General features: G+C 37.0%; 1 protein-coding gene across 1 annotated transcript; it reads right to left on the bottom strand.

The window, feature by feature from the left end:
* Window positions 1-270: 270 nt before the first annotated feature.
* Window positions 271-40,904, bottom strand: LOC127831452 (acyl-CoA synthetase short-chain family member 3, mitochondrial-like). The gene is made up of 17 exons (XM_052356438.1): window positions 40,438-40,904; window positions 28,097-28,241; window positions 27,545-27,733; window positions 25,125-25,256; window positions 23,282-23,425; window positions 22,847-22,927; window positions 22,147-22,242; window positions 21,521-21,631; window positions 19,949-19,992; window positions 17,353-17,456; window positions 13,051-13,146; window positions 10,726-10,792; window positions 9,669-9,750; window positions 6,755-6,877; window positions 5,023-5,122; window positions 2,374-2,549; window positions 271-1,118 (listed from the first exon to the last, which is right to left on the bottom strand). The coding sequence occupies exons 1-17, from the start codon at window positions 40,725-40,727 to the stop codon at window positions 1,035-1,037; spliced, it is 2,064 nt and encodes a 687-aa protein (XP_052212398.1). The 5' UTR covers window positions 40,728-40,904; the 3' UTR covers window positions 271-1,034.
* Window positions 40,905-60,948: the final 20,044 nt, after the last annotated feature.

Genomic DNA, 60,948 nt, shown 5'->3' with positions numbered 1-60,948 from the left:
CGGAATTCCTTACACTGAACAGTGCTACATCCTTTGAATTGAGCACATACGCAGTGATGTAGCAAAAATTCAGAGGTTGTATCTCGAATCAGCTTATTAAATATTCAAAAAGATTCATGCGTGTCTGTTGGCGTTATGTAAAAGTCACTAAGATGAAAACTGAGTAAAACAGCTACGCCTAGAAGCGCATTAGTGCTCTATACCTATGTTCATGTCAGCGTTGTTGACACCGTGTGAACTGCTCCGGTAACAAGTAAATCATAAACAGCAATGTTTATATACTTTTATTCCTCCATATACAAGATACGAAGATAATTGTATATTTTGAATTTGTATATGGTGTCCAAAATCAAAAGTTTTGTACACGAAACTCATTATGAATTTATATTCTTGGTGATATAGTTATTTGATATTAGAAAAAATATTCCTTTAATATGATGGTGACTGCAAATTTTCTTTATATTAAGTTCTCATTACCATTTTCATCATTCTTTCTATGCTTTCAGAGCGTCCAAAAAGCATGTTGTTTTTATTTTGTCTAAGTTATTTCTATGAAATAATAAGGATGATAAAAAGTGCACACAAAACTCGACCCGTGCGCTATGACACACACTTTATAAAGTTGAATGGCGTGTGTTCATTTCAAACTTGCGATTGATTTTGAAAAATGAATTGAGTGTTAAATTATGCAATAGCGAACATCTTCAGTGCCTTCAGCACTTTGATTATTCTGGTGATTGAAACTTTGTTCAATGTCACAAAGACAGATCACTTAACGTGAATTCCCAAGATATTTTAGCTTTGCTTTGGGAAGACGGGGCTTAATCCTTATGCAAAAAGTTTAGTCCGCACAGGCTCATCAGGGACGACACTTTTCATCTTAACCTGATTTTTGCTAAGAAGAGACATCCTTTAAACGAAAAATACCTATTTTTCCTGATGAGCCTGTGCAAACTGGGACACATGGGGACATTAAGGCACATGCTTTATCTTAATTTTCAACGAGCAAAGCTCGTTGCAAAGCAAGAACTTTGTTATTTCTGTGGTGGATATCCGATCTCCATCAACGCCTGCTTGATTGCCGGGTAGACACTTGCATCCTCGATCGTCACTGGAATCTGATGGGACATAAGTAAAGTGCTGAGAGTTACATTTGGGATCAAATACAAGGGGTTATTTACCAGAGGATTTTTTTCAGAAAAAAAGGTCTGTTGATAATGCGAGTCTATGGCTTGGACCCTGTCATTTGCGTTATGTTAGAGTAAAGTTGTACAGGGGTCATTTACCAGAAATATATGTTGGAGTTAGGTTGTACAGGGGTCATTAAAATCTGAAATCTGTTTTAAAGAATAGTTGGCTTTATATGCTTAATTGATTGATTGGTATCACATTTAAAATTTATGTTGTTGAACAGAAAAGTATTTATACATTTCATTGAAAGCTTGCATTCTTTCATCAATGAAAGTGAACACTATTGCAATATTTAAACAAGAAATCGTCAGAGACGGGTTATGCTCCCCAAAGTTTTTTTTTTCCACAATATTGCACTATATATTCAGATAAAAGGAAACGTCTTGAAGGCACAGTAGTTGGGAGGACAATAATTTTTATATAGAAAATTTCAAAGGGCCATTACTCTGTGAAAAATCATCCGACCAAAACCCGCTGATAATATGCACATCTCTTGGTAGTGAAGCTTCCCATAAAGTTTCATTGAATTCTGGTCATGAGTTGCTGAGAAATAGCCCGGACAAAAATTGTGCACGGACGGACACACGGACGGACAGACGAAGCGGCGACTATATGCTCCCCCCAAAATTAATTTTTGGGGAGCATAAAAAAAGCGCTTAAGGTAATTCTTTTAAAACCTTCCTAATAAGAGCCACTTTTAGAGCAAACTGGGCTTATTGCATAAAGTATCATCACAGATTAGCCTTAGCAGTCTGCACAGGCTAACCAGGGTTGTTAGCAGTCTGCACAGGCTAACCAGGGTTGTTAGCAGTCTGCACAGGCTAACCAGGGTTGTTAGCAGTCTGCACAGGCTAACCAGGGTTGTTAGCAGTCTGCACAGGCTAACCAGGGTTGTAAGCAGTCTGCACAGGCTAACCAGGGTTGACACTTTCCTCCTAAACTGGATTTTTACTTAAAAGAGATTTCCTTTAAACAAAAGTTCCATGAAAGTATTGTCCCTGGGACAACTTCTTAAGCACATTAATTAAGCCCCATTTTCACAGAAAGCATCTAAGGTACATTATGTTGTGATCAGTTAATGCATGCAGAATTGAATCTAAACATTAAATGAACAACCGATTGAATAGTATTGTGATAAACTTCAACTTGTTTTTAAGTACATGTAGTGTTGTAAAAACCTACCTCAAAACTCTTTCCAGCAGCCATGGCAGCTATAGTATTCCGTGCAATTTTCCCAGATCTTGTTTTTGGCAGTTTGGGAACCAGAATAGCAAGCTTGAAGCTAGCTACTGGACCAATGGAGTCTCGTACATGCTTGATGACATCTTCTTTTATCTTCTCTTCAGGGATACCCAGTCCTGTTTTAGAAATAATGAGAAAAAAAAATCAAGTTGATAGATTTTGTCCAAATTTAACCAAATGTTGTATGAGTTAGAACTTAATAAAAATATAAAAAGAAAAACATGTCACCGGGTCGTTTGTTCAGAACTGCAGTGTTACTGCAGGAAGTAAAATACAATTAAACAAGAGCTGTTTCTAAAGGATGTCATATGCCCGCGAAAAACGCTTTGATAGAAGTAATGAGCATTTTTGAAACCTAAAAGAAGATTTCGAAACCTTTACGCGGACCCTAAGTTCAAGGTCAAGGTCAAATGGGTCAAAATTTGTGTGCGTATGGGCTAGTCCATGCATACCAAATATGAAGGTTACATCTGAAGCGACATAGAAGTTATGACCATTTTTGGAAACCTAAACTCAAAGTGTGATGAACAGACAGACGGACAGTGCGATCACTATATGCCCTCTTATGGGGCATAAAAATAACATCACGTCATAACACATACTAGTACATGTATTGCTACATGTATATGCCAATGAAAAAGTAGATTTAAATGTAAATGAAATCACACATGTATAGCAAGATCAGAAAAATAGAGGTTAATAGAGCATCTAACTGAAAACACGATGTTTACCGTACATTTACAGGGGCATATCGGCGATATTAATTGTTATTCTTGACATGGCGTGACCAATATATTGCAGTATGCCAATGCAAAAGTAATTTAAATGTAAATGAAAAAACACATTATGTGTATCAAAATTAGTAAAATTAGAATTATACCCCCCCTCCCCAAAACAAATATGCATAGAATACATTTAAAGGGGCATATCAACATTATTTAATTATTATTCTTGGAATTACTTGATGATCAATGTATTTCTGTGTGCAAATGAAAATGTAGATTAAAATTTAAATGGAAACACACATAATTAGTAATATGCATCAAGATCATTAAAGTTAGAAGTATAACTAATACCGTTAATAAACCCCTTTAAGTGTATTGTGTATGTCTTGTTTTAAGCTGGAAACGTAATAAACCGTTAGTTACGTTTCCAGCTTAAAACAAGACTTACACAATACACTTAAAGGGGTATATCAACAGTATTTGTTATACTTCTTGACAAGACTTCACGGCATTCCATTGGTATGCATAAATATATTGATAAGCAGTAACAGATTATTGAAATTGCTATGTACAAATATATGCAAAAAAACATTTTTATGTTCATATTTCGTGTACAATAAAAACATAATCCAACACAAGTATTGCATTTTTATGAAAACTTGTATATACTACAAAACATTTTCATGTGAAAAGAGATATTACAGAAGGCGATTATGACGTATATGTTAACCACTCATTTGAACGTTGTTAATCCATAATATTTTTTTTTTTTAATCTGAAGTCTTTGACTGAATGCAATGTAATAATACTGACATAAGTATTGCTTTTTTTTAAATTTACCTTTGACTCACATTTTCTAAAGCAATCAATACATTTGAAGGACGTTTGCTGAAGTTTAAATTATATTTATTACACATTGTATATGTTTGATAGTTTGTTAGTTTTTTAGAACCATCATTTGCTGATATAAAAATGAAATCAAAATTGTGGTTGACTGGTGTGATTGGTGTTGTTATGTTGTTTATAACTAAATGGTATTTCCAATTCCAATACGGGCCTTATCAAGTTCACGCTACGCGTGGTTGCATGTCACGTCTTAAAAAGTTCAATGTGTCACACAAATAGAAAGAAACACTTAACAATATCAATGTTTCTTTGAATCAATTGCTAACCAAAACTTAACAAAATGTTTTTCCTTATCAAATTGGTCAGAGAGAAAAAAATAATGTAAACAAACATCAATAATATTCGCATAAATACATGTGCGGCAAGATGCAACCGCACGCACATATGGACCAGAGGTTGTGGATAGATGATTTTAATTCATCAGGTATTCTATGTAGTAAATGATCTCAAACAACAATTCATAAAAGTTGATACCTTAAGCTATTGTCTGAGAAATTAAATTTATTAAAGTCTTCTGTTTTTATTTTTTATAAGCATAACATTAAATTTAATATACAGATTTTGATTATTATTTATATGTTATCAAATATATTTTTATGACATGTTTCAAACATATCATGATTCAATACCAATTTGCTTAATTCTAAGGAAAGCTATCTGTTTTAAACAAGTGTTATTTGCAACACAAAGATTTTCAATTGTAAGGGTGTATCAACTTTTTTTCTGTAACTAGAATCATGCTCACCGTTACAATCACGCGATAAAGGTCTGTGTGCTCTTAGGGATGATGGTTGATTCATATTGTGGAGTTTAGAGGCTACACGTTGGATATAAATTTTCATTGCTTCATAATACTTTATTTCTTGATAATATTCCCTTATTGGACATACATCCAGACTATCAGAAAAAGCATACACATATTGCGCAACCGGTGCTACAGTAAAAACTGACCACCCACCGTACTTCGGCACGCACAACCCAAGGGGCACATGACCCTTTAACTCGTCTGGGACCCCTATAACTGCTGCCTCAGCAATATATGGGCAGTCTATGATAGCCTGAAAAACAATGCACGATTCAAGAATGAATGATATGGTTTGTTTGAATTAACTACTAATTTTTACAGCATTTCACAGCAGTCAGTACACCAACTCACTTTTCCTCTAAGAGCTGTTTTAGCAGAACTAAATGAATTTATTATTATTACCAGTGACTGACAACTGCCCTTTATGAATTAGAGGTAGGGGTTGATTGGAAGTCTATAAGATTTCATGACACTAAGAGGCAAGAACAATCACTGAACCCATGATTTCAATGACACTTTAAGTGGCCAGAACATTCATCGAATCCGTGATTCCAATGACACTTTAATTGGCCAGAACAATTATTGAACCCATGATTCCAATTACACTTTAAGTGGCCACAACATTCATTGAACCCGCGATTCCAATGACACTTTAAGTGGCAAGAACAATCATTGAACCCGTGATTCCAATGACACTAAGTGGCCAGAACAATTATTGAACCTGTGATTCCGATGACACTTTGAGTGGCCAGAACAATCATTGAACCCTTGATTCCAATGACACTTTAAGTGGCCACAACATTCATTGAACCCGTGATTCCAATAACACTTTAAGTGGCAAGTACAATTATTGAACCTGTGATTCCAATGACACTTTAAGTGGCCAGAACATTCACTAAACCCATGATTCCAATGACACTTTAAGTGGCAAGAACAATCATTGAACCTGTGATTCCAATGACACTTTAAGTGACAAGGATAATCATTGAACCTGTGATTCCAATGACACTTTAAGTGGCCAAAACATTCACTGAACCCGTGATTCCAATAAAACTTTAAGTGGCAAGAACAATCATTGAACTTGTGATTCCAATGACACTTTAAGTGGCAAAACAATCATTGAACCTGTGATTCCAATGACACTTTAAGTGGTAAGAACCATCATTGAACCGGTGATTCCAATGATACTTTAAGTGGCCAAAACAATTATTGAACCGGTGATTCCAATGATACTTTAAATGGCCAGAACATTCACTGAATCCGTGATTCCAATGACACTAAGTGGCCAAAACAATTATTGAACCGGTGATTCCAATGACACTTTAAGTGGCAAAAATAATCATTGAAACGGTGATTCCAATGATACTTTAAGTGGCCAAAACAATTATTGAACCCATTCAAGCACAGTGCACTCTAACAACTGAGCTAGAAGATAAAAGTCAAGACTTGAGATTCAAAGATGCGTGAGCTATCCACACATTCAAACCATTTAGAACCTTTAAAAACTTTCATAAGTGATTTTTACTAGGCCAGCTTGCAACAATAACCATTATAAAAGACTAAGGCAAATGGTTTCCAAATAGTTACTGACTTTAAAAGCTTAACTGAAATAGTCTCCATGACTTTTTTTAAACTAGCTTCAAAACAATAAAAGAGACTTGCTCTTGGAAAAACCTGCTTAATGAATGTGCATAAAGTGTGAGTTAGCTGCACAGGCCTATGAGTGACGACACTATCAGATTTTGTTTAAAAAATCTCTTTGAGCCAAAATAAGTTACAGCTAAAAATGACTTTTCACAAGTATTAGCTCCCTTTTCCAAGACCAAATCTATTTAAAACTTCAGGGTCAAATGTCTTTATCTGTTCAGCGGTCACAAATACAAACCTCTTCCAGGGCACCAGTAGACAGCCGGTGTCCTGCCACATTGATGACATCATCACTACGTGACATCACAGCAACATAGCCATCCTTGTCACGGTATCCAGAGTCCATTGTGTTGTATAAACCCTGCAGCGGTATACACAACATGGCTATAAATATAAACCATCCTGTTGTAGAAACTCTGCAGAGATATACATGATATGGCTATTAACCCTTTCAGTGCGGGAAGCAAATTTTGAAGGCCTTTGCAAACAGTTTGGATCCAGATGAGACGCCACAAAACGTGGCGTCTTATCAGGATCAAAACTGTTTGCTATTCTGATAATATTCTTTGAAAAAAATCGAAGAAAATGCTAATTTTAGAAATTCAGCAGAAGACATTTTAGCAGACGACAAATTTCCCAGCATGCAAAGGGTTAATAAGCCTTGCTCTGAAAAAACTGGGCTCAATGCATAACATATGCACGGGCTTATCAGAGACAACACTTTCAACAATGACCAGATGAGAATATTTTTTCCTTTAAACTAAAACAAGAGCTGTGTTTGTGAAACACAATGCCCCCTACTGTGCCGCTTTGAAGCCATTTATTTGACCTTGAAGGTTGACCTTGACCTTTCACCACTCAAAATGTGTAACTCCATGAGATACATATGCATGCCAAATATCAAGTTGCTATCGTCAATACTGCAAAAGTGATGACCAAGGTTTTGGGACAGACACACACATACAAAGACAGACAGACAGGCCAAAAACAATATACCCCGATCATTCGATCCCGGAGAATAAAACTCATGAAAGCGAAAAAGGGTATCCTTGCTTAGACTGTTTATCTGGGATGACATGTAGTGCACATGCTTTAAATCCCTTTTTTTCCTAGAGGTTAGCTAAAATATGAGTACAAACGTCCTACTAAAAGTAAAACAAACTAATGTTTTTCTTTTTTCAGCACTGATATTTTGCAGATGTACTTTGTAACAAATGTCAATAATAAAACAAGAGGGCCATCAGGCCCTAAGGCGCTCACCTGAAAGCCAAAGGAACTAGACTATTCTGAAAAAAATGCAAGCTGATTCATGAAGATTATTTTGGACCAAAAAAGTGACTTATAACATTTTTTTTTTTATTTGACCTTGTGACCTAGTTTTTGAGCTCATATGACCCAGCTTCAATCTCTGGCAAAATTTTATTAGGACAAATGTTCTGACCAAGTTTCATGAAGATTGGCAAATAAATGTGGTTAATATAGTGTCAACAAGTTTTCACTAAAGCCATATAAGGACAACTGCCCCACCCCCCCTGGCGGCCATGTTTTTCAACGAACCATTACCATTTTCAAACTCACTTGAGCTATTGTTAGAGCAAATGTTCTCATCAAGTTTCATAAAGATTGGAAAATAAATGGAACTTCTAGAGTGTTAACAAGGTTTTGTAGTAAATAGCCATTTAAGGAAAAATGCCACGCCCCCTTGCGGCCATGTTTTTTAACGGATCTCAACCATTTTTAAACTTAGCCCAGATATTATTAGTTCAAATATTCTGACCAAGTTTCATGAGCATTGGACCACAAATGTGACTTTTAGAGTGTTAACAAGTTTATACCATACAGTAAAGCCATATAAGGAAAACTGCCCCGCCCCATGGTGGCCATGTTTTTCATTCAACTGGAACCATTTTCGGACGTCGCCAAGATATTATTGGGACACATGTTTTGACCAAGTTTCATGAAGATTGGACTAAAAATTTGACTTCTAGAGTGTTAACAAGGTTTTACTATAGCCATATAAGGAAAACTGCCATGCCCCCTGGCGGCCATGTTTTTCAACCAACCGGAACCATTTTCGAACTCGTCCAAGATATTATTGGGACACATGTTCTGACAAAGTTTCATGAAGATTGGACTAAAAATGTGACTTCTAGAGTGTTAACAAGGTTTTACTTTAGCCATATAAGGAAAACTACCACGCCCGCTGGCGGCCATGTTTTTCAACCAACCGGAACCATTTTCGAACTCGTCCAAGCTATTATTGGGACCCATGTTCTGACAAAGTTTCATGAAGATTGGACTAAAAATGTGACTTCAAGAGTGTTAACAAGGTTTTACTATAGCCATATAAGGAAAACTGCCACACCCCCTGGCAGCCATGTTTTTCAACCAATCGGAACCATTTTCGAACTCGTCCAAGATATTATTAGGACACATGTTCTAACCAAGTTTCATGAAGATTGGACAATAAATGTGACCTTTAGAGTGTTAACATGGTGAATGTTGACGACGCGACACGGGAAAAAGGTGATCACAATAGCTCACCATGAGCACATTGTTCTCAGGTGAGCTCAAAATGTTATAATTTATATATAACAAGAGCACCGCATAACGGGTGCCACGCTTGGGTGTGAAAGCTTGTCAGAATTTTTTATTTTTTTTAGAGGTCACAGTGACCTTGACCTTTGACCTAGTGATCCAAAAATGGGTGTGGCATGTAGAACTCATCAAGGTGCATCTACATATGAAGTTTCATAGTTGTAGATGGAAGGACTTTGATTTTAGAACCGATGTTAAAAACCTTTACAAACCTTGACACGGACGGCGGACACGACGAGCTGGCTATGACAATACCTCGGGTTTTCTCTGAAAACCGCCGAGCTAATAATATATAATTACATTTTATATATATAATATTTGTAATGTGCTGTATTTCAACTGAACATGTGTTCATTCTCATTTTTTCATGAATGGACATTAATCCTTTAAAAAATAGCTGTGGAAAACTTTAAAATATTTGAAGGGTCCCAAGGAAAATATTATTTCCATTGAGCATGGTTATATTGCTTCTGCTAAACATTTCAACAGCAAATACAAATGTTTTGATCTAAGCAAGTGACAAAACAGCCACCAAGTGTTTATGAGCCACCCACCTTTTTCATATCAAAGTATGTGGACTGGAACCTGTAGTCGTTGTCCCAGAGCGTGCTGAACGATCCCGGGGGTAGGGGCAACCTGAAACAGGGAGGATGGGGGATGCTCTAGCACACATGCCAGAACTCAATCTTGACAACATTTAAAATATACCTGAGCTAAAATGTACCTTACTTCGTGATGATCTTCCTACTTGACTATGTTCATAACTTGACTATGCCCCTTACTTGAGTATGTTCATAACTTGACAAATGTTCCTTTCTTGACAAATGTGCCTAACTTGAGGAATATTCCTTTCGTGACAAATGTTCCTAACTTACGGAATGTTACTTAGTTGACAAATGTTCCTTATTTTACTATGTTCCTTTCTTGACAAATGTTCCTTACTTACGGTACCTATGTTCCTTACTTGACAAATGTTCCTTACTTGACCATGTTCCTTACTTAATAACATTTCGTTACTTGACAAATGTTTCTTAATTGACAATGTTCCTCAGTTGACAAATATTCCTTATTTGACTATGTTCCTCACTTGACAAATGTTCCTTACTTACCAAACGTTCCTTAGTTGACCGAGTTCCTTACTTGACAAATGTTCCTTACTTGGCAAATGTTGCTTACCTCACTATGTTCCCTTGACAAATGTTCCTTACTGGATAAATGTTCCTTACTTGACAAATGTTCCTTACTATACTATGTTTCTTACTGGACAAATGTTCCTTACATGACCAATGTTCCTTACATGACTACGTTCCTTAATTGAAATTTGTTCCTTACATGACCATGTGCCTTACATAACAAATGTTCCTTACATGACAAATGTTCCTTACATGACTACGTTCCTTACACGACTATGTTCCGTACTTGACACATGTTTCTTACTTGACCAACGTTCCTTACTTGACTATGTTCCTTAGATGATTATGTTCCTTACATGACTATGTTTTTTTCTTGACTATGTGCCTTACTTGACAAATGTTCCTTACATGACATATGTTCTTTACATGACTATGTACCTTACTTGACCAATGTTCCTTTCTTGACTATGTTCCTTACTTGACTATGATCTGCCCCAGCTCCAGATCTGCCGTCTCTGTCACAAAGTCATCCTTCACCACCTTCACTGAAACAACAAAATCAACAGGAAATACTTTTTACTCTCAAGGTAATGCAGAATTTATTAACAATAGCTTGTCATATATTTACGTCACAAAAGCTTGGTAAACCCACACTAAGTATGAATAAGTAGACAGGTATATGCAGGGATCATATTTTTGTCGGTTTTGTCAGTCCTAGACCGATTGAGGTCATGAAAGACCGATTGAAAATCCCAAACAGTCGGTCTGATTCTGTTTGCTAAAATTCCCATGTCATGAAATCTATTACACAGTGCACACCCTAATAAAATTCTTATCTCGATTAGGTGTGATAAACCATTCGCTGCAGTCTCTAAACCGGTCAGGACCAGATTATTGCACGTCAGCCGACTAGTATCAGAGTATGGCCCCAAGCAGCGAAGATTCGCGCGGCTGTGTATTAGTCAAGCGTGAATTACCCCGTGTCAATATCAATCAATAATTTCACTGGCTTATACCTAGCACAATCGGTCCGTAAGGTGTACTCGTCCAGGATAAAATCGTTGACAGTTACTTCGGAGATACAAACCTCGAAGTTATCGTCGTGGAAATTGTGCATTTCATGCATGATACAGTAAACTGTCATATAAACAAAGAAGAAAATCAGATATTCTGCAATAATTGTGGGAGTACCTTATACACTGAAAGCACGCCCTGTAATTAAACAAAATATGCCGATACATTTTCCACCAGCGTAACAATTCGGCAATAAATAAATAAAAGTCGCGGATCTGATCGACAGAACAGCCGAAAGTTATTTTTATGGGCGGAACTTCACATAAAATAGTACACAAGAAAAATAATATACATTGTAAAAATCTTCAGTAAAAATCGTGTTAGAATCGAAAAAATTCGTTTTCTTTATTGTTTGTTGTTGAATAACCCACGACCGAAAGTTTAGATGCGTGGTTTCAAATCATTCAATCCCTACGCATCTTAACTATCGGCCGTGGGTTATTCGACTACAAACTATAACGTACATGAATTATTTCTTAACTATTTGGTTTTGTTATTGTCAGTAACAAACCTACGCACAGACAATTGTTTGGTTCAGTGCATGTTTGTAAGCTATTATCGAGATGACAACGATTTAAAACATCGGTATAGATTTACACCGACTAATAATATTGACAACGATGAAAAACAGTCAGATAAAACAGCACACGAAACAACTAATGTCAATGAAAAAGCAAATGATAAAACAAAATGAGAAAACTCGTATGTTTCGTTTAAAAATAATGCTAAGGGAATTTAACTTGTACATTTATTATACCATCTTCATGAAAAGCAAAATCAATGGTATATATTTTAACGTAATTTGTCATGATTTCGGATATAAATTTTCGGACAATTTTTCCCCATTTAAATCCGGACCGATTGATGTAGCGGGAAAATATGATCCCTGGGTATATGTATGATCCCTGGGTATATGTATGCTTAATAAAGCATTTATGCTCAGTAGTTTGCATACAAACTATCAGAAAGAATGTACATGTATCCTTGTAATGTGATATGAGCCTCGCTCTGGAAAAATGGGGTTTATAGCACGTCAGGGACAACACTTTCTGCCTGTGTTTATAGCATGTAAGGGACAACACTTTCTGCCTGTGTTTATAGCAGGTCAGGGACAACACTTTCTGCCTGTGTTTATAGCATGTCAGGGACAACACTTTCTGCCTGTGTTTATAGCATGTCAGGGACAACACTTTCTGCCTGTGTTTATAGCATGTCAGGGACAACACTTTCTGCCTGTGTTTATAGCATGTCAGGGACAACACTTTCTGCCTGTGTTTATAGCATGTCAGGGACAACACTTTCTGCCTGTGTTTATAGCATGTCAGGGACAACACTTTCTGCCTGTGTTTATAGCATGTCAGGGACAACACTTTCTGCCTGTGTTTATAGCATGTCAGGGACAACACTTTCTGCCTGTGTTTATAGCATGTCAGGGACAACACTTTCTGCATGTGTTTATAGCATGTCAGGGACAACACTTTCTGCCTGTGAAAACATGGTTTAATGCACGAGAATAAAGTGTTGTCCCACATTAACCTGCATAATTCACACATGCTAATCAGGGACGTCTCTTCTTAGCAAAAATCTAGTTATGGCAGAAAGTGTTGTCTCTGATTAGCCTGTGTTATGTACACAGCCTTATCTTGGATGACCATTTAAGCACATGCAATGATGATGCATTAAACCCCGTTTTCTCAGACGAAGGCTAAGATGTGTAGTTCCCACTTACCATTCCAGCCTGGTACAGGTTTGCCAGTGACCCCTGGGTTGGGATTCAGGGGCATCCCTAGTCCTACACAGGACGCCGTCATCGGCCAGCCTGTCTCTGTAACAGGCAACATGTGAATGGATCATTGGCACAGATTACATTTAACAGGGAAAAAAGTATATGATAGATATTACATGTAATGATAGTTGTTAAAACATATGCACGGAATGCATTTAAAAAGGAATAAAAAGTATATACAACTAGAGCTTTGTCACAGACGTGACGTATACCCCCACATGCCACATTGACACAGACTATTTTGCAAGCTGTCTTCACAAAACAAGAGAATCTAAATGGTGATTTTTAAGAATTATTATGCCATTATTATTTATGGCCATTTTGACCTTTGAACTCTTGAATTCTTTTGCATGACACGCTGTCCAATGACTGTGAACAAAATTAATGTACAGAGTCATTTTAAAATCTCACAATGAATGACATAGTTATGGCCCGGACAAGCTCATTTATGGCCATTTTTTACTTTTGAACTCCAAGTGCGACCTTGACCTTGAAGATATCACCGTAATTCTTTTGCATGACACATTGTCCAAGGATTGTGAACAAATGTACCAAATAATTTTAAAATCTCACAATAAATGACATAGTTATGGCCCGGACAAGATCATTTACGGCCATTTTTGACCTTTGAACTCACAGTGTGACCTTGACCTTGGAGATATCGACGTAATTCGTTCGCGCGACACACTATCCAATAATGGTGAACAAATGTGCCAATGATTTTAAAATCTCACAATGAATGACATAGTTATTGCACGGACAAGCTCATTTGTGGCCATTTTTGATCTTTGAACTCAAAGTGTGACCTTGACCTTGGAGATATCAACGTAATTCTTTTGCGTGACATACCGTCCAATGACAGTGAACAAAGTTTCCAAAATGAATTTAAAATCTCACAATAAATGATAAAGTTATGGCCCAGACATGCATTTGCCTTTCTTGGAACTCAAAGAGTGACCTTGACCTTGGAGATATCGATGAAATTCTTTCGAGCGACACACCATTCAATGATGGTGAACAAATTTGACAAATGATTTATAAATCTCACAATAAATGATAAAGTTATGGCCCGGACATGCATTTGACCTTTGAACTCCAAGTGTGACCTTGACCTTTGAGATGTTGACGTACTTTTTCCACACGACACACCGTCTCATGATGGTGAACAAATGTACTAAGTTATTTTAAAATCTAACGAAAAATGACATAGTTATGGTCCGTACAAACTTTCGGTTGAAAACACACTAAGTGACCCTGTGATCTAGTTTTTGACACGGCATGACCCATTTTTAAACTTGACCTATACATCATCTAGATACAACTTGTGACCAAGTTTGGTGAAGATCGGATGAGATTTCGGGACAGACAGACAGACAGACAGACAGACAGACTGACCGACAAAGTGACTCCTATATAGCCCCCATTACCAATGGTAATGGGGGTATAATAAATTGAATGCTATTTAGGTGGGTAAGTGATGTAGGGTCTACACCTGATGCTAGGCAAGGAGATACATTCCAGCTAACAGGTGGAGGGAACATATGTGGAGAATGCATTTATAAGGTATTTATTGTATATACTAGAGTGCGTGACTACAACATTTGCGAAAAATGCATTATAAGTTAGGAATTAGAGAGGGTTAGCAATGAACTGTCCACACCAGACGCTTCAAATAGAGAAATATTACATATCGGAGTTAAATATTGAATCTAGGGGAGCCTGTAAGCTTGTTCATGTTCTGTATCTATGTTGACACCCACACAGACATATTGACATCCAAACAAACAAACTTATTACATCTTTTAGCAAAAGGTGAGCTCACAATTAACCAAAATAGGTCATTTACTAAAAAAATCATATTTTTGTACACATTGAAATCCATAGGGAACATGGGGTTTAGCCCATATTAAATTAAATATTATTGGCTGGTTAGGTGAAAAGAAAAAATTTAGCATTATTAGTGATTTTACTAAAATATACTGGGGTATACCTTTTTATCAATAACCAGCTTATCCATGTGTCAACATACATGTACCACTATCATATATAGGAAATGAGAAAGTTGACGCTTATAATGTGATTTAAAGCAAGGGTGTAGAAATAACAAAACTGTTTACTTGTCCATGCACACTTTCATCGCAAACAGCAGTCACTTGTCTAAAGTTGTCTGAAGTCTTCCTGATATTTTTTACATTAAATATAAGGAAGGGTTAATTCTATTGTTATACCTCATATGACTCTTCCATGTAAAGAGTCCATAAATCAATCCTTGCATTATTTTAGTACATGGGAACATATGACCCAAATAGTTATATTTTCAAATATACCCCTCATGATGGGGTAAAAAAAGTAGCAATGTTGTTTTTGAAAATTCCACTGAATCAAATAATTGGTATGTGCTTATTAAAAGCAATAACTCTCTGATACCTACTCAAGCAAAACAACATGGCATAATGTATCTAAACCCTATAAGGATTCTGAATATTAAGTGTCCTAAAATTCAGATAATTACTTCAGATCTGACAAAAAAACCCATATCACTCAGTAAAATATGTCATATTATTAATCAAAGCGAAGAACAACTTGAAGACATAGCATGTATACTGGATTGGGATGCGGCACATGAAGTGAAGTTTTTTTATCATAATAGTACAAGTTCAAATGCAGAAAGGAATTGTGATAAAAAGGCAATAATTCCTTTATAATCTAGTGAAGATAACACACTGAGAATTTTGCATGAATGTCCACCCTTAAAGGAAAGTGCACATAAACCTTCAATCATTACTTCAAGAGATCTAGAGCCAAAACAAAAAACCTTTTAAATGTGACATTCAAAATAAAAGGGCAAAACTCCTTAAAATATGATTGGGAAAAAAGACCTGACAATTAATAGGGCAAATTCACTCTATAGGGATGCTGCATATCAAGTTTCATCACATAATATAGAGGATATTTGTTGGATTCGGTGGATTATCGATTTTAATTCACGAGTGATCATAAAGAATATTTTTTTCACGAGTGGCGCAGCCAAGAGTGAAAATATTTTTTTCTATGATCACGAGTGAATTAAAATCGATAATCCACCGAATCCAACAAATTTTCTTTTTATTTTATGCCTTTTTTCACAGTTTATATACATTGTTAAAGCGTTTACTAAAGGATTTCGCTGGGATAATGACGTCATTTCGTTAAACAATGACGTCATTTCACAGTAAACAGTGAAAATTATTGATAATTTTCACTGATAATTTTCACTGTTTGAAACAGTGAAATTATCAGTTTTAATTCACTGATATTTCTCTATAAACCACCGGAAAGCATAAAATAAAAATGGAACATTTATAATTTAAGACACTGAACAATACACATTACATATCCAAGAAGTCAGGTTTTTTCCACATATAAACAAGACTATTGCCAAGCAATATATGTCCCCTAACAGCTCCACCAGTCAGAATCTTTTTTTAAATAAATATTTGTTGCCTTAGCCACCATAATTTTTGATGTAGGAACAAAATGAAATGAGGTGCATAATGTCCATATTGCCATCTATCCATATTTCAAGTTTAATGAAAAAATATGAACAACTTTTAAAGTTATCGCAGGATCCAGAAAATCACCATTTTCAGCAGTATTTCTAGTCTATGTGTTGCCATAGCAACCAGAAATTTTGACATAGGAACAAAATGAAATGATGTGCATTATGTCCATATTGCCATCTATCCATGTTTCAAGTTTCATGAAAAAAGTATTAAGAACTTTAATAAAAAGTTATCGTAGGATCCAAAAAGTGTGACAGACTCACAGACAGACAGACACACATGGCGAAAACCATAAGTCCCCTCTGGTTTTATAAGATGACATTAAGTCCCCTTCGGTGAAACCGGTAGGGGACAATAAGATGACATTGAAAGTCATGTGATATAAATTAGCCTTTCTCTGAGAAAACTGGGCTTCATGCATGTGCATAATGTGTCATTCAATATCAGCCTGTGCAATCCTCACAGGCTGATCAGGGACACATTTTCATTCCTGCTTATATGGTAGTTTTTGTTGAGAGGAAGTTTCTTCTTACCCAAAATCCAGTTTGAGTTTAGCTGGAAAGTGTTTTCCCCCGAATAGCCTATGCAGACTGCAAGAGCTAATCTGAGACAACACTTTACCCATATACATTAAACCCAGTTTACTAGAGAGTGGTTCAAACATTAAATCATGTGATATAAATCTCTTGGATAGTAACCTCACCAGTCTGCCACCAGTTGTCTAACACGGGACATTGGAACACAGTCTTTGTCCACTCCATCGTTTCTCTATCACAGTGCTCCCCCGCAACGAACAGGTTACGGAAACTGAAATATCGCAGTAAAATAAACACCGAGGATATGAATAAATATTTATTTTGTGTTTGTTTTTGTTGTTATAACAGGTTACATCATCAATGGAAAGGGATGTAATTACCAATATTTTGTTTCATAAGTTTGTGTGAATAAACCTCATTACCATCAAAGTTTTCTCCCTTTGCAGGAATGATGCAAATAGTAGATAGAACAAGAGATTGCCAAGCAATATTGTCCCCTACCGGTGAAAGTTTCATGAAAAAAAAAAGAACTTTTAAAGTTATCGCAGGATCCAGAAATGTGTTACAGACAGGCTGACAGACAGACAGAGCGCAAACCATTTCACCGGTAGGGGACAATTAAATACTAGTTTGGTGATGTGAGAACTTATATCAATTATATTGGTTGTGTGAAGTTCAATTGATGCTAATTCATACAACCAACCACACTGATTCACATTCGTAGAAAATCAAATATATAAATCAATGACCATGTGGTTTCAGAGATTTAACAAATACAGTCCAACCTGTCAATAAAGACCATTCAAGGGATTTGGTTGTTGTGGTCTTTGTTCACAGGTGGTCTTTATTTGCAGGGTCGATCAAAACTTTGCAAAATATGCTAGTAGTTTTTTTAACAGGTACCTTATCTATGCATGTGCTCTATTGTTTAAATGTTTGAATACTTATGCATGTATAATGAAATAAAGGATTGAAAACACAGTTTTGTTTTACATTTGTATATTTATTACATGTTGTATTTCTATTCCCTTATGTTTTTATTATTTATTTAATTTATCATATACTGTATAAATAACTATTGACAGACATGTAAACGTACATGTACATGTAATTCTACAAAGAACAAAGTACAAAATACACATAACATAGCAAACATTTATACATGAAATACATGAATCACTACTACACAACCAGTAAAGTTGACAATAATGGACAATAAATGACATCTGATATTTATTTAAGACTGAAAACATCCAAGAATCTCATGTTTACGCTTTAAAATTTTCTGAATTTGAGTTTTTCCTACACCAAGATCACTAGCCACTCGTCTACAACTGTGTCCTTTACCTAACAAACTAATGACCTTAACACGTTCTTCCAACGTCAAGAACTTACGCTTGGAAGCCATGATGGTTAACTTGAACTGACAATTTACTTTTCTATAATCTATGAACGTCTTATTACAGAGAAATTTAAGAAGAGAATGACTATCAAAATGTTTGTCTTTAATAAGCATCGTAAATGATATGAAACCGTTAATTTCCTTAATGAGTTTATGAAAGCCCCAAATTTGTCTTTGATATTTTTGGCAATTAGTACATTAATCGCGAGTCACTTAAATACAAAGGCAATTTTTTACACTTTTGACAAACTGTCAAATGCATAAAAGAAGCAGGCAACTACCAATTAGCAATGCATGTTATATGAACAAACAACTGCTATTGAGTGCAATAAACTGTCACTTGCCAATAGTGACCGACGAGTCCACTGGTAAGATGTGTATCACTTGACTACGCAGCATCCTGGTGGCCATTTTGTTTTTTTAAAGTTGCGAAATCATTGATTTTTATGATTGCAGTGGTCGTTGTAAGCTATCAAAATGGAGATTTGGGAATGTAAAAGGGTGGTCGTTGGTCTTTGTTCACAGGTGGGCTTTATTCGCAGGTTCAATATATAGTGAAATCGTTCGGGAGGAAATCGTTGTGGTCGTTATTGACTGTTGGTCGCTATTAAAAGGCGGTCGCTCGGGCAGGTTGGACTGAATAATTGTTATAAATATGCCATATAATCCACCAACAGTTAAGCTTGGTTTTATCAATTTCGATTTTACCCCATGGACATGATTTTATCAACTTCACAGAGGACCAATATATGAATTACACACAAAATATTACACCTCTGGGCTTTGTAGTATAATGTTCTTTTAATATTTATTTTCCTTTCATGTGAACCCCACTTGGGCCTGGTTGGATAAGACCTAAGTGCAATAATTTGAACAACCTTTTATAGAAAACCACTATATGATGTGAATTACCAAAGATTGAACTCATAATCACCAAATCACCTACTAATCACCATATCATCTCCGAAGCACCTCTACATCATTCCTGACCACCTTATAATCACCAAATCACCTCTGATCATCATTCCTGACCACCCTATTATCACCAAATCACCTTCAAATTACCTCTGACCATCTTTCCTGACCACCTCATAATCACCAAATCACCTTCAAATCACGCTAATCCCCACCAACTTTGCTACTTTTGGTAAAACAAAATTGTCATGAAGGGCTATTATGTGCAAAACCAAACTTGCTTACTTTACCTACATAATGACCCTTACTGGGCTATGGATCAGAGGGAAACAAACAATAATTTATGACCTGGAAGAATGTCACAAAAATATTTTTTTTATCTAACTCACTTGTCTACCTTACTATCTTACATTGACATATGGGGAGCCATGATTTCAATGAATTACCTTCGGAGCGGCATAAACTTTTTACCAAAAGCTCCCTCAGGGTCCTGTAACAGAATAATGACAAACCTCTGAACCCTTTACCACTTAGAAATGTATTTCTATGCATTTGTTGTTCCATAGAAAGTGAAATAAAATTTAATACCTTAAATTATTAAGGCTTCATCTCCAAACCTTAGTGATGAGCAGCAAACTGCATACATCCTGAACAGACTGCAAATTACTCGCAGGCTGGTCTGGTTTTATGCGGTTTTCACTTTGCTTCTTAGTGGGAAAGGGTTAAACTTCTTGTTTTCTTGACAGAACCAAACAAGGCATTAGCAGTTTAGCTCTTTGTTTCAACTCACTCCATGATAACAAATTCTTCACGCCGATCATAAACTTACATTCTTTGGTATTCCGGGTTGCGTTTTGGATCTTGTATGAGTTTCAATTTAATGGCCTAAGCTTAGACATGTAGAAGTTGTTTCCTCCACAAACTTGCAGAAGTTTATGCAAATAGGTTTACAATGTGACTGCAGTATATCAATTCCATGCCACAGTATACAAACAAGGGCTGTTTGTAAAACATGCATGCCCCCCATATGGGCTGTCAGTTGTAGTTGCAGCCTTGTGTGAATACGTTATTTGTCACTGTGACCTTAACCTTTGACCTAGTGACCTGAAAATCAATAGGGGTCATCTGCAAATCATAATCAATGTACCTATGAAGTTTCACGATCCTAGGCGTAAGCATTCTTGAGTTATCATCCGGACACCATTATACTGTTTCGATTCACTGTGACCTTGATCTTTGACCTAGTGGCCTGAAAATCAATAGTTGTCATCTGCCAGTCATGATCAATGTACCTATGAAGTTTCATGATCATAGGCGTAAGTATTCTTGAGTTATCATCCGGAAACCATTTTACTATTTTGAGTCACTGTGACCTTGACCTTTGACCTAGTGACCTGAAAATCAATAGGGGTCATCTGCCAGTCATGATCAATGTTCCTATGAAGTTTCATGATCCTATGCCTTAGCATTCTTGAGTTATCATCCGGAAACCATTTTACTATTTTGAGTCACTTTGACCTTGACCTTTGACCTAGTGACCTGAAAATCAATAGGGGTCATCTGCCAGTCTTGATCAATGTACCAATGAAGTTTCATGATCCTAAGCATTCTTGAGTTATCATCCGGAAACCATCTGGTGGACGGACCGACGGACCGACCAACCCACATGTGCAAAACAATATACCCCCTCTTTTTCGAAGGGGGGCATAATTATGATATTTGACACCAAAGTAAGAGGACAAATACATTAGCTTCCCTCTAGTAAAATTGGGTTTAATGCAAGTGCTTAAAGAGTGGTCCCAGAAATCAGTCTGCACAGGCTAATAAGGGACAACACTTTTCCCTTTTATGACTATTTATGTTTAATGAAAGTCTCCTCTAAACAAAAGTCAAGATTAAGTGGAAAGTGTCGTCCCTAACTAGTCTGTGCAGACTGCACAGGCTAATATTGGAAGACACTTTATGCACATGCATCAAGCCCAGTTTTCTCAGTGCACAGCTCATAAACATAAACATACATCCCTACGTATGGCCCTAAGTGCTGTAGGGGCCACAAACAGCCCTGCCACATTGTGCTCCTTGATTACACGGAAGTATACCCCTGGGTCCGGAGTCCCAACTGGCTTACCCTGAAATTGAACATGGCATATCTGTAACAAATGCAAACTGAACTGAACTTTTTATGAGGAAGTACCAAAAAAAGAACAAGATAACAGTCTGAAGATTGTTGGCATCAAGCAAAGGGTCTTCACAGTTTTTAACACACTTTGGTCAACTTTTAGGAGAACCAATTTGATTCCTATGTAAAATTTCAAAATATGTCAATGACATGAACATTTAATTTTTCCTCATCATTATTAATTGTAAGATAAGCAGTTCAAAAAGAGCAATTTTTATGTAAAAAATTAGTCTACTGGTACTTACTACATTTCTTTCCTTAAAACTACCTATGTACTTCTTATTAATGCTTATATGATAATTTGGCTAATTAGTTTTAGACCTGTTTTGGAGCGTTTTGTAGTGGTTTGACATTTTAACTATTAGTCAATTATCTTGGCCTGATGAAATTTATTTGTGATTATCTGAATTGGCAAGCGACTAACAAAACTGACTACATGTATAAGGACTTTAAAGATCTGCATACCTCAAAGAGTACAGTAGTGTTACAATTGAGGAATGGAGCGTACGTGATGTAGGAGTGTCCAACCACCCAGCCAAGGTCTGACGCTGCCCACCATACCTGTAGAGAAGCGGAATAATAAAAGCCTTGTTCTGAGAAAACTGGGCTCAATGCATGTGTGTTAAGTGTTATCCAAGATTAGCCGGGATAGTACTTTCTGCTTTGTGGAATTTTTGGTTGAAAAGAAGGCCTTTTTTTAACGAAAATCTATTCTCAGTGGAAAGTGTCGTCCCTGATTAGCTTGTGCAGATTACACAGGCTAATCAAAGATGTCACTTTATTGGCATGCATTAAGCCCAGTTTTCCCAGAAACAAGGCTCATATCCATGGTTAATGTTGTTGAAGAGTTATTGCTTCAATTTTTTTTTTAAACCTTAACATTCGTTTACTGCCTTCTAGATCATGAATAATTTATTTCACCAATTTTTACAAAAAATAATTTTGCTTACAGAAAAATTGCAATCCAATTTGTATTACTGGTACATAAGTGTTACTTTATTTCGTCACTTATTCAAAGTTTTACAGCACACACATGCTTTCCTCTCCTGGCTTGATGTTGTACATGAAAATGTTCCACATTGACCACTTAAGTAATATGTTCCGCATGAACCACTTACCTCCCCTGGCTTGATGCCATATGTGTTCCACATTACTACTTACTTACCTCCCCTGGCTTGATGCCATATATGTTCCACATGGACCACTTCAGTACAACTGCATGGCCCCCACTGGGTCTCACAACCGCCTGATAAAGAATGAAATATTGGTACACTATGATTCTTTAATTTTCAATAGTTTTTATTAGACAATTGTGTTAAAAATTCGTTATTATTATTTTTATTCCGCTATGGGAAAAACATGGGCTTAATGCATTGTGCAGTCTACACAGGCTTATGAAGGACATCACTATCACCATATGCTGGAATTTTGCAAAGAAGAGATTTGCTTTACACGAAAAATACCATCAAAGCGGAAAGTGTCGCCTTGACTAGCCTGCGTTGAATACACAGGCTACTCTTGGACAACACTTTATGCACATTCATGAAGCCCAGTTTTCCCAGGAATCATCATAAATATGCAATAAATGCTGAAGCATTACCTTAGGGAGCCCCGTGGTTCCTGACGTATACAGCAGGTACAGGGGGTCAGTGGCCGACACGGGGACACAGTCTGTCTTCTGACTCTGACTCATCTCAAACTCATAATCCAGGTCTTGGTTTTTGGTGAGAGGTGTGAATTCAGACTTAAAATAGACAACTTTAAGAACAATGCTTTTTAAGCTTATACATAGGGTTGAGGGAATAAACTCTGATGATTGTTTTTATAATAATAGCTTCACAAGTTCACATAGTTGACTCTCTATATTGCATTCAACATTTTATTTCAACATTTGGTAATAGATAAAAAACTCAACAAATTGTAAGACATGTACACAATAAGAGATATTAGAAAAATGCAGCAGGCCATTGATTCCTGTGTAAAATTGTTTCTACACTATTTATGACACATGCTGAAATTGGTTTCAATGTAATTGTGTCCCAACCAACATCTGTTTTTTTTCTGTTTTTATACAGTATGGACATTTGACTCCTGCTTCATTTTGACAGTCTAGACATTGGTTTCTTCTTTGTTAATGCCCTGAACTTTTGTTCCTGAGTTACATGTACATTTGATAGAATTGTTGCCTTTTTTATGAATGGAAAACCAAATAGAATCATGACGTTATCTTGATTTATTTCATTAAAAAGTTAACATAAAATCAACCCTTATATATATAAAATATTACATTGGAAACAATGTATGGGAATAAAAAAATCATAAGGATTCAATGTCCAATATGTTAATATAATTTAGGAACCAATGTCAGAGCTTGACATTAACTATTAAATCCACTTTTCAAATTGGACTAGTGCCAAATAATTTTGCTTACAATTTTAAACAAACACTTGAAAGTCCTAAAATGAAATTTAAACAAGAGCACCGCATAACTGATGCCACCACTCGGCTGTGGGTGCAGTTTTGAATAAATGAAAGCTTGTCAGAAGTTTTATATTAGAGGTAACAGTGACCTTGACCTTTGACCTAGTGAACCAAAAATGGATGTGGCGTGTAGAACTCATCAAGGTGCATTTACATATGAAGTTTCAAAGTTGAAGGTGGAAGCACTTTGATTTTAGAGCTTTGTTAAATTTTTACATTAGAGGTCACAATGACCTAGAGCTTTGACCTAGTGACCCAAAAATGGGTGTGGCGTGTAGAACTCATCTAGGTGCAGCTACATATGAAGTTTCAAAGTTGTAGGTGGAAGCACTTTGATTTTAGAAACAATGTTAAGGTTTTAGAACGACGCAGACAGCAGACGACGATTTAAATCATTCAAAGGCCATCTCTGTACAAATACTTGGATTTAAAAAATCTATTTCGGCTGATAAACTCAGTCTGAGCCTCCAAAAAGAAGACATGTATATACCTGTGATAAAATACAATACATCATTCAATTAATAAGTATAATTTTATTAAGGCCAAAAGAAATATAGGTCCGTTTCCGGTCGCCCGACAGTGTCTCCCGAATTGGCGCCGATCCTCAACTTTTGATTGGGGTCGCCAAAAAGAAAAAAAATAATTTCATTTTCGTTTAAATAAGATGTTATATCAAGCAAACAAAGCATACATATACATGTGTTTCTTATTATAAGCTTTAGTAGCCTTCCATTCTAGTACCCCCCTAAAAAAAAAAAAAATTATTTCCCTACCTACTGACCCTTTTTTTTTTGGCCTTAGATGGTAATAAAATATAATATACTTGAAGCTGGTAAAATTAGGGCCAAGTTTTGGTCCACAAAATGGACATGAATATGCGTTGAATATGTACAGTGTACATGATGAGCTTCAACCCTTAATTATGTTTTTTCAAACTGGGTCCAGACATTTTCAATACTCACCCCAGGTCTGTTGTATACGATACACCTGTGGGGCTTGTGAGACACCATGCTGAGAGCCCCATCCAACAAGGGTTTGTATGGGATTAGCTTGCTTGGTTCCACACCATAGTTTGCAGTCACGATCACCTTTGGCTGAAGCCGCAATTTGATTATTTGGATTTGTTTGCAGTTGTTGACAGTATGTTTCAGTCCTTTCATAATAACTGACCCTTTTCTGGGTTAGCTGGTATACCAGTAATAAGGGCACATACTAATTGCAGTAAAAGATAACTGCGTAACTTAATTAACCCTTTACCACTTAGATACATATTTTCACGCATTTGCAGTCCCTTAGAAAGTTATATTTAATTAAAGATCTTTCTTACTAGATTCAAGTTTTTAAAGCTTGAACTCAAAACCTTAGATACTGATGAGCAGCAAACATCATAAAACCTGAACAGACTGCAAGTTACTCCCAGACTGTTCTGGTTTTATGCTGTTTGCACATAGCCATTTTCATTTTGCTTCTGAATGGAAAAGGTTTAACAGGTAGGGGTAGAACAGGCCTAGAAATAATATCATGACCAATCTCTATACAATGTTACATAGCCGCTTCAGGAATCTATCCGACGATTCTCGGATTTGCAGTCTAGTGCATCACCAACAAGGCTAGCCAGCCCTGTTCACAAGTTTAGGTTCATCACACGTCTTACAGGACATGTGTATAAAAACTATAATTCAATACTTATTTGCCATTAAAACAATTCTTAATCAACTTTTCCTTACTATAACGTAGGATGGTAAATGTAAATACTGGTAGAATTTTTGTCATTCCCTGTACATGTTTGTCTTTTCCAACTTGCAGTTTACTTAAAAAATTACCACAGATCTGTGCTGCATGTTTTCCTTTCAAGGCAGACAAGATTAAATGGTTAACATAGGCCTACTATCTTGCAGCTCATTGAAACTTTGATCCAACAATAAATATACTTTGATATTTTTACCATATTTTAAATCAAAGACAGCAAGCACAGAACAAGCACAGAACAAACATGTATTTCAATCGAAAAAAAAAAAATCATAAATAAACTTGTGTACAAAAATTCTCAACAACTAACATTTTTTGTTAATCCATATGTTATAACACATGTTATAAGATGATAATCTAAACAATCAATAGAAAACAAACAAATATATGGGCAGTGTCATGAAAAATATGCCTTAATTAAAATTTTTAAAATTTTCTGTTTTTAGCCAATTGGGTAAAGACACACCAAAGCTAAAGACATATTCGTGACGTAATGTAATTTCCCATTTTATGTTTGACTTTGAAGTAATTTGCGACAAATCAATAAAATATCAAGCGCTGTATTTGAATCTACCAAAGTTTACTCATCACTAATGAGCAAAACTGCAACATTTTGTTTTACTTTCACTTCTGACGGTTCGTGTTGTTAAAGCAATATACATTTTCATATTTCAAATAGACAATTTCATAACACTACGATCATGAACAAACAAATACTTACCGACATTTCTTCATTCATCATGTTATCCCAAAACTCACAACAATTCCAAACATAACTTTTTTGTTCACAAAACACTAAAAAATTTCCTGGTAAAACAATGACGTCAGTTTAAGCGGGTTTTCCCACAAACATCATCTGTCATTGAGACAGGTTTTGTCACGACGCGGTCCATATCTTTCCTTTACTACCCAATAAGCTTTCAAAAAGTTCCATAGAGAAATATATTTCTTATTTGCATTAAAAAACTACATAGCAGATAATCAAAATATCTGTTTATCAGCAAAAAGACAATTGGGTCAATTTGATGCATGGCAATAAAACCACTCTGCTTTAACCCTTTGCATGCTGGGAAATTTGTCGTCTGCTAAAATGTCGTCTGCTGAATTTCTAAAATTAGCATTTTCTTTGATTCTTTTTCAAAGAATACTATCAGAATAGCAAACAGTTTTGATCCAGATGAGACGCCACGTTCTGTGGCGTCTCATCTGGATCTAAACTGTTTGCAAAGGCCTTCAAAATTCGGTTCCAGCACTGAAAGGGTTAAATCTCTGACTTCAATCAGAATCATAAACCTGTCACTTAAATCTGCAGCTAAAATATCTTAATTAATCTCTGAAACAAACCTCTTTCAAACATCTTGGACCTAACCCTCGTACTTAAATCTGTGACTTTATAACCTTTGACTTAAATCTCTTTCTTAAATCTGTGACTTAAATCTTTTACTTAAAGATAAATTCCTATGTATTATAACTTCTGTCACGTAGGCATTTCAGCGCAATTAACAGTTTCAGATACAGTTTCTAATGCATATTGTTTGTTCGAGCTCTTTATAAGAAACTGAATCAGAATACCATGTTTTTGACTATTGGAATACAGTATGTTATGCTGAAAGATAATAATTTAGAATCCTACCTTAGCATGGTCAATCCTCGTTGACAATTCCTTTGATGCAAACCCACCAAAAACAAGAGAGTGTATGGCCCCTATACGGGCACTGGCCAACATGGCAACGATAGCCTCTGGTATCATGGGCATATAGATCAGAACACAGTCTCCCTTCTTAACACCTTGTCTTTGCAACACCCAGGCAAACCGTGAAACCTGGGAGGAAAATGAAATAACATTACAGATTTTCCAGTTTTAGTACAAGAACGTGTGTCCTTTTGGGTTGATATGTTCACATTCGTCACACTAACCACAAGATCAATGTACATGCAAAGAAATTCAATAACTTACAAAGTTGTGCTTGGAAAAATTTCACCCATTTCTTATTGAATATGCATTAGTATAATTTGAAAAAGACTGCAAAAGATTGCACAAAATAATTTAAGTAAAGAATGAGATTTCTAAAGCATATCCCTATGAATGTAAAAGATTTAAAATGACAATGATGTATCTGCACAAGCAGCAATACATCAGATAAAACAGTTTCACATAGACATTAAAAATGCATGTTTTTGTAACCTCATGCTGCAGTTCCTTGTAGGATATCTTTTTGATCTGTTTTGTGACTGGGCTGTCGTAGATGATGGCAACCTGTCCCCCGTTACCCGCATCCACATGTCGGTCTACCGCATTGTAGCACGTATTCAACTCCCCACCCACAAACCTGAAAATGACACAGATTGCTATCATTACTCTCACTAGGATTTTAAAACAAGAGTCCTCGGACTCCTTACTTGGAAAAAGTAGGAGTCCAAAAGGAAAGAATAGGAGTCCCAATGAATATTACACACGTCTTCAAATTTTCAGCAAAAACTCCATTTAAATAAAGAATGAAGATAAAATAATACATAATATAATTGTTGGTTTCATTATTAAAATCCAAAATACAAAATGTACATTAGCAATCCCACTCATTATGTTCTCTTTATTGTTACTTAAATAAAAAATCATGTAGGAACAAATTAAAAAAACATTGTTTAAGGCAAGTGTGCATAAAAGTGCTTAACATATTTACATGCACACATTGAAATCCCACTTATATAAATTTACTTTTTTGTAAACAAAACAGTATCATTACCTTGCAATCATGTTTCCATTTGAAACAAAAATAAAACCAGTTAAATACAAAAGTCTGCAAGTTATGAATGGTACAAGCAGACATCAAAGGTATTTGATGTAAAAGCCCAGTTGGGGCAAGTTTCTAGGAAGTTAAAACTGTAAATTTGTTACACATCAGCGAGTGTCCATTTCAAACAGCATTAATCAATACTACATTACTGAAAACATGCTCAGAATGTCAGATAAAGCATTCATGCTTAGCTCCATATAGATGGGACGTGAAAAAACTATCTGACAATTTAGAAACATTACTGCATGTGATTAATTTGATTTTATACAAGTGTGAGGAAATACATTGAGTGGGCTTGAGTTTAAATTGGAGGTTGCTTTATAGGTTCTGTTTGTTAATAGATTGAATTGAAAAACCCAGTAAGCAAAAAGGTGTATCCTGGGGACTCCCAATTGGTTTCCAATAAGTGTAATTTTTCAAATTTATGCGTACAATTACGCTTGTTAAGAGTTTACAAGAGTCCTGGGAGGCAGAGAGTAAATACCACATGATAATGAAAAACCCACACCAATAGTTCACCAAGTTCAGGATTTGCCAATCAGACTAAAGCCCTTGTCAGACTGGCAACAGTGTTCCACATATTTTTTTTTTTATGAATACATTTACTACAATGTTAAAGTTGATGCAATGACATTTATGACTACATACTTGTTTAAATCACGGACTTCCACTCCTGCAATATTGTATCAATAAATTTGATACAGAATACCCGATCCATACAATCACCGAAAAGCACTCAATTTCTCTCTCTATATATGCAATATGCAGTATATCGTTTCTAGTGTGTGTTAACGGGAAATTAAACCCGTTAACACACACCAGAAACGATATATTGCATATATATAGAGAGAAATTGAGTGCTTTTCGGTGATTGTATGGACCAGGTCCACCAGACTGTCATAGAGCTCGCCTTGCAATGTGGTCTCCTCTACTCAGATCTGCCTTGGGTCGCTAGGCGTATGACTGATAAAACTTAAAGCATTCATAAAGATCTAGAAACAACTTCAGCAAGTATTCTGTATCAAATTTATTGAAATAATATTGAAGGAGAAGAGCATGAAGTGAATATTAATTTTGACATGTTCCATATGGTCCGAAAATCTGAGTCGTATGGTCCGCAAATGTTCAAGATTTAAACACGGAGCGTATATTGATCAATTTCTTGCTAAATATATGAAAAAATTGCATGAAATATAACCATAACTTAACCACTTCTTAACTTATTATACTTATAAATCAATATAGATTAAATTAAAGTTAAGAAGAACATGTGTGGAAAAATACGAACTAAGCCAGATACTTTATTCTGAAAACGGAAATGTCTGTTCAGATTAAAACTTAATTTTTACGGATCATTTTAATTTCCTGCAACGATATCTATTCATACGACACACGAACACTAACTCTGCTCCTAATTAAGAAGACAAAGACAAAAAAAAAGAAAAAAGTCTGAAGTCATCATTAACAACTTGTGAACAAACAACCTGTACGCTTCTTTAATCAGCACAAAACAGTTTGGAAATAGATTTTCGCACCTTCAATTAATTATGTCCCAGATAATGATGAGAAGTTGTGTCATGATCGGCGCCTTTCATTCATGTCAGAAAAGTGCGGCTCGTGTGAATTTATGTACAGTTTTGTTGAATTACATTTGCTCAATTAATTATTCGATATACGATGTGAATCTAAACTTAGTTTTAGTGCAGATTCATTCATATGACACAAAGACACTATTTTATTTTACAGATCATTTCGGTTTAGAGGACTGAGACAGTCATGTAAAATATCGAATAATATATATTTTTTATAAACAACTGGTAGCAAGTTATAAATATATCGGCAATCTCCCAACCGAAAAGCACTTTACGGTGTTTATCATCTTATACATAAATTGATGTATATGTTTTAAGTTTTAATTGACGTAAAACTATTAAATAGAAATTGCAGCATGACTTTTAGTTAATGTGCTTTGTATTAATAATAGCGATTTTAATCGTTCCTTTAATACCATTTATTGCGCCAGTATTGAGTGAACGCTGGTAACTTAACGCGCATTTCATTATGAATATTAATTTAAAGGGATCTTTTCACGCTTTGGTAAATTGACAAAATTGAAAAAAGTTGTTTCAGATTAGCAAATTTTCATTTTAGTTATGATATTTGTGAGGAAACAGTAATACTGAGCATTTACCATGGTCTAATGTAGCCATTATATGCATCTTTTGACGATTTTAAAACCTAACAAGAGTTCCGCGGTCGGAGATGACCGCATTGAAGCCGGATTTTTGATTTAAATGACAGGAAAGTACCTTTCGTGTTTTTGTCAATGCAATACTTAAATTACTGAAATATTGTTCAAAGGTCAAAATGAAATGTAAGTACTTTTCAAGGCATGAGCAAAGTTTGAGATTCTAGGTCCAAGCATACCAAAGTTACAACAATTTTAACATTTTAACATTTAAGTTCACAGTGACCTTGACCTTCAAATGAATGACATTGAAATGAATGACCTTGAAATGACCAGTGGTCATCTAAGTGTGCTTGCAAACCTTTACGTCAAGTTTGAGATTCTAGGTCCAAGCATACCAAAGTTATAACAATTTTAACATTTTAACATTGAAGGTCACAGTGACCTTGACCTTCAAATGAATGACATTGAAATGACCAGTGGTCATCTTCTAGTACTGGCCAATCTTTATTTCAAGTTTGAAGACTCTAGGTACAAGCATACCAAAGTTATAACATGAAATAAGAACTTTAACATTTTTACATTCAAGGTCACAGTGACCTTGACCTTCAAATGAATGACCTTGAAATGTCCAGTGGTTACTTACTAGTTCTGGCCAACCTTCATGTCAAGTTTCAAGACTCTAGGTCCAAGCATACCAAAGTTATAACAACTTTAACATTTTTACATTCAAGGTCACAGTGACCTTGACCTTCAAATGAATGACCTTGAAATGTCCAGTGGTTACTTACTAGTTCTGGCCAACCTTCATGTCAAGTTTCAAGACTCTAGGTCCAAGCATACCAAAGTTATAACAACTTTAACATTTTTATATTGAAGGTCACAGTGACCTTCACCTTCAAATGAATGACCTTGAAATGACCAGTGGTCATCTGTTAATCCTGGCCAACCTTCATGTCAAGTTTGAAGACTCTAGGTCCAAGCATACCAAAGTTATACCATGAAATAAGAACTTTAACATTTTTACATTCAAGGTCACAGTGACCTTGACCTTCAAATGAATGACCTTGAAATGACCAGTGGTTACTAACTAGTTATGGCCAACCTTCATGTCAAGTTTCAAGACTCTAGGTCCAAGCATACCAAAGTTATAAGAACTTTAACATTTTTTATATTGAAGGTCACAGTGACCTTGACCTTCAAATGAATGACCTTGAAATGACCAGTGGTCATCTGTTAATCCTGGCCAACCTTCATGTCAAGTTTGAAGACTCTAGGTCCAAGCATACCAAAGTTATACCATGAAATAAGAACTTTAACATTTTCGAGCACGCTGCCACCCCGCCCGCCCGCCCCCCCGCCCGCCCGACAACATCAATCTATAAGCCGAGATTTTTTCGAAAAAAATCCGGCTAAAAATTATAAAGCATTGCAACGCAAAACGATTGAATAATTTGGAGAGTTCTGTTTTTGTCGTTAAATTTTGTGAAACTACGAAGATTGCTTATATAAGATATAAAATACTTCAAGTATATCTACTCGGCGGAATAGCTCAGTAGACTAAAGCGTTTTTACTTCAGGACTCTGGCAGGACTCCAGGGGTCACTGGTTCGAAACCTGGTCCGGGCAATGTTCTTTTCCTTCTTTTAATTTTATTCTTGATTTTTTACTGGAGCTTTTACGATCCAATGTTTACATTTATCGATATAAAGCATTTAATGAATAAGTTAAAAAATGCCAAAATCTGTGAAAAGGCCCCTTTAAAGCTCAAACACAAATTTAAAAAGGCGCGTGTGCGTTAAATCAATTACAATGAATTATTGAAGATACAAAAAAACAACATTTACACTTGAAATTCAATAGCATCCCCAATAAGTGCAGAAAAAACAACGTGTCAACGTGAAACCTGTATATTTCCCCTCCCTAACCTACCTGAATTAATATTGCAAAAGAACGACATGTCAGCATTGCTTCTCGTATGACCATCCTCCCCCAATTAATGCAATAAAAACAACGTGTCAACATGAAACCCGTATATTTCCCCTCCCTAACCTACCTGAATTAATATTGCAAAAAACAACTTGTCAGCATTGCTTCTCGTATGACCATCCTCCCCCAATAAATGCAATAAAAACAATGTGCCGTCTTTAAACCCTTTTAATCTCTATTTAAAGAACAGATTAATTTGAACTTAATTAACAAAATTATTTTAACTTTTTATTCATAAAATAGCAGTTTTTTTTTTAATTATTTGCATCAAATTAAAAACCTTTAATTTGATCCAAATGAAAAGAAGAACTGGTGTTTTTTTTAAACGTGAATAACATAATGAACGAAAAATGTTTTGAATTTATGTTAATGCCAAAATAAGTCTATAACATTATACCGCTGTTGGGTATTTTACTGTTAGTAATGCTCGATTGGTCATTGTCGGCTCGGGTACTACTTACATGTACGCCGGGTACTCTTAAGTAACTAAAAAATCATGTTGATGCAGTTTTTCTTAAGTACAATACAATACAATACAGTATAATTTATGCTTATTTTAGTGAACGGAAATAAGGAAATATCATTTGTGAAGCTTACGCGCTTGATTTAATGTTAGTTGTTGAAATGTAGTCAACTCTTCGGGACACCCTCTTTTTACAGACTTCGGGCCGCATTACAGTTATAAAAGAAAAATGCATTGATAAGTGCTGCTAAGTATGAAAGGAAACTATTAGATAAAATATCATTTTAATTATTAGCAGTTGTAAATAGAAATAAGAAGTGTTACATTGATTCATTGATAAAGCATTCATATACTTGTATATATGTACTTTTTTTTATGATTATTGTAATTCTTTATGTTATGAATGTTTATTCTCTTGACAAAACATAGTTTTATACACGTAGCAAAAGCATTTCTATCATATTGACGCGTGTGCACAGCGGGTAATCAGATTGTGCGCTGCGTGTATTTAGATTATCGCCTTCAATCGGAGGCGATTTAATTAACACCCTGCTAATAAGATAACAGGATTAACACCTTTGATCAGTTGTGTTGTAATTAAAACGCACAGATAGTTTACCAGTGCATTCCGTTGATATTTATATCCGAAAATAAATGAAACACGATTTAAATGCCCCGTCTTAAAGATTTCTTTATAAATTTTAATGATAATCATAACTGGTTTTTATCATTGTTCACGGTTGTTATTATAATCATGATCTTGAATTATATACTTTTTCTACCTTCTTTGCAGATGTATATGTAACATAGTTGTATAAATATATTTTTCTAATTTTGTATTCTATATTTATATCTTTTACTCTAACTTTACTAACTTCTTTGCATATGTATAATTTTATGTAACATTGTTGTATATATATTTTTTTCATTTTTTTATTCTATCTTTCTATCTTTTATTCTAATTGTACTACCTTCTTTGCATATGTCTATGTAACATAGTTGTATCTTTTTTTATTTTGTTTAATCTATGTTTTATTCTAACTTTACTACCTTCTTTGCATATGTAACATAGTTGTATATATAGTTTATCAATGTTTTATTCTATGTTTTTATGTACCACTTATTAGTTATTATGTACCATATATTTAAATACACATTGCGTCCCATATGCCGGTGTATGTCAAGGATTTTTTTTACAAATCTGTACTTTCTATAATCATAATCTGATTTGAATTTGAGGGTAACATAATCATTGACAGACAAGCTTGTCTTAAGATGTGCAGTTTTATTTCATTACAAACAGCTGCAAATATTTAATTTCTGGTTTATACAAATGGGACTATTTCGGGTTATTTTTTGTTAGTTATTATGTACCATATATTTATATACACATTGCGTCCCATATGCCGGTGTATGTCCTGGATTTTTTAAACATATCATTACTTTCTATAATCATAATCTGATTTGAAATTGAGGGTACATAATCATTGACAGACAAGCTAATATCTTAAGCTGTGCAGTTTTATTTCATTACAAATAGCTGTCAGTATTTAATTTCTTGTTTATACAAATGTGACTATTTTGGGTTATTTTTGTTTATTTCTTGCTTAAATATTTTGGACTATTTCGGCCTTTTTTTTCAAAATTTGGCTCTTACAAGAGGTGGCCTCCACGTGGCAAGAGCTGAGCAACATATTTATTATGTTTGCAAACTACCTCATGTATATACGAGTCGTGTTCTGAGAAAACGGGGCTTAATGCATGTTCGTATAATGTCATCCCAGATTAGCCTACGCAGTTCGCACAGGCTAATCAGGGACGACACTTTCCGCTTTTATGGTATTTTTGGTTTCAAGGAAGTCACTCCTTACCGAAAATCAAGTTTAGGCGAAAAGTGTCCTCCCTGATTAGCTGTGCGGACTGCACAGGCTAATCTGGGACACTTTATGCACATGCATTAAGCCCATTTTTCTCAGAACGTGGCTCATATATATAGTGCTTTATTTTTAAACTTAAATAAATATTTAACGAAGTCATCATTGACTATATTAAATAAAGAGAAATTGAGTGCTTGTGCTTTATCTTTAAACTTAAATCAATATTTAACTAAGTCATTTTTGACTAAATAAATATGTACATCATTTCAATCCATTATAAACGGCACTTATAGCTTTGTTTCATGTATATATCATGTCAAGTTTGAAGACTCTAGGTCCAAGCATACCAAAGTTATACCATGAAATAAGAACTTTAACATTTTTACATTCAAGGTCACAGTGACCTTGACCTTCAAATGAATGACCTTGAAATGACCAGTGGTTACTAACTAGTTATGGCCAACCTTCATGTCAAGTTTCAAGACTCTAGGTCCAAGCATACCAAAGTTATAAGAACTTTAACATTTTTTATATTGAAGGTCACAGTGACCTTGACCTTCAAATGAATGACCTTGAAATGACCAGTGGTCATCTGTTAATCCTGGCCAACCTTCATGTCAAGTTTGAAGACTCTAGGTCCAAGCATACCAAAGTTATACCATGAAATAAGAACTTTAACATTTTCGAGCACGCTGCCACCCCGCCCGCCCGCCCCCCCCGCCCGCCCGACAACATCAATCTATAAGCCGAGATTTTTTCGAAAAAAATCCGGCTAAAAATTATAAAGCATTGCAACGCAAAACGATTGAATAATTTGGAGAGTTCTGTTTTTGTCGTTAAATTTTGTGAAACTACGAAGATTGCTTATATAAGATATAAAATACTTCAAGTATATCTACTCGGCGGAATAGCTCAGTAGACTAAAGCGTTTTTACTTCAGGACTCTGGCAGGACTCCAGGGGTCACTGGTTCGAAACCTGGTCCGGGCAATGTTCTTTTCCTTCTTTTAATTTTATTCTTGATTTTTTACTGGAGCTTTTACGATCCAATGTTTACATTTATCGATATAAAGCATTTAATGAATAAGTTAAAAAATGCCAAAATCTGTGAAAAGGCCCCTTTAAAGCTCAAACACAAATTTAAAAAGGCGCGTGTGCGTTAAATCAATTACAATGAATTATTGAAGATACAAAAAAACAACATTTACACTTGAAATTCAATAGCATCCCCAATAAGTGCAGAAAAAACAACGTGTCAACGTGAAACCTGTATATTTCCCCTCCCTAACCTACCTGAATTAATATTGCAAAAGAACGACATGTCAGCATTGCTTCTCGTATGACCATCCTCCCCCAATTAATGCAATAAAAACAACGTGTCAACATGAAACCCGTATATTTCCCCTCCCTAACCTACCTGAATTAATATTGCAAAAAACAACTTGTCAGCATTGCTTCTCGTATGACCATCCTCCCCCAATAAATGCAATAAAAACAACGTGCCGTCTTTAAACCCTTTTAATCTCTATTTAAAGAACAGATTAATTTGAACTTAATTAACAAAATTATTTTAACTTTTTATTCATAAAATAGCAGTTTTTTTTTTTAATTATTTGCATCAAATTAAAAACCTTTAATTTGATGCAAATGAAAAGAAGAACTGGTGTTTTTTTTAAACGTGAATAACATAATGAATGAAAAATGTTTTGAATTTATGTTAATGCCAAAATAAGTCTAAAACATTATACCGCTGTTGGGTATTTTACTGTTAGTAATGCTCGATTGGTCATTGTCGGCTCGGGTATTACTTACATGTACGCCGGGTACTCTTAAGTAACTAAAAAATCATGTTGATGCAGTTTTTCTTAAGTACAATACAATACAATACAGTATAATTTATGCTTATTTTAGTGAACGGAAATAAGGAAATATCATTTGTGAAGCTTACGCGCTTGATTTAATGTTAGTTGTTGAAATGTAGTCAACTCTTCGGGACACCCTCTTTTTACAGACTTCGGGCCGCATTACAGTCATAAAAGAAAAATGCATTGATAAGTGCTGCTAAGTATGAAAGGAAACTATTAGATAAAATATCATTTTAATTATTAGCAGTTGTAAATAGAAATAAGAAGTGTTACATTGATTCATTGATAAAGCATTCATATACTTGTATATATGTACTTTTTTTTATGATTATTGTAATTCTTTATGTTATGAATGTTTATTCTCTTGACAAAACATAGTTTTATACACGTAGCAAAAGCATTTCTATCATATTGACGCGTGTGCACAGCGGGTAATCAGATTGTGCGCTGCGTGTATTTAGATTATCGCCTTCAATCGGAGGCGATTTAATTAACACCCCGCTAATAAGATAACAGGATTAACACCTTTGATCAGTTGTGTTGTAATTAAAACGCACAGATAGTTTACCAGTGCATTCCGTTGATATTTATATCCGAAAATAAATGAAACACGATTTAAATGCCCCGTCTTAAAGATTTCTTTATAAATTTTAATGATAATCATAACTGGTTTTTATCATTGTTCACGGTTGTTATTATAATCATGATCTTGAATTATATACTTTTTCTACCTTATTTGCAGATGTATATGTAACATAGTTGTATAAATATATTTTTCTAATTTTGTATTCTATATTTATATCTTTTACTCTAACTTTACTAACTTCTTTGCATATGTATAATTTTATGTAACATTGTTGTATATATATTTTTTTCATTTTTTTATTCTATCTTTCTATCTTTTATTCTAATTGTACTACCTTCTTTGCATATGTCTATGTAACATAGTTGTATCTTTTTTATTTTGTTTAATCTATGTTTTATTCTAACTTTACTACCTTCTTTGCATATGTAACATAGTTGTATATATAGTTTATCAATGTTTTATTCTATGTTTTTATGTACCACTTATTAGTTATTATGTACCATATATTTAAATACACATTGCGTCCCATATGCCGGTGTATGTCAAGGATTTTTTTTACAAATCTGTACTTTCTATAATCATAATCTGATTTGAATTTGAGGGTAACATAATCATTGACAGACAAGCTTGTCTTAAGATGTGCAGTTTTATTTCATTACAAACAGCTGCAAATATTTAATTTCTGGTTTATACAAATGGGACTATTTCGGGTTATTTTTTGTTAGTTATTATGTACCATATATTTATATACACATTGCGTCCCATATGCCGGTGTATGTCCTGGATTTTTTAAACATATCATTACTTTCTATAATCATAATCTGATTTGAAATTGAGGGTACATAATCATTGACAGACAAGCTAATATCTTAAGCTGTGCAGTTTTATTTCATTACAAATAGCTGTCAGTATTTAATTTCTTGTTTATACAAATGTGACTATTTTGGGTTATTTTTGTTTATTTCTTGCTTAAATATTTTGGACTATTTCGGCCTTTTTTTTCAAAATTTGGCTCTTACAAGAGGTGGCCTCCACGTGGCAAGAGCTGAGCAACATATTTATTATGTTGGCAAACTACCTCATGTATATATGAGTCGTGTTCTGAGAAAACGGGGCTTAATGCATGTTCGTATAATGTCATCCCAGATTAGCCTACGCAGTTCGCACAGGCTAATCAGGGACGACACTTTCCGCTTTTATGGTATTTTTGGTTTCAAGGAAGTCACTCCTTACCGAAAATCAAGTTTAGGCGAAAAGTGTCCTCCCTGATTAGCTGTGCGGACTGCACAGGCTAATCTGGGACACTTTATGCACATGCATTAAGCCCATTTTTCTCAGAACGTGGCTCATATATATAGTGCTTTATTTTTAAACTTAAATAAATATTTAACGAAGTCATCATTGACTATATTAAATAAAGAGAAATTGAGTGCTTGTGCTTTATCTTTAAACTTAAATCAATATTTAACTAAGTCATTTTTGACTAAATAAATATGTACATCATTTCAATCCATTATAAACGGCACTTATAGCTTTGTTTCATGTATATATAGAAAAATTGAGTGCTTTTCAGTGATTCTGTGCTGTCGTGGGAGTGCTTTTTGGTGGCCACAAAGTAGTATTGAGCTTTATATTTAAACTTAACTCATTATTTAACAAAGTCATTATTGACTAAATAAATATGTACATCTTTTCAATCCATTTAAATCGGCCCTTGTAGTTAACTTTCATGTATATATAGAGAACTTGAGTGCTTTTCCGTGATTCCCTGCTGTCGCGGGAGTGCTTTTCGGTCTTCACATGAAGTGCTTTTCGGTCGATACATATTGCCGATATTTATCCAATTTAGGGCATCAATACATCATAATAAACGCAAGATAGTATAAATATGCAGGAAATATAACCATTTATAGCTAATTTAATCTGTTTACACACACTAGATACGCAAATATTCATATATATAGAGAGAAATTGAGTGCTTTTCGGTCTTAACATGAAGTGCTTTTCGGTCGGTATATTGCCGATATTTATCCAATTTTGGGTATGAATACATCATAATTAACACAAGGTAGTATAAATATCCATGAAATATAACCATTTATAACTAATTTAATCTGTTTACACAAACTAGAACCGCAAATATTCATATATATAGAGAGAAATTGAGTGCTTCTTGGTCTTCACATGAAGTGCTTTTCGGTCGGTATATTGCTGATATTTATCCAATTTTGGGCATTGATACCTCATAATAAACACAAGGTAGTATAATCAATGCATGAAATAAAACCATTTATATAAACTATTTTAATATGTTTACACACAATAGAAACGCAATTTTTCATATATAAAGAGAGAAATTGAGTGCTTTTCGGTCTTCACAAGAAGTGCTTTTCGGTCGGTATATTGCCAATATTTACCATTTTGGACACAATGTAGTATAGACATACAGTCAATCATATAACCATTAATAACTAAGTAAACCCGTTAACACACACTAGAAACGATATATTGCATATATAGAGAGAAATTGAGTGCTTTTCGGTGATTGTATGCATCCTGGTAGACCTGTGGCGCATGGCTACTTTTGTTGAGTTTGTCTGAGTGATCGGCGGGAAGAACTTCAATGGTAACAACAATATGACCCAGGGCAAACTCATTACTCAATCAGTTTTCTGCAAGAAGTACAAATGACCTTTCCCCTTACTTAACACACATGTTAATCGCGCACAACATAAATTGACAATGAAAATCAAAGATCACTGACCACTTAGTAAACGGTGGTTTCGAGTTGTCAAGCACTTTGGTCCACGTTTTGTCCCACACCAATGCATTTGCATGTTCGGCCCAAAATTCTTCTGCATTTCCAACTGATCGCTTGAAAACTTTGTCGTAGTTGGTATTTTTGTACGTAGAAGCGTCTCGTTTGTGTTGCTGGCAACAATAACAAATCCTTAAACAATGAGAGCTTGATGCATGCAATCTGCGTGCAGAAAAACGGGTTAACTGCATAAAATAGTTTTGAGCAAGATTTGGCAGTTGATTTGTCGGCGACATTTTGTTTGTTGACACCGTCTAAATATAGAAAAGAAGGTCGAGGTCATATTGGGAGGTCCATGTAAAGGACCATGGACCATACCCAGAACTACGGACAATAGAGTCGATGCGGCTAATTCCGTACGGGCGTCTAATTTCGTACACTATAAATTTATTGTTTATATCTTCTATGTTTGGTTACACAACACTGAATTACGCTATATCGCTTATAGTACTTTTTTCGCTTGTTTAAATGTGCGCTTTGTGAAATCTACGGCCCAGATTTGCGGGATAACGGCCCAGATTTGCGGGTATAAGGCCTAGATTTGCGAACCATATAAAGCATGTTTGAATAACTATTTCATATCTTGTTCCACGTCGTTTTATTGTATAAATACATTTACTACAATGTTAAAGTTGATGCAATGACATTAATGACTACATACTTGTTTAAATCTTGAACATTTGCGGACCATACGACTGAGATTTTCGGACCATATGGATTCACTTCGTGTTCCACTCCTGCAGGCGTGAATATGGGGGATTTCGGTACTCGGCGGGCGAATGTAGAATTACCGAAATCCCTGGCCTAAGTGATAATTTTTCAACAGAAGTCACCAGGGGATATTGTTGATAGTTTTTTGTCTGTCTGACTGATTTCTACAATAAGTAAGCACTATAATGATTTTTTTTACTCTTTAAGGTTTGTACAGCGGGGATTTCGGTACCGGAGCGCGTCTATGCTCTTGTGTAGAATTACCGAAATCCCCGCTAAGAGGCAGCGAATGGTGTCAAGAGTGCTTAAAAATTAATATTAATATCATTAATTGTACATCAACAGTTATGCGATGCCAAGAAACAATCATACTTATGACATATTGACCTTGTAAGGCGTGAATATGGGGGATTTCGGTACTCGGCGGGCGAATGTAGAATTATCGAAATCCCCCCTAAGAGGCACATTATGCTGTCAAGTGTGCTTAATAATTAACATAAATATTATTTTTTGCACGTAAACATTCAAGCAAAGCCAAAAACCAAGAATACCAATGATATTTTTGACACTTTCAGATGTAAATATGGGGGATTTCGGTACTCGGTGGGCGAATGTAGAATTACCGAAATCCCCGCTACAAGTCAATATTTTTCAAAAGAAGTGGGATATTGTTGTTAAGTTTTTGTCTGTACCTCTTCTTTCTAATATCAAAAAGCCACCCAGATGATTTTTTGACACTTGAAGAGCTTTACAGCGGGGATTTCTGTACCTGATCGTGCTTGTGAAAGCATGCACTATGGATTCATACTCGGAATCCCAATAATTATGTATATATTTTAGTTTTTCACTACCAAACATGGATAACCACAATTTTTCATCAGTGAATTGATTGTATTTTGCAATATTCTATCTTAGTATCCGCAGTATTTTGATAAATAATAAATATTATTGGGGATTTCTGGGGATTTCGGGGGATTTCGGTAATTACGGGGATTTCGGTATTTCTACACACCGCTCTGCAGTATTGTGTAGTTCCAGTGACATCCGATGCCACGCCCCCTGCAGAGTGGTACCCGGCTTGCGTCGTTCATGTGATGGGACCATGCTGCATGACGTGGAGCCAATTGGATGGACGCAGATGCCTGATGGGATGACCATGCTCTCTTGCTACCCGGTCCGCGGACGCGTGCAGATGTGTTCCCTGAGGTAAGTATTTCCAGGAGGATAGATGCCCTGATGAAAGTATTTCCAGGAGGATAAGTGTAGCTAGCCTGTAACGGTAGGTATTATACTGTGCATTAGCCTGTGACTTAGTGTCTTGCACAGGAGGTTTAACCTATGCATGGGGTTGGTATTCCCAGGAGGATCGGTGGTGTGCAGCCGACGACGACAGCAGACGAGTATTTCCCTCGAAGTGTGTACTGCCGAGGACGACGTCTGCCAGCCTGACAAGGTTTACAGTCGATGCTCATGTGAGTGTATTAGTCAAATGTCGTTGTTAGTAGTTGCTGTAATTGCAGGCAAAACCCACTGAAGAGCTAACCTAAATAAACACCACAATGGTGTCAGAAGTGGGATGAAGTGACAATTGTGTTTAACGGTTAGGCTCATTCTTTGCGAAAGTCGGCATCCTGTGTTTAAATTGAACCACGAATCGTATTTAGTTTGTATATTTTTCCAATCCGTAAAGTGGTCTACGCTATTTTTTGTGTACTGTGCTGCATTAGAAATGAGTAGTCGAAATATTTCTCCGGGTCTTGTACGGGTAAATTTCGACCCCCACAAACGTTGATGTTGATCTCCGGAATAGTGCCCAATTTGGACGGGTCATTGTCCAACTTAGACAAGGGTAAGGTAACTTAGATCTGGGCACCTTGGAGGTTCTAAACAAGCCAGTGGAACGGAAGAAGAACACCCAAGTAGGTCCAGGGCCCCAGAGCCAATGTTTATAAGCACGCCATACCAAAACCAGGACCAGATGAAGGCAGAGCTAGCCTCTCAGATATCAGATTTAGAGGAAGACATCACTCGATGGGAGAAGTTCCCGGGGATATGGAGCGATTTCCTTCCCCAGTTTGCAAAGCCTTTGTTCCCCAAGCGTCTGTTGTTTCAGCCAGATCCTGTGGTGGTGACAGGCATGCCGATACCGTCTGATGTCGCATCAAGCGTCCCCGCCCCGCCCCAGTCGTTAGGTTTGCCCCAGATGAGGGCTGGTAGGGCAATCAAGCGACCTAGGCAAAGTAGCCTTTGTCGCTTGGTTACTTCAGAGGCCTCCTCCATGGCCCCTACAGCGCATAGCCCCTGGCGCGCGGTAGATTACAACGTGCCAGCACAATTTAGAGAGATGTCCGCAGAATATTTGGGACACTTTCGGGCCCCAAGAAGCCCTCCTGCTCCTATAATGCGTCCTTTTCCAACCCATTTCACCCTGCCCAACAACCAACCTGTTGTAAGTGGCTTCTTATTGCCAAACAACCTACCCGTTGTGAGTAGTGTTCCCGTGCAAAGCACCCTACCGGTGGTAGGTATTCCCACATTAGCATGCAATTTACCTATAGTAGGTAATAACCTTGCACCCAACAATCCACCCGTTGCAGGTAACTGCACCATAATCAGCTGTGTCCCCGTTGAGACAAGCCCTCCAGTCCCAATAAACCCCCCGACCCAGCGGGGTCGGGATGTTTTGACCAAGCTGCCAAAGAGCCTGCTATTTGATGGGTGCAGCAATTGGTTGTTGTTTAAGAGGAAGTTTGAGCGTTACGCCAGAATGCAAGATTGGTCTGACGAAGAATGCGGTGGTTGTCTTGGTTGGTGTTTAACTGGTAAGGCGGTGGACTTTTATGCATTACTGACCAAAGGAAGGGGGACGTTACCTTACGCCGAGCTTATGCAGCGGCTTCAGAAGCGCTTTGGTGCCAGGGAGCTCCCAGCCACCGCGCAGGGTCGTTTTCAGGATGTCCAACAAAAAGTAGGCGAGTCCCTGGACGATTGGTCCGATCGGGTGCTGACGCTGGCAACAACGGCATTTCGTGATCTGCCCTATGCGTACGCCACTGAGCAGGCAGTGACGAAGTTTTGTCACGGTTTGCTTGACAAGGAGGCCGGCAAGCATGTTAGCCTGCAGTTACCTAAATCGATGGGAGATGCAATGAACAGCATGAAGTTATATAGCCATGTTCAGTTGGCTTGCGCCACGGCTCCGATGGATAGCCAAAAGGGTGAGCGAGAAGAGTCGATGTGTGTTCACGAGGTGAGAAGAGCACCTTCTCCAGGTACGGTAAGTGGGTCGGCGGTCGACAAATTGACCCAGGTGGTCGATCGAATACTAGGTTATGTGGAGCGATTGTCGATCTCTTGTGGTAGCCAGGACGATGATTCCCGCGTCAGACAACCGGTTCAGGTGTTCCGTTCCGACGGAGGCGAGAGATTGTATGGCGAGTATGCGGCCGAAGGTTCCAATGAAGACGGCACCCAGAACCTGGGGTTCAACAAGCAACGCCAGGTTAGGTGTCCCGAGGGAACGGGTGGCGGCGGTCCACGTGGGCATCGGAACCAACATGCCTACGAAAGGGGTCCGGCCCAAATGCTTACCATGGGAGCGCTGGGAACCGGCAAAACAACGGGAACCGTAGTGGATTCCCAAATTCAAAAGTCCGCCCTGAGGGATCGAAGCGAGGCAGGTATGGTTCAAATTGGGGCGAGTATCCCGTAATGGCGAGGCGGGCATATCGTGTTTGGTTGGTGATTTGGAGCATTTCCGGTGTGGTTGTCGTGTGGGCGCCGGGTCCGTGGCCAACAATGAGTCGATACCGCTGTCAGTTACCGAGGCGCCTGAGCAGCAGAGTAGACCGGAAGTAGGTCGCGTCAACCAGTTGGGTTCAGCTGCGCAGTTTTGTTTGAAGATTCAGGTTGGTGACGTAATGGTTGATGCAGTGATTTATTCAGCAGCGGAGGTCAGCCTCATCTCAGATCGGGTCTATAAGGCCATGAAGCAGCCACCTCCCAAGCAGCGTGATGTCAAGCTGTTGATCACAGGAGGGGATGCCTCCATGCAGGGTTTTGTCGTAGGTCCAGTTAAGTAAAAGATTGGTAACTACTGGTATCAGCAGCATTTGCATGTAGCCCCGACAAATGTCGATATGCTACTTGGTTTCGACATTTTGATGAATCCAGGCAGGGCCATCATCAATATGGCAGAGGCCACTATTATTTTTGATGGGCAGGTTTTGAGCCTACAGCATACCGACCACGTGCATGACGCAGTTCCGTTTGCGTTGCCGACAGCTTCAGAAGTCGTCCGGGATCCACAGATGGTCACCGATGAGAGCACTGAGCGGGGCCATGGGGGTTCTAGTTATGTCGGTACGTTTCACGTGCAGCGGGTGGCGTCCAGTCTGGAGTTAGGACCACCCCGACCGCCGGACATGCAGATCCGGCTGGCGTCATTGCAAAAGACAGCCGGGAGAAAGCGTCCAGTTGTGGTGTCACCGCGGCAGACCGTCGGAAAAGGGCTTCCGGTTATGGCGTAACATCGGAAGACCGCTGGAACAGTGCGTGCGGTAACCGAGTCTCCACTAGTAACATCAAGCTGACGACCGTTCAAGAAGTTGTCCGTCACATTGGGGTGTGCACCGACGAGAACACTGAAGGAGGAAACGATGAGACTGTAGGCGTCGATGGTGCGGTTCCGCTGCAGCTACCTAAATTTCGCGAAGTTGTCCGTTACATTAGGGTGTGCACCGACATGAGCACTGTAAGGGGCAACGGTGAGACTGGCGGCGTCGGCGGAAGAGAAGACGAGTTCACCGAAGGCATCGATGATGCGGTTCCGTTGCAGCTACCAACAGTTCGCGAAGTTGTCCGTCACATTGGGGTGTGCACCGACATGAGCACTGTAAGGGGCAACGGTGAGACTGGCGGCGACGGTTACGGTGAAGCTTCAGCGGAGGGAGAGAAGAGTTGCAAGCCGTATCCTGACCAGCAGGGATTTCCAGTTTTGAGAGCACAGAAGAGTCGTCTAGCTACGGGAACTCCGTCGGCATAGTCCGAACGGGGTTTCCCAAGAGACCTGTCGGCATAGTCCCACAGGAGTTGTCCAATTTTGGGAAAGCAGCCCTAGAAGAGTCTTCTAGCTACGGAAACTCTGTCGGCATAGTCCTTACGGGGTTGCCCAAGAGACCTGTCGGCATAGTCCCACAGGAGTTGTCCAATTTTGGGAACGCAGCCCTTGAAGAGTCGTCTAGCTACGGGAACCCTGTCGGCATAGTCCTAACGGGGTTGCCCAAGAGACCTGTCGGCATAGTCCCACAGGAGTTGTCCAGTTTTGGGAAAGCAGCCTTAGAAGAGTCGTCTAGCTACGGGAACCCTGTCGGCATAGTCCTAACAGGGTTGCCCAAGAAACCTGTCGGCATAGTCCCACAGGAGTTGTCCAGTTTTGGGAACGCAGCCCTAGAAGAGTCGTCTAGCTACGGGAACTCTGTTGGCATAGTCCTAACAGGGTTGCCTAAGAAACCTGTCGGTATAGTCCCAGAGAAGTTGTCCAGTTTTGGGAACGCAGCCATAGAAGAGTCGTCTAGCCACGGGAACTCTGTCAGCATAGTCCATACAGGGTTGCCCAAGAGACCTGTTGGCATAGTCCAACAGGAGTTGTCCAGTTTTCGGAGCACGTCAAAAGAGTCGTCTAGCTACGGGAACCCTGTCGGCATAGTCCTAACGGGGTTGCCCAAGAGACCTGTCGGCATAGTCCCACAGGAGTTGTCAAGTTTTCGGAGCACGTCAGAAGAGTCGTATAGGTACGGGAACCCTGTCGGCATAGTCCTAACGGGGTTGCCCAAGAGACCTGTCGGCATAGTCCCACAGGAGTTGTCCAGTTTTCGGAGCACGTCAGAAGAGTCGTCTAGCTACAGGAACCCTGTCGGCATAGTCCTAACGGGGTTGCCCAAGAGACCTGTCGGCATAGACCCACAGGGACCTTCCAGATTTGTAGAGTCGTCCAGCTACGGGAATCCTGCTGGCATAGTCCAGCAGGGATTGCCCAGATATGGGAACGCCAAGGTAAATCACCATTAGTCGCCCGGTTACCGGTATCGCACCGGTGACCGCCAGCAGGTGTTTTTTAGCTATGGGACTAGCCGAGAGGTGTCCAGTCGCCGGTTTCCTTCTGGTAACACCCAGAGGAATCAGTTTAGTCATGGCGACTCCTCGGTAAACCGCCAGAGCGGTGCGTGCGGTTACGTAGTCGCCGCGTGTGTACGCCGAAAGATCTCGGAGGATGGATCTCGGGGACCTTTCAGGCGTGGCTCTGAAGGGTGGCGACCCTCAAGTTCTCGCCGTTGGGAGCGGTCCCAGCGGTGGAAACTAGGTAAGTGTCTAAGCGAGCGTGGGGGCCTGAAGTAATTATCTAGTTAAAGGGTGGGGGTGGGTACCTTTAATAGTTCTCTGTTTTTCTTGTTTTATTTTAGTTGTGTTTCGCTCCATTTAGTGTCATTGAAGTGTGAACTTGTTATGTGCCAAACAATTCTGTTGATAGAATCGATGTGTTTGATTAATCAGGCACGTGTCTACTTATTCGATTAGTCCCATATTCGCCTCGCCCACCAGTCCATTGTTTGGTTATTATTTAGTAACTTTAAATATACATTATTAGACTGGTTACTCTTGGTCTCCGTGACAACGATTTCACTGTCATTACATCCGGCAACTGATTTTTTTTCATTTTTCTGTTCATGTTTCCCTGAGTGGGAGTGGAGATGTTTGGGTTGGTATTGCCACCCATAATATTTAGAAAAAAACATTGTAATTGTTGTAGTGTTGTTGTTAAATAGTAGAAATGCAAGCATTGACATTCTCAAGGTTATTTCGTACTTGTACTGACGGTGTGTTTTCACGCGAGTGTAATACGCCTGATGTCGTTATGGGTACACGTCGCCTCGCTGAATACTGGGGGGTAGTGGGCGGCAGGGCGAGGCATTTAGAATACTCTTATCAGATCCAGCTATGAGCTCTTTCAGCCCACTTTTATTTATATTTCTCTGAATAACCACTCATGGACGTGTCATCATTGTATATTATGCCATTAGAAGATGTAAATTGTGTCATGTCAGGAACTGTGGGGAACTATTGCATGTCAGGAACCGTGGAAAACTGTTGCATGTCATCCAACGTGGTGGTAATTATTATTTAGATAAGTTTTTTAGTGAAATTTTAGTGTAACTGTTCACCGCTGAAGGCTGTCTATGGCTAAATCTTTGTGGATTTACTGGCTGGGCGAGCCCATTAATCTCCGGGTTGTTTAAGGGTCCTTGGGCCGGTTGTATCTTTCAGTTCTCGGCATGAGACTGTGAACGGCAATATAAATCAATACTTAAATGTTAGCATTCTATTTTCATTTTATTACAGACCAGGGATCACTGACATTTTATGGAGGGTATTACACTTTAATTGGGGTATGCATGCATATTAAAATATTCTTGGTGGTCGTACGAAAACCGGCCAATGGGTTAAATTAGATGTGTTCTATCTAGGGTTGAGGCCCCCATTCTGCGCACGTTGTGACGTGCCTGTCGTTTTCAAACAATTAGGTTGTCCCGACTTTGGGGAGTCTGGGCACGGTCATAGATCCGCTAGGTCGTTGCGTCTAGGCGTACATCGCATGGCAAAGGCGCCCTCCTTGCTTACGAAAGGGGCATTGGGTCCGAGAGATAGTCAATATATTTCCTTGGGGTGCATGGGACGGCCTGGGCGCAGTGGCTTTAGAGTACGTTGCATGGCGAAGGCGACCTCCTTGCTTACGAAAGGGGCATTGGGGTCTGAGAGATACTAGTAGTCAATATACTTCCTCGGGTGCGACGGGTCGTCTGTGGCGGACTGACTATGACATTCGGTGGGACGATTCCTTTGTGAGTAGGGGGTCGTCCCAAAAAGAAAAAAGTGAGGGGAGTGTAGTGCCAGTGACATCCGGTGCCACGCCCCCCTGCAGAGTGGTACCCGGCTTGCGTCGTTCATGTGACGGGACCATGCTGCATGATGTGGAGCCAATCGGATGGACGCAGATGCCTGATGGGATGACCATGCTCTCTTGCTACCCGGTCCGCGGACGTGTGCAGACGTGTTCCCTGACGTAAGGTTTGCCAGGAGGATATATGCTCTGATGTAAGTATTTCCAGGAGGATAAGTGTATTAGCCTGTGACGGTAGGTATTAGACTGTGCATTAGCCTGTGACTTAGTGTCTTGCCCGGGAGGTTTAGCCTGTGCGTGGGGTAGGTATTCCCAGGAGGATCGGTGGTGTGCAGCCGACGACGACAGCAGACAAGTATTTCCCTCGAAGTGTGTACTGCCGAGGACGACGTCTGCCATCCTGACAAGGTTTACAGTCGATGCTCATGTGAGTGTATTAGTCAAGTGTCGTTGTTATTAGTTGCTGTAATTGCAGGCAAAACCCACTGAAGAGCTAACCTAAATAAACACCACAATTGTATCAATAAATTTGATAAACTATTAAAAGTTGCTGTAATAACATTAATGACAGTATACTTGTTTAAATTTGAACATTTGAGGACCATACGGCGCCGATTTGCGGACCATACGGGAAACGCCTATATTAATACTAATTTACATTACATTCCACTTACATCAATTTTGTATTGATAAATTTAATAAAATATTGAAAGTTGCTGAAATAGCATTAATGAGAACATACTTGTTTCAATTTGAACATTTACGGATCGTACGGACCACTATATTAGCGCGAAGCTTGTCCCAAGCTAGCACAAAAACGTTCTTAGAGCGTTATCCTAACGTTAGCCCACACGTTCCAGAAACGTTGCACTGCAACGTTTTCCTAACGTTAAAATGTATGGTTCGCTTAACATTCCCGAAACGTTGCGGAATAACGTTATCATTTAATCTAAAACGAACCTAAATCTAATTGTCATATTCAGATTTAAAACCAACACATCTTTACTATACACAAGTTTATTGCGTGAATGTAATTAATATGGAATGAGTGATGTATTGGACGTCATCATTGATGACGTTCAATCGAACGAATGATAAAGGGGGCTAAGTTTCGTTAAGCTGAGGCATATAGTCGCGATTTGAGTCAATTGAAAACTGGCCGAACACGTTTGCTGAAATTTGACATGTATATGAACCAGAATGCGATCTACCTGTTGGCGTTGTCGGCATATCTGGGAAAAAACAACTTTTCGAGTATTTTGTGTTTAAATATTTTGTTTGGGAAACCACACGCGCAAAGATAAACATTGTGACGTCACGTCATGAAAGCGCTTAGGCTAGCTTCCATCTTGCTACGAAACAAAGAAACTGACGTTACGCGTTATTAATTCAATATATATACAGTTAGGCGCTAAATCTATAAACAACGACGTAATAATTGTGTTTGAATATCAATACGAAGTATACATGCATGTCTTTTGTGCAGATCGAGTGTGGTTGTTTAGATATTCATGACATAAATCTAAGTTATTGTGTGCGACGAGTTTAGGAAAGGTTTACACAGCGAGGCTTTCCGAGACGTGTCGGATAAATGTAAGTACACACTGGTATTCACATGGCATTCTATTTGTCCGATAATATCTTTAATATACGTGCGTTTTTAATATCCAATGTTATTCAAATTACAAATGCCTGATAACGTTTGATAAATTCGTTCTATCAATATGCATTAACATTCAAGGGGAATAATTTTATTGGAACGTGCGATTGAATGTGTAATGTTTGGATAATTAGTTGTTTAGCAGTAAAAATGATAAGTATTCAGTTTGCTTTATCTCATTTTCATTAAAAACATTGTTTTACTGTTTTTTTTCCTTAAAGTAAAACAGTTAAGTCGTCATTATATCTTGAATTTAAGATATTGAAATAGAAGTCGGATATTTTATATTTCGGACGTTGCTATGCAAGTTAGTTGTCGACATAATATACTGATTTATTGTTTTCCTATGCAGTTGTGCAGCTGCATTCTAAGTAATGATGCGCTATTTAATTTATAAAATGTCTGCCTGCCCCTGATAATAATAAGTCTTTAACTTAACAAACCGGAGCAATGTCCATGGCCTGTCAAGATAATAAAAATATGTACAGCTGAGCAATATCAATGACAGACAGTACTGATGTCTGGTTAGCCGATGATTTGTCCACCTTATTCTCACATAGGTTATTCCGGGTGATAACACCACAATTTAACACTACAATTTTTTTTATATAGCTGGTAATTACAACTGATAAATTTCATTCTTTTAATTAAATTGTTTGCACAAATTTGGACACTCATCATGTCTGGGATATGCTGGGTAAAATGGCCTTTGAATCGAAACAGACATCTTTGAATCTGCGATATGTAACAGTTAAAGCTTAAGACGTGTAAAATACCAGTATATAAATCTGAAAATATCCCACTAAACTAGGATGTACACCCTCAGTAATTTTATACCATACAAGAGAGCGAAGATGTTATTAAATACCTATCTCATGTGGCGTATTTTCATTTTAACTCTGGATTTTAATGACGCCAAGTCAGATGCGTAGTGAGTTAAATATTTGTATACTTATATTGTGTGATGTAATCTCATTAAAACTCTAGATTTTAATAATAACAAGTCCGACACATTACATTTAACAGTTAAATATTTTTTAAAGAATCAAAAAAATAAAAAAGTTTACTGGTAAATAAAACTCCTAAATTCCGTATAAGGATTGTACATTACCAGTGATTTTTTCTGCCCATAATTACAGCCTCTTACAGGCCATTTCCCAATGGCAAAAAGTAGCAATTTTTCCCCATCGGACATAAATTTCCCCCAAAATATGCAAAACTTTTCCAATAAACTAAATAATTAGTTTATTGAGTTTATTATACAGCAATTTAATTTCCCAGCGCTTTCCTTTTATGATATAAATTTTAGAAATCATGCATTTATAAATAATTGGTAAACTGTAATTTATAATCATTATCATAATTATAATGTTTACTTTTTCCCAATGGAATGGACTTTCTTGCTTTTTCCCAATCCATAAGGCACAGGCTGTAAAATATAAAGCGAAAAACATCACTGGTTACAGCAATGTGTGAAACAACGTCATTAAAAACAAAAAAATATGTTTGACCACACTGGTGGGTAATTATGTTTACGAAAAATACAAACAATATAGATTTATGATATTACATGTTAGATTTTTATCACCCATAATCACTCATAAAGCTATTTTAATATTTATGTACAGTCAATCTTGTGGATGCGACCACTTGTATTAAGCGACCTTTGTCTTGTGCGACGATTTTGAAATCCCATGGAGCTTTTTCGCTATATTATGATATTGTATTAAGCGACTTTTGTCTTACGCGACCAGCGACCGCTGATTTTTGTGTATTTTGATGTCCGAATCTTGAATTAAGTGACCACTAGGATGTAAAAGTGGTTAATCTATTTATCTTTCAGGAACAAATCCGTGTTAATTGTTTATCTAAGCCGATAAGATGTACTGTTACACCTCTGCTTTGTTTTCACACCAACCATTATGATTATGCTTTTTCTCGTTGACCGGTTCTGACCGGTTTTTTTTTGTAGACTGCGTATCAATTTATTGAGTTGAATAATAGAGGAACGTATTACGCACAGTCTACAGCTTAAATAGTTTACTATGTGGAAAGTTAAGAGAGAACACCGATTTTTCTCGAGTGAAGATAAAAGGTGCAGAAACAATGCATTGTACACGACAAACATTTCCTGAGAGGTGCGGAAAATAAACTATTAATTGGCAACATCTGTCGAAATCCGTACATTACCAATTTGTAATTATGCTAATTAGTAGATATTTGTTAGCCAATCACATTGTTATTTACTTAATAAATTTTCCAATCAGGTCTGTTTGTTTTCAATTGACATGTTTTAATTTTTTCAGCTCATTATGTATCATAATCGAGTCAGATTTCCATAAGCGTACATACAGAAATTAAAATGTTAAAACGAAAAGTGTTAACGTTGAACGAAAAAATTTGGTTTTGGAATTGTCAAAGAGTAAAAGTGCACGTAAAATCGCTTATGAGTTTGGAGTCGGTAAAACTCAAATTCAGAACATTCTTAAGCGTAAAGCCAAGGTGCTTGAAGACGTGGAAAATAATGTGTGAGGTAAAGAAAATGCGAAAAATATTTCCTTTTCTATGTTGTTTTTGCAAATAAATATGTACACACAATTCATTTATAATAAATGATATTTTGTAATAAGTGAAAACATAAAACACATTATAAGTAAAATATTGTTTATGTTTTGTGTTTATTTTCATTTTGTTATAAAAGTAAGCATTCTTCCTGAATGGCCTTTTTTATTTAGAGACCATTTTTTTAAGAGACCGCTTTTGATTACACACTTGAGTGGTCTCTTAATACAAGATTGACTGTACATGTACATGCTTAGACAGTTTGTTAAAGCCAGTGCCTTTTGGCTTCGGAAAATAAGCATGATAAACCAAAAAATCAGGAAAAATAGCCTCTAAACCATACAATTGAGAAAAATGAAGAATAATTAATATGATTACAATAACAATTGTTTTTAAGTGCATGTTTGAGTGCATTTTTAAATTTATATTATAAAATGCTGCTTCAATTTCTTCTTACCTTTCATAGGTAAACAATGAAATATCATCTGCTAGTGCCAAATATGAATGGGAAAGCTGATTTATGGTCATATTGTAGCAAAAGTGAAGAAAATATGTGCATTAAATGAATGAATTCAGATTTTGTTATCTGGAATAGTTGTATTTCAAATAGATCCCCCAACGGCCCAACCTATTATGGCTTAATAAGGGCTAAATTGCTTTTGGACTTAAAATCAAAAGGCATATTGAATAATAGTTTAGCATTAATGTGCTACATGATGTCTGAATTCATCGCCAGGGACTCTGTGAGCCACTTACGCATCAATAGCTTGTGCGTATAGCATGATCATTTAAACAGAGCCCCATTCCACCAACATGGAATGGCGGACATATTTACAATATGGACATTGCAGCAGGCATTCAATTGAGCCAGCCTTTATATTTCATAAAATTATGAATATAACTAGCTTTATCGCTTCCTTTTATTCATAAAAAACACTTTAAATACATAAATGCATTTTTTTTTTTATATATCTATTTCTATTGGGTATATTTACTTTTCAGGTAGCGGAATGTCTGCGGCTTATCCGAGGGCCAATTGATAAAGGTTGTTGATGCCAAAACAGGTAATATAATAAATTATCACGTACACAAGCAAATAAAAATATTTTTGATGCTAAAGGTGTGGAAGACTGTCAAATTCAGGTTTGGGGTCCCTAAAATCCTTACGGTCGTGTAATTTCTGATGCAGAATGTATTGATAGTGCTGCGTCCTGACACGTAAAGCTTGTGCTTTGTTGGCAGTGTTAGTTTGCTCTGAACAGGTTTACCCTTATTCCTGCCATTAATGCAGTCCCTCTGAGTTGATTTGCTACTTGTAAACCTATAAATAGCTTATTATCCCCACGCCTTTTAGCTCACTTGAGCACAACCTGCTCATGGTGAGCTTTTGTGATCGCGTTATGTCTGTCGTCCGTTGTGCGTTGTGCGGCGTCAACATTTGCCTTTTTAGCTCTCTAGAGGCCACATTTATTGTCCAATCTTCATGAAACTTGTACAGAAGATTGGTTTCAATGATATCTTGGATGAGTTCGAAAATTTTCACGTTTGCTTGAAAAACATGGCTGCCAAGGGGTGGGACATTTTTCCTTATATGGTTATATATGGCTATTGCAAAATCTTGTTAACACTCTAGAGGCCACATTTATTGTTTGATCTTAATAAAACTTGGTCAGAAGATTCATCCCAATAATATCTTGGATGAGTTTGAAAATGATTCCGGTTGGTTGAAAAACATGGCCGCCAGGGGGTGGGGCATTTTTCCTTATATGGCTATAGTAAAACCTCGTTAACACTCTAGAGGCCACATTTATTTTCCAATCTTCATGAAACATGCTCAGAAGATTTGTCCCACTGATATCTTGGATTAGTTAAAAAATGATAACCTTTGCTTGAAAAACATTGCTGCCAAGGGGCAGGGCATTTTTATCCCCACGCTTTTTGAAAAAAAGGTGGGGATATTGTGGTGATCTCCGCCGTCCGTCCGTCCGTCTGTCTGTCCGTCCGTCCTGGCCACTATCTCCTCCTACACTAAAAGCACTAGAACCTTGAAATTTACACACATGGTAGCTATGAGCATATGTGCGACGGTGCACTATTTGGAATTTTGATCTGACCCCTGGGTCAAAAGTTATAGGGGTTGGGGTGGGGCCGCGTCAGAAATTATCACTCATTTTTTTAGGTTATTTTACATTTACTTCTTTATTTCTACACCGATTCACTTCAAATTGATACTGGACCTCACCTATGACAATACGGTCAATCTCAACCATGCATGGCCCCATTCCCAACCCTGGGGCGCCCCGCCCACATAGGCCACACCCACCAAAATTTCCATTTACTATAATTTTTTCATTTCTACACGGATTCACTTCAAATTGATACTGAACTTTTGTTATGACATTAGGGTCAATCTCAACTATGCATGGCCCCAATCCCAACCCTGGGGCGCCCGCCCACATAGGCCACACCCACCAAAAAAATCCATTTACTATAAAAAAAATTTAGGTTATTTTACATTAACTTCTTCATTTCTACACTGATTCACTTCAAATTGATACTGAACCTCTCTTATGACAAAACGGTCAAACTCAACTATGCATGGCCCCGTTGCCAACCCTGGGGCGCCACGCCCACATAGACCACACCCGCCCAAAATTGCCTTTTACTATAATTTCTTCATTAATACACTGATTCACTTCAAATTGATACTGAACCTCTCTTATGACAATACGGTCAATCTCAACTATGCATGGCCCCATTACCAACCCTGGGGCACCCCGCCCACATAGGCCACACCCTCCCAAAATTGCCTTTTACTATAACTTCTTTATTTTTACACCCATTCACTTCTAATTGATACTGAACTTCTCTTATGACAATACAGTCAATCTCAACTATGCATGGCCCCATGATCAACCCTGGGGCGCCCTTGGGTCAAACATGCGGCGTGGGGATACGCGTCGGCCTCTGCTGCGCCATTTCTAGTTCCTTATATGGCTATATATGGCTATAGTAAAATCTTGTTAACACTCTAGATGCCACATTTATTGTCCAATCTTCATGAAACTTGGTCAGAATATTCATCCCATTAAAGGGGCCTTTTCACAGATTTTGGCATTTTTTTAACTTATTCATTAAATGCTTTATATTGATAAATGTAAACTTTGGATCATAAAAGCTCCAGTAAAAAATCAAGAAAAAAATTAAAAAAAGGAAAAGAACATTGCCCGAAGCAGGTTTCGAACCAGTGACCCCTGGAGTCCTGCCAGAGTCCTGAAGTAAAAACGCTTTAGCCTACTGAGCTATTCCGCCGAGTACACATTCTTGACGTATTTTATACCTTATATAAGCAATCTTCGTAGTTTCACAAAATTTAACGACAAAAACAGAACTCTCCAAATTATTCAATCGTTTCGCGTTGCAACGCTTTATAATTTTTAGGTTTTAAAATCGTCAAAAGATGTATATAATGGCTATATTAGAGCATGGTTAATGTTCAGTATTACTGTTTCCTCACAAATATCATAACTAAAACGAAAACTTACGAATCTGAAATAACTTTTTTCAATTTTGTCAATTTACCAAAGCGTGAAAAGATCCTTTTAATATCTTGGACGAGTTCGAAATTGATGCCGGTTGGTTTAAAAACATGGCCGCCAGGGGTCGGGGCATTTTTCCTTATATGGCTATGTATAGTATAACCTTGTTAATACTCTAGAGGCCACATTTATTGTCCAATCTTGATGAAATATGGTCAGAAGATTTGTCGGGTCCTTGCTACCGGAAAGCTGAAAATTGTATATGATCGCCCCACTCATTCCATCCCGCGAAACCCTTAAGGTGTCGCAAGTCTAGTACAAATATAAATCATCGCAACAACGCATTATTGTTCCTGTTTGTCTTGAATCCGGATCTGTTCGGGTGTCTTCCCAGTTGTCCTGGAAGTATGGAATGAGTGATGTATTGGACGTCATCATTGATGACGTTCATTCGAACGAATGATAAAGGGGGCTAAGTTTCGTTAAGTTGAGGCATATAGCCGCGATTTGAGCGCCTTGAAAACTGGCCGAACACGTTTGCTGAAATTTGACATGTATATGGACAAGAATGCGATCTACCTGTTGGCATAGGCGTTATACCTGGCAAAAATCAAGTTTTCGAGTATTTTGTGTTTAAATACTTTTATGGGAAAGGGCACGCGCACAGATAAACATTGTGACGTCACTTCACAAACAGCGTTAGACATCCGCCATCTTGTAACGCGACAAAGAAACTCAGTGTTATTAATTCAATAAACACAGAAAATATGATTGTGTTTAATTATCATTAATACAAATGTCTATATTTTGTGCAGCGGATGTTTATTCAGACGGATACGACAGAATTACGTAAGTATCATTGTGTACTTTACAGTAGATTTTACTACGGAAGAAATTTATTATATCTTACTCAGTCACTGACAAAATGAGCTTGACACATAAACAACAACCGGATCGGATTTACATCCACATAATATTGTGCGAATCCGATGCAATTCAAATTACTAATGTTTGATAACGTTTGATGAATTCGTTATATCAATATGCATTAACTTTCAAGGGGAATAATTATAATTGAAATGTGCGATTCAATGACAGTGTTATATTGGGATAATTAGTCGTTTAGCCGTAACAGATAAGTATTTAGTTTGTTGTGTTTCATTTTCAACATAGTTTTACCGTTTTTTCCTAAAAGTAAAACAGTTCAGTCGTCATTATATCTTGAATTTTAAATATTGAAATACATGTCGGATATTTCATATTTTCGGACGTTGCTACGTAAGCTAGTTGTCAACATAATTATTAAGATACATATTTACCTTTTACCATACAGTTGTGCAGCTGATGTCTAATTAATGACGCGCTGTTTAATGTCAATAATGTTTTTCTGCCCGTGATGATAATAAGTATTTAAATCAACAAACCCCAGCAATGTCAATGGTCTGTCAACATTAGAAAAATATTAGCTAAAGAAACTTCAGCGTACAATTTATATGGTATTGACATACCTGTACTCTGAAGCCAACTCTGTATCGAAAGTCAACCAGAGTCGTAACATATTTATGTCACGCTATAAATCAAAGAATACTCATTTTCTTGGATACATTTCTACATATATTGGTGAATGAATATAAATTACTGCATCGAGGAATGTTTTAAGGTTTAAATGTTTCAAATGCATCTAACAATAGATGAAAATAACTCTCATCAGTCTGAAATTCACAATTTTGAAGCCATTGTCGCTTTGTCCAAGACTAGTTTTCATTTGGATACTGTCGGATCATCCTTGACATCTTTTGCTAATATTGTAAACATTGCCTTTGTTTTCTGAAATCTATTATTTGTGATTAACAACATACGTCTGGTGGATTATAAAACTGATTTCAGTGTGAATCGGGTAGTTTTAAATATTTACTTTGAGTTTGTATTTACACTACAATTTGTTAACAACACAAGCCAGAATATTCTAAAATACCGGGAAATGTCATTCTGAATTTGAAAACACTTGAGCACATGGTATACAAATATACAAATACAAATTTTATTTTAAGTCAGTTTGTACATAACAAGTATAACATTAACATCTACATTTTCACAACAATAACACGTATACTGAAAGCGCTTGGACAAAGCGGAAACTCTGGGTATTTCGGACGAGGGTATTTCCGGGACAGATTTACTCAATATGCAAAGGAAAAATATGATATGCCTAATCGACAATTTCAATTGGGTTTCGGAACGCATGGTTTTATTTTTCTATGCGTAATCGGCAATTTTACATTGGGTATTTACACAAATGCGCACCTAATCTGTAGCTCTGTTACAGTAATCTGTGAAACAACGTCATTAATAAAACAAAAAATATGTTTGACCACAACGGTGGCTAATAATGTTTAGGAAAAATTACCAACAATATAGATTTATCTATAACATAACATGTTAGAATTTTATCATGCATTTATAATCACTCATAATGAGATTTCAATATACAGTTACATGCATAGACAGCTTTTTTAAGCCAGTGCCTTTTGAATTCAGAAAATAAGCAAGATAAACCATAAAATTGGGAAAAATAGATAGTAAACCATAAAATGGAGAAAAATGAGGCATTATTAATATGATTATAAATAACAGAATCACAATAATATTGTTTTTAAGTGCATGATTTAGTGCATTTTTAAATTTATATTATAAAATGCTGCTTGAATTTCTTTTTACCTTTCATATGTAAAAAAAGAAATATCATCTGCTAGTGCAAAATATGACTGGTCATTTCGTAGCAAAAGAGAAGAAAATAAGTGCATTAAATAAATGAATTAATATTTTTGTATCTGGAATAGTTGTATTTTAAATTGATCCTCCACCCTATTATGGCCGAATAAGGGCTAAATTGCTTTCCAACTTGAAATGAAAAGGCATATTGGTTGATCGTGTAGCGTTTATGTGCAAAATTTGAGGGCCAATTGATAAAGCTTGTTGATGCCAAAACAGGTAATAATAATAATTTATTATCAGGTACATGTACACAAGCAAATAAGTATATTTAACCCTTTCAGTGCGGGAACCGAATTTTAAAGGCCTTTGAAAACAGTTTGGATTCAGATGAGACGCCACACAACGTGGCGTCTCATCAGGATCCAAACTGTTTGCTATTCTGATAGTATTCTTTGATAAAAAATCGAAGAAAATGCTAATTTTAGAAATTCAGCAGACGACATTTTAGCAGACGACAAATTTCCCAGCATGCAAAGGGTTAAGATGCTTAAGGTGTGGAAGACTCATAATCAGGTTTGGTGTCCCTCAAACCCTAAGCGTCTTGTTATTTCTTATGCAGTTTGTATAGATAGTGCCACATCCTGACACGTAAAGCTTGTGCTTTGTTGGCAGCGTTAGTTGGCTGTTAACAGGTTCATTGTGGTTATCTCCACCATCAGTCTGTCCGTCTGTCCTAGCCACTATCTCTTACACCATAAGCACTAGAACCATGAAACTTAAACACATGGTAGCTATGAGCATTATGTGCGACCCTGCACTATTTGGAATTTTGATCTGACCCCTGACCTCGCAAACCAAATAATGTTTCTTTAAAAAAATCTATGGCGGTAAAAAGTTAATGTGCAACGTCGCGGAAAATATTATACTTGACGACGTCATACAATGATGCGACTTTTAACAATTTAAGATTTAAAATTAAATCACATTAATGATTTAACAATGAGTTTTGATTATATAAATGCCATTGAACAGAAAATTGACATAAATGTGACCATATATTAATATTTGTACAAAATAGCCGACAACAACCGATTAAGTGTTAAAATTCCCGGGTACATTTTAGTATATTTACCGTACCCAGGGTACGAGCCTTACTAACTGTATTATTATTATATCTCACCGACTACAAGGTACCTTTACCTTGTTGTGTTTATCAACCTGGAATTTATGTAAAATCCGGCTTTCTTTACTTTTATTTTTCATTCATTTGATTAAGCAATTGTTGACGTATCTCGTGGAACATTATTTGAATC

This window comes from Dreissena polymorpha, chromosome 1 (assembly GCF_020536995.1).
Source record: "Dreissena polymorpha isolate Duluth1 chromosome 1, UMN_Dpol_1.0, whole genome shotgun sequence".
Taxonomy (NCBI): domain Eukaryota; kingdom Metazoa; phylum Mollusca; class Bivalvia; order Myida; family Dreissenidae; genus Dreissena; species Dreissena polymorpha.
This window is presented reverse-complemented; position numbering and strand designations above follow the sequence as displayed.

Bases quoted from the DNA above. Each gene is read 5' to 3' on its own strand.
- LOC127831452 (XM_052356438.1), bottom strand. From the start codon at position 40,727: ATGTCGCCGACAAATCAACTGCCAAATCTTGCTCAAAACTATTTTATG. The intron at 19,993-21,520 runs GTATGTTTATGT...ATTCTGTTACAG, and splicing joins TTAGGGCCATACGTAGGGAT to GACCCTGAGGGAGCTTTTGG. The intron at 1,119-2,373 runs GTAGGTTTTTAC...ATGTCCCATCAG, and splicing joins CTGCTGGAAAGAGTTTTGAG to ATTCCAGTGACGATCGAGGA.